The sequence below is a fragment of the Lissotriton vulgaris genome, chromosome 8 (genome assembly GCF_964263255.1).
Source record: "Lissotriton vulgaris chromosome 8, aLisVul1.2, whole genome shotgun sequence".
Classification (NCBI taxonomy): Eukaryota; Metazoa; Chordata; class Amphibia; order Caudata; family Salamandridae; genus Lissotriton; species Lissotriton vulgaris.
The window spans coordinates 178,387,964-178,460,052 of NC_141696.1; positions in this window are offsets into that span (position 1 = coordinate 178,387,964).

Consider the following 72,089-nt stretch of genomic DNA (forward strand, 5'->3'; position numbering starts at 1 on the left):
AATAATTCTTGCCAGCTGACGGGGTTTCTCGGCATCGGGTACTAACGCCAGACCATTGGCCACCTGAAAGTTCACTGCATCCCCTTTTACATTGGCAAGGATAATACCGCAAACTGTCTCAAATGAACCGTTCAGGCGCATACCCAACTCAACCGCCGACTCAGGTCCGTGATCATCCTGAACACGTTTGAGGATCGCAGACAGGTTCGAAACTGACGGTGTGCCAAAGCACCTCGAGTAAACCGCTGCAAAAGTCTTACCCCATGTCTCACAGTCAGCAAGTTCCGGGGCTATTTCCTTCGGTAAACTAAGCGTAAGAATCCGGTGTTTTTCACTCGGAGTCGTATTAGGAAACACAGCCTCTAACTGGTCGAATTTCTCGGCAAGCCAGTAAGGAAATTCATCCGTACTATCTGGCTTTCTGCCCATAACGGAATTCACCAAGACAGGACTGATTTTCAAACCAGCCTGTTCTGCTCGAAGCTGCGCACCTGCGGGGGCTGCGCCTTGAATATTACGACTAATGTAATGAACAAGCGCCCTAATCACGCCAACCGAGACCTCATGAAGACGCCTCAGGTCACCCACGTTACAAGTGGCGCGATTAGGATGAGGAGTAAATCCACCCAAGGCGGGCCAATTTGTGCCCGGAATGGACAAAGGACCTAACCTCGTAGCGTTCAAAGAATGGGGTAGGGCGCCACCAAACCAAACTCCGTGCTGCCAAGCGTCTATAGGTACTTCCAGTGCCCTGTACGGAGCATAAGCCGCCGGTACTGCCGAGGCAGTGTATGAATGGAAGACGCCCGAATTAGCGTCCACAGCCGGAAATGTTACCCAGGAATAAAATAATTCGTACGGGTACGCATGTTCCGCACTCACCACTAGAACCACAGCCAAGCCGTCCACAGGGACATTGTATGTCCGCAAGTGGTCGCGAACCGCGATGCGGCTATGCTGCGCAATTTCCACGGCCATGGTAGCAAAGGAAGCGAAAAGAGACAAAGAACAGTTTGTAGCACAACTGGGTAGTAATTCAAAGAAACCGTTTACAGAAGAATTCAAGCTTGAAAAGACCTATTTCAAAAATAGGTAGGTTTTTCCGACACCACCGTTTACCGGAAACGGGTATGAAGGTGTTAAGGTTTGAATGATATACTACTCGAGTGTCATGAAATACGGCCAACCAATCCGTTGGGCGCCATGTAGCATGGTTTCCGTTCTCCCACAGAACTGTGCATAGAGATCTAGAACCTTAGTGAGTTAGGATGATCCAAAAACTCATCTCAGTGTCAGAAATCTCGTTACCTAGCTAGCTACAGTGTCTCATGGATCATTATGGAATGATACATGTATTAGACAAACCAGAACATGATCTTTAGAATACCTCAGGAGTCGTGGAACACATGAACACTCTTTCGTTATATAATCATTTCAAACCAAAACTGAGAGTCAAAGAACACAAGTGCAAGTTTGAAATATTTATTATTCAATGCAAAGTTCTCAAACGCAGTATCTTGTATAATACCAAAATGCAGATTATAAAAATCAGAGTCAGCAGCATAGTCACTAATCCATAGTAAGCAAAAGGTGCTAGCATGTTATAATGCAATTTCTATAGAAATCTATATCACCTATATTTCGCGCACCCTATCTAGCATATTATATTATATCTAAGAAGGTCTCATTCGGGCTTTAGCAGGGCGACCCCATACCTCTCAATGTCAGTAGGAGCAGTTCACATCAACCGCTACCAGCTCTCTTCATGCGCAGCACCAAGTGTCTGCGTTCATTCCGTGTAACTCTATCTTAAACCCGCGTAGAGCCCAAAATGTTGGCATCAACATTATTTGTGTTATGTCTAATGTCTAATGTGGTGCGAGGATCAGACCTCCTAGCAACCTTGTGTTAGGTTAATCTTAGAGTGTGCAGTTCTCAGTGTGCAGACAGTTGTACCAAGTGTACCAGGCAAAGCTGATAGCATAGGAATAACATATTATTCTCAAATAAAGCAACTCGCCGCTTCTAGGGTGAAAGCTACAACAACAAGTACGTGTCGTGTGCAAAACTGAAGCCGAAGGCAAAACGGCTGTTTAAACATGTAATACACTCATGCTAACTTAACGCAATATATGTAATGAAGTATCCATATGACAGAGGTAATTAAGTTGGTTTCAGCTATCTGCTTTTCCCCCGATGTAGTTGCCATGGTACCTGTAGTGACTTTGACGGATTGATTCCTCAGTGATGTTGATGTGTCTGAAGGTTCTGCTTCTTTTAATTTAAAATATGATCTTAGGGACTCTTGGCTTCCCTGCATAGTTTTTAATCCGTCTTGTAATTTTTTTGGGTTTATCTGTGTTATCTTTTAGTTGGGTTACATGTTTTTGTGTTGACAAGAGAGGTGAGACTCGAGTTATTACTGCATCACTACCTATCCTTGTCAGTACTCCTTTCTCCTTCTCCTTCAGTTAACAACTGTATGCATTCTGCATTCCTCAGGGAGTATCTGTTTTTGTCAAATTTGTGTTTCCATGTGTTAAACCCACTTTAGAAGAAGCATCTTTATAAATATTATTAGTTGTCCCAGTGGCCGATTCTGGCGTTTCAGGCATTACTTCACAAATTATCTTAGTGGTTTTTCATCCTGGCCTGTCTGTCCTATCAGTGCTACCTTGTCCTGACTGATCCAATACCTTCCCTTCCACCTCTATTTCGCCAGGTCCAGATGTGGATTTCTTTTTCTTTTTCGAGTTGACTCTGCCTCCTTTTTTTGTGGTCATATGGTAGCCCACACATTACTTCAAATACTTTCCTTTACCGATATTTTGGGGTTTATGGTTGCTCCCAGACTATCCTCCCCCGGTCTGGGCTGACAAACAACACACTCTTCTGCCTTCTCACCTTCTTTCCTTCGTTCTCCCAATCAAGTGGTCCCCCTCGTTCCAGACTTCGTGCCTGGGTCTGATCTGCTCCTACTCCACCTACGCCTACGCAGGTCTCCCCGCTTGTCTCTGCCTGTTGTGACCCGGAAGGTCAAACGCACTACTGCAAGCCGGCCCTTCTAGAGCAGCCGGGCTGCTCGCCACCACGATAGACCGAATGTGGTTGCAGTCGCGCACTCTCTTTGTTCCACTGCTGCCACCGCACCAAGGTCAAAGGAAACTGCTCGCGCCACCATGAGCCATTCTCGAACGCCCGACCTTCCAGACTCATGCAATTAACTTCAGGTTTGTTTTTGCTTGTGCTTGTGTATTTATCCAAACGTTTTTCTTCTCTAATTATTATCTAGATACTTCTTACAGACAAGAAGAGAAGGTCTTTAAGTCACCAGTCACACTATTCTTGTATACATATGAAAAGTTGAAACATGTGAATGCCCAATGTTGGCTTTCAAGCAGGGTCCGTCGAGAGATAGCCCACTTTATCTGTAGCCGTCATCTAGTACTTCTGTGCAGATCATCCAGTGAGATTAGGATGGCAGTAGTCTCCTCCACTGCTGCAACCGCACCAAGGTCAAAGGAAACTGCTCGCGCCACCATGAGCCATTCTCGAATGCCCGACGTTCAAGACTCATGCAATTAACTTCAGGTTGGTTTTTGGTTGTGCTTGTGTGTTTATTCAAACGTTTTTCTTCTCTAATTATTATCTAGATACTTCTTACAGACAAGAAGAAAAGGTCTTTAAGTCACCAGTCACACTATTCTTGTATACATATGAAAATTTTAAACATGTGACTGCCCAATGTTGGCTTTCAAGCAGGATCCGTCGAGAGATAGTCTACTTTATCTGTAGCCGTCACCTAGTACTTCTGTGCAGATCATCCAGTGAGATTAGGATGGCAGTAATCTCCTAAATTCAATATCAGGAGTGCATTTCAGAAAGACACAGGCTTCTTTCATACTCATTTTTCAAACTTTATATTTTAACATCTAAATTGCTCTATACCGTTGCACACAATGAAACACCATGGTAAGGTGCAGTTGTTGGCTCTGGGTAGCTCAGGTTCTTAGACAATTTACAATTCTTAGATATCCCCTTGACCAGAAGATTCTAGCAAATTTACTTGTGTATTGCTTTTGCAAATTGGCAAGCATGACAAGAAGTAACATAGGAAAAGGATGTCACAAATAATTATTTTTCCTATCCATTTTTCATTTTATTTTATTTCAATGGTTACTTTCTTTGGGAAAACCTTCAGGGATCTACCCAATTGGTCCATGCCGAATTCAGAATTAATTCTGTCAACTTTTCAGACATGTATAGCTTTCTGGCATCACTCATGGGTTTTAAACCTGTTTACACTACAAACAGGAAGTAGGTTGAAAGTTTAAAAATTTGGAAAAATAAGCTCTCATAGAAAAATGCCAGAAATTGTGTAAAAAAATTTTTTGATACACCGCTGCATGTTCCTGAAAGCTGGGAAGACAGTAATTTTAGCACAGCAATCCTTTTTCTGATTACTTTTTAGGAAAAAGGGGCACTTTTTGGAGAATTCTTTTTCCCCATCCCCCCCCTCCCCACACTAAAAATAATCTTTAGCTATATATTGGCTTTTTCCTTGGTCCCATTTCAAGGGAATCCACAAACCCAGGACACCTTCAGATTTCCCATAATATTGGTATAACAGAATGCAAATTTGGTTTGGATACCGTATGTGGACAAATTGTTCTGAAGATCAAAGTGCGAACTACCCCAAAACGCCAAAAAAAGGGTTCAGCACTGGGGTGTAAAAGCTTAAGTAGTTAAGTGGTTAGAAACAACCTGGTTTCTGAAAACAAATAAAAAACATTCTTGAAAGGTCGATACTGTTGTGAGTTCTGGGTGTGGTTGCCTGTCTTTTCCCCAAAATTTAGAGATAGCCATAAGACAATTGATTTGTAGCACTGTTTTGGCAGAACCTTAAACAGTCCACTTTCAACGGGAGAACATCTATACGTTCATGAATATAAAATGTACACAATGATACACACTTCTGTTAACATAGCTATTATCATGCTTATAAAGGCAGAAGATTAAATATGTCAAATTTGCTTCAGTTCTGAAGCAGACATAAATTTACCATTCACCATATTTCTATTATTTACCGATGATGTAATATGTTTTTACTTGCCAAAACAGGTTTTGTGTGTGTTGTAACTTGATTACCTCGGATGCATCCTCTCCTTAGCTACTCACCCAGGATGAAGTGGTGTCTGCGTGGAATGTTCGAATGCCTGATGTAAGAGTGGTTGGAATGTTGGTGTGCCTGCTGGTGTGGAGAATGACAGTTGGAGTGAGTGGGCTGAGTAGCAAAGATGGCTCCTGGTGGGATTCCCTTTGGACCTTCATGAGACCTTCTTGTAACCTGTAACTTCTTATGAATAAACCCTCTACATGAAAATATACCTCCTGGCTACCTCTGGTCATCTGTACAAGTTTACTTACAACATTTTGGCGACAGTCTGGAAGAAACCCTACGTGCTACAGCCACAAGAATATAGGAGGTGAGGAAACTTACAATTTTTCTGAACTTTATTCGCTCAAGAAACAAAGCAAAGCAACTTTTAAAATAAGTACAAGGAAAAGAATGCCCTCCCGAGTCCCACCAGTGTCCTCCACCTTCTGGACAGCCTGCTCAGGGCGCTTCATGTTCCTTTTAAATTTAAGTTTCCTGCTTGCTGTGAAAATGTATCTATTTGTTTGGTGCCAACCCAGCTATAATCTCTGCAATCAGGACAGGTAAACCACTTATCTACCTTGGAATTCGCCTCAGAGACGAGAGGGCATATTATCAAGGGGTTTTATCTCTGCTTTTTTGGCTTTAAAAACCAAGAAAGCGGAGATAACATTATCTCCCTATTACCTAGCTGTCGCTAACACCAGTTAGCGACAGCTAGTAGGAGATAGCGACCATCTTGGGCCCCACTTTGCATGTCAGTGATATTTATCACTAATGACATGCAAAGTGGGCGTGCCAAGATGTTAGCGACTGAAAACAGTCGCTAACATCGCTATCTCCTATTACCAACATTTGGAGATATTCGCGCTAAGCGCGAATATCTCCAAAAGCTAACACCTGCCCTGAGCAGTTCTTAGCCATGTTATCCAATGGGAGGTGGATAACATGGCTAAGAGCATTAGCTCGGTAATGCATGAATATCGCTGACTTTTCAGCGATATTCATGCATTGTGGGTATTTTTATCGCATTTGCGATAAACCTTGGTAATACCAAGGTTTATTTTCGGTAAAAATCGCCGCAGCTCAGCTGTAAATTTTTGTCTCTAACCAAGCAATAGCGATAATTATCGCTATTGCTTGGTAATATGCCCCTTGATTTATTATGCACCATTTGTATTTATATTTGAAGTAGTGCCATAACGGAGCCTGTGTCTTAACAACGTGGTTATCTCTAGTACTTCAAGCTATTAACTGCCTGATTTCTTTTTGGAGTACAGTTCGAAGAATGTAACCTGCCGAATACAATACTTCTGCGAGGGAAAAACTACCTATTATGTGCTTTAATTAGTTTCGGCTAGCTGTGTGCACTTAATTGGTACTGTTAGGCAAAGTCGTGTAAGACATTTTATTTTTCTTCAAAATTAACTTTGCCTCAGTCCTTCGTGTCCAATTGTTGCTAACTGCTGTTTTTGAATTTCGAAACACTGCCACGAGCTCAAGCACGCACTTACCGTTCTGAAGCTGAGAGATCCTTCAGCCTTCGCAGTCATCTCTTCACTGATGACGTTGTAGAATCTCCAACTGCCTTGGTGGAAGGTTTGGTGCGCTCGCAGCGCTGTGGCAGCAGCAGACAGCATCAGAGGCTTTCAACCTCTGACCTGAGGCGTCACTGCGCAATGGCACGCAGCGTAGGTCGGACATTTTGTCATCTAGTTTTCATAAGTTATGGGAACACATCGCAACGACTCTGCTGTTTGATTTCAAATTTCCTTCATCTTTGTGCGGCGCTTGGGGATTATTTACAGCAGCATTGCATAAGTATCTCAGAAGATTGGCACAGACTTAACCACGCTGTGTCATGGTGAGAGCTTCATTGTCACGTAATTTCCTCACTCACTGTTGTGCTTGTCCCTGATCTCGTCACTAAGAAACAAGCATCAGTCCGGTAGGCGAGTGAGGAATTAAAGTGGTTTTCACAAATAAACGTTTTTTTGTTCTTCGAAGATTCTTTGCCTCAGTTTTGGATCGGGTGAGACACCGCTCACCAGCACCTTCTGGCTTTTGCGTGGAACTTCTACTTCAGACAGTTTTGACATGTGGAACAGATGATTTCGACATTAGTTATTATATTGTTGAAATACTATATGTACTTATTTCTCATTTCAGCACCATTTAAATGCACCTATGTCTTTACTTAATGCATTATATTGATATTGATACCTTTCTATACAATGTTTAATGGTTTGCATACAGCTTACTTACTGTTTTGTTATTTGGCACCTGATTTACGTCTCATGTTACCTTGCAGTTATGAGTGTCATGCATAGTTCTTTAGGTACATTGTGTGTTTCGTCAAGCGTACTGGGTCAGTTTTTACTTGTGCTATGCTTTTTCAAGGTTGTGGTGCCTTAGTGAGAGTTTAAGTCATGATTAGTTTGTTTTTAAGGCAAGTATTTTCTTGGCGCTAGGACTCCTACTTAGGGGATTTATTGTTTAGGAGCTGGTCTCCTTATATTTATTATATTCTTTCAGTGGGGGTAGTGCACACCCTTTTCACTGATTTCATTCCCCTTAGTTTTGTATGTCTAGCAGCTTAAGCCTTACTTACTCCTCACTCTCACATCACCATTTACATGTGCTCATGTAACAGTACGTCTTGTTTTATTTCTATTTAAAGATTCTTTTGTTCACTTGTTAGTTGTTGTACCCAATGGGCATTGTGCGCTGTGGGCAGTGTACCCACCTTTGTTTTCTTTTTAGCGCTTTGGGCAGTGTACCCATCTTTGGATTTGTTGCGTTATGGGCAGTGTACCCATCTTTGGATTTGTTGCGCTATGGGCTGTGTACCCATCTTTGGATTTGTTGCGCTATGGGCTGTGTACCCATCTTTGGTTTTGTTGCGCCATGGGCTATGTACCCATCTTTTCTTATGTTGTGTAATGGGCTGCGTACCCATCTTTATGCGCAATGGCATTAATTTCATGCTTTATTTTAGAAATGTAATGTGCAATGAGCAACTATATTTGTTCATGCGTTATGGGGTCTGTATCCTACACCTGTTTGGTTAAGTTAACCCCTTATTTTCAAGTTTCTGTAGTGTTTACACTACTGTCTTGCTTCTTTCTCTTCATCATATTTTTCTCTTTTTTTATTCTGTTTTCTCTTTTCTTTGAACTTTTATTTTGTTATTTCGAATGTTGTACTTGCAATGTTTTACATGCTACGTTTTACTTGCAATGTGTAAATATTTCTATTAATTGTTTTTCCTTAAGGGAAGGGGATGTGCTATCTTGAAGCTTTTTACGCTGCAGATTTTTGCACTGTTTCACCCTCCCTTCTTTCCAGTCTCCTTGTTCTACTTATTTATTTCTCTTTTCCCTGTCACACTACTTTCATTTTTCTTTTCTTGCAGCGATGTTGTAGATTATTGTTGTTCATTGTTCGGCAAGGGAAGGGGATGTGTTGTAACTTGATTACCTCAGATGCATCCTCTCCTTAGCTACTCAGCCAGGATGAATGTGGTGTCTGCGTGGAATGTTGGAATGCCTGATGAGAGAGTGGTTGGAATGTTGGTGTGCCTGCTGGTGTGGAGAATGACAGTTGGAGTGAGTGGGCTGAGTAGCAAAGATGCTGCTCCTGGTGGGATTCCCTTTGGACCTTCATGAGACCTTCTTGTAACCTGTAACTTCTTATGAATAAACCCTCTACATGAAAATATACCTCCTGGCTACCTCTGGTCATCGGTACAAGTTTACTTACAACAGTGTGTCTATTTTTAATTTTGTCTTACGTTATTCAGTCTTCTTGAATTTAAAGTTTGTAGACACATCTGTGTGCGTAAAACATAGCACTGTATGTGTGAAATCTTATTTCGAGTTCCAAAGGCAATCGCTTCAGGTGAGTTACCTGTCAATCAAATAGGCAATAAAGCAGCTGGGAGTCTCCGACAAAAAGATTTTTTAAATCAGGCAAACCATAAAGGTTAGATTTTCTTCACAATCAATCCACTTGCATTTTCAAATAATAAAACTTTGTAAACAAACTGAGTATATGCGTTTAGTTATAGTATAGAAACAGTCTAAACTTCACTAGGTATGACCTTTATTTTCAGTGGAAGGAGATTTTTTTAAGCCAACTTTCATACAGAGATTTTCCTTCAAATTCCTCATCTGGTCTTGCATTTTGATCAAAACGTTAGTAGCATGGAATGGAATGCACTATGTCCTCATTGTACAGGGAGCCAAAAAATAAGGCAAGGCAAAACCTCTACTTTTAAGATTAAAGCTGACCAAAAGCATACTTGCGTAGTGTCTACCTCATTTCTCTCTGTGGGACTGGCTTGCATTATTTATAATAATAAATGCTTAAAATTGTCTCCCTGGTGAATCGTTAATCGCCCTGTGTTGTGGCAAGCTACAACTGAGCTTCATGACCCACAAGTCAGAGTATGATGGAGAACATAACAAGAAAGGTCAAATGTTTAAAATAAATCTACTAGAATCTATTGTGCTAACTGTAAAGAACATATACCGATGCAAGACAGGATACTCCACCCGTTTGGATGATTTTAAAACTTTCAAACTTTTAAAACGTTCTAAAATGAAGAGCCAGAAAGTCCAATTCTTTCATGGAGTGCAATGCGTTTATAATATACCTTTAAGTCTCACAAACATTCACAAATTAAATGAAGACCAGTTATAGCTCCGCGTCCCCCCTTTACGTCCTGTGCCCAGACAGAGACTTTCAGATTTTACTTTGTTTACTGTTGTTTGCTTTGTTTTTTATATATATCTTAAATGAAAAGTAGACATGTAATTTTGCACTTCAACTAACTAATCACATTTTTAACAAGGACTCATTTTTTCCTATTTAAGAGTGTATTTGAAAAAAAATTGACTAGGTAATATTTGGCGTGAAATTGCACTTCTCTATCAAAAGGTTAACTTCATTGAAGCACTGAATGCCTGCTTCGACTGGCATTTCGATGTAGTTTTAAAGCTGTATGTGGCTCTTATGAAATTGAGTAAAATGCGTGACAATCCAGAAGAATTCATTAATAACTGGCCACTAACTGTATATTTTCAGGCTTTCACGTTAGGGGCAGGAAATGAAGACTTGCAATAAAGCACTACTCAATTGGTAGCAGATTATTCATTACATTATTTGTAAACAAAGATACCTGTGGCTGATGTCCTCTACAGTTATTACTGAGGGACATCTATTTAAGAATAGAAAGGTTTAAAGAGTAACCCTTAATTTCAGTACTTTCTAGAGACTATGGAGCATATTCACAAGCTCCTAGCTCCACACGTTGTGGTGGCTATAGGGGCTCGCCTTATTCACAAGGCATCGTTAAGCCACTAAATGCTGCCTTGTGAATAGGCCCCCTTTCACCCTGTGCTTAGTGTGAAAGTGGCATACAGGTGATGTGGTGGGCGCTCCACCGCAACACCCACTGATATTTAACCTGCCCCCTATTCACAAGGGCAGTGTACATAGGAGCTAACACCAAACTTAAGACCAGCAACTGGTCTGAAGTTGGCGATATGGGGCGAAATGCTTTATTTCTCCTTGTTTTTTTGCATTTTCCATGTGTGCTGCCTTGTTCAAAATGCCATGGTTTGTTCATGTACATGTGCTTGCTGTGCCAGTGGTAACATTTAATAAGCAAGGTCATTAGAGAGCTGTCCAACTTTGGAATGCATTGTAGCTTGTCCTTTCTTGCATATATTAGTAAGGGAGGGAAGTTGTCCGATTTCACTGATATCTTGAACTTCCAAAAAAATGCATCATTTATCGAAGAGTTTTGGGTTAGAAACATCATACTGTGAAAGACAACATCAAAAAAGTCATATTGCTGGGACAGTATTCCGATGTTTAAGGGGGTCACAAAAGTCCAACCTGCAGACAAACACACCTTTAAATACTGCATTTATCTTTTCACAGTTGTTCTTTGAAGAGCTCAAAATATTAGGCTAGGTCTTCTGCCAAATGCTGCTTATATTTTTTATAGTCCCTTGCTCACTGCACCACCAGGATTCAAGCAAGCCGGGCCGATGACAGCAGAAATGCCAGAAACCGGTCCCCGGAAGCTTGTCTCCTTTCCAGTGAAGAATTGGCTTGGTAGTTTGGTCTGCCCTGTTCCCATGAGGCACGGGGTCAGACTAATTTGCATATAGTCAGGTTCTGAACTGGGGTGATGCAGTGAGCAAAATAACGGTGATGGATTCAGCCCTGATCTCTTGACTGAGTAAGAGTGGTCTGCTTAATTCAGACATTCTTTTCATCACCACCCCCTTTTCTGAATCGTTTTTGGCTACTACAGGTGTGGCAGGGTATACTCAGACACGAGTCCCTAGCTCACTGCACCAACAGGATTCAAGCAAGCCGGGCCGACGACGGCTGAAATGCCAGAAACCGGTCCCCGGAAGCTTGTCTCCTTTCCAGTGAAGAATTGGCTTGGTAGTTTGGTCTGCCCTGTTCCCATGAGGCACGGGGTCAGACTAATTTGCATATAGCCAGGTTCTGAACTGGGGTGATGCAGTGAGCTAAATAACGGTGATGGATTCAGCCCTGATCTCTTGACTGGGTAAGAGTGGTCTGCTTAATTCAGACACTCTGTTCATCACCACCCCCTTTTCTGAATCGTTTTTGGCCACTACAGGTGTGGCAGGGTATACTCAGACATGATTCCCTTGCTCACTGCACCACCAGGATTCAAGCAAGCCGGGCCGAAGACGGCTGAAATGCCAGAAACCGGTCCCCGGAAGCTTGTCTCCTTTCCAGTGAAGAATTGGCTTGGTAGTTTGGTCTGCCCTGTTCCCATGAGGCACGGGGTCAGGCTAATTTGCATATAGCCAGGTTCTGAACTGGGGTGATGCAGTGAGCTAAATAACGGTGATGGATTCAGCCCTGATCTCTTGACTGGGTCAGAGTGGTCTGCTTAATTCAGACACTCTGTTCATCACCACCCCCTTTTCTGAATCATTTTTGGCCACTACAGGTGTGGCAGGGTATACTCAGACATGAGTCCCTTGCTCACTGCACCACCAGGATTCAAGCAAGCCGGGCCGACGACGGCTGAAATGCCAGAAACCGGTCCCCGGAAGCTTGTCTCCTTTCCAGTGAAGAATTGGCTTGGTAGTTTGGTCTGCCCTGTTCCCATGAGGCACGGGGTCAGACTAATTTGCATATAGCCAGGTTCTGAACTGGGGTGATGCAGTGAGCTAAGTAACGGTGATGGATTCAGCCCTGATCTCTTGACTGGGTAAGAGTGGTCTGCTTAATTCAGACACTCTGTTCATCACCACCCCCTTTTCTGATTCGTTTTTGGCCACTACAGGTGTGGCCGGGTATACTCAGACATGAGTCCCTTGCTCACTGCACCACCAGGATTCAAGCAAGCCGGGCCGACGACGGCTGAAATGCCAGAAACCGGTCCCCGGAAGCTTGTCTCCTTTCCAGTGAAGAATTGGCTTGGTAGTTTGGTCTGCCCTGTTCCCATGAGGCGCGGGGTCAGACTGATTTGCATATAGCCAGGTTCTGAACAGGGGTGATGCAGTGAGCTAAATAACGGTGATGGATTCAGCCCTGATCTCTTGACTGGGTAAGAGTGGTCTGCTTAATTCAGACACTCTGTTCATCACCAACCCCTTTTCTGAATCGTTTTTGGCCACTACAGGTGTGGCCGGGTATACTCAGACATGAGTCCCTTGCTCACTGCACCACCAGGATTCAAGCAAGCCGGGCCGACGACGGCTGAAATGCCGAGAAACCGGTCCCCGGAAGCTTGTCTCCTTTCCAGTGAAGAATTGGCTTGGTAGTTTGGTCTGCCCTGTTCCCATGAGGCACGGGGTCAGACTAATTTGCATATAGCCAGGTTCTGAACTGGGGTGATGCAGTGAGCTAAATAACGGTGATGGATTCAGCCCTGATCTCTTGACTGGGTAGGAGTGGTCTGCTTAATTCAGACACTCTGTTCATCACCACCCCCTTTTCTGAATCGTTTTTGGCCACTACAGGTCTGGCAGGGTATACTCAGACATGATTCCCTTGCTCACTAGACCACCAGGATTCAAGCAAGCCGGGCCGACGACGGCTGAAATGCCAGAAACCGGTCCCCGGAAGCTTGTCTCCTTTCCAGTGAAGAATTGGCTTGGTAGTTTGGTCTGCCCTGTTCCCATGAGGCACGGGGTCAGACTAATTTGCATATAGCCAGGTTCTGAACTGGGGTGATGCAGTGAGCTAAATAACGGTGATGGATTCAGCCCTGATCTCTTGACTGGGTAAGAGTGGTCTGCTTAATTCAGACACTCTGTTCATCACCATCCCCTTTTCTGAATCGTTTTTGGCCACTACAGGTGTGGCAGGGTATACTCAGACATGAGTCCCTTGCTCACTGCACCACCAGGATTCAAGCAAGCCGGGCCGACGACGTCAGAAATGCCAGAAACCGGTCCCCGGAAGCTTGTCTCCTTTCCAGTGAAGAATTGGCTTTGTAGTTTGGTCTGCCCTGTTCCCATGAGTCAGACTAATTTGCATATAGCCAGGTTCTGAACTGGGGTGATGCAGTGAGCTAAATAACGGTGATGGATTCAGCCCTGATCTCTTGACTGGGTAAGAGTAGTCTGCTTAATTCAGACACTCCGTTCTTCACCACCCCCTTTTCTGAATCGTTTTTGGCTACTACAGGTGTGGCAGGGTATACTCAGACATGAGTCCCTTGCTCACTGCACCACCAGGATTCAAGCAAGCCGGGCCGACGATGGCTGAAATGCCAGAAACCAGTCCCCGGAAGCTTGTCTCCTTTCCAGTGAAGAATTGGCTTGGTAGTTTGGTCTGCCCTGTTCCCATGAGGCACGGGGTCAGACTAATTTGCATATAGCCAGGTTCTGAACTGGGGTGATGCAGTGAGCTAAATAATGGTGATTAAGCATGGGAGGAAAATCCGTTACGCTCGCGGATTTTGTGGATTTTCGGTAAATTCGCAATCCGCGAGATTCGCGAATTTCCCGCAAAATCCGCAAATTCGCACGCAGCGGATTTTTTTTCTTTGCGGTGTAAGTTCGCAATTGCGAACATGTAGGTGCGGCGGGCAGCAACAATCTCGCACTCGCGAAATTACAAAAATTGCAATTCCGCACAAGAAATCTACTAGCAAGCAGCATAGACCTTCTGAAAATGTTTATTTTTATCAGAATAACTCCTCAGGTTGACATTTGCCTGCACTTTTTTAGATTGGAGGCCTTTTGATTTTCTTTGGATAACTTTTGGATTAGAAATCAACTTTCTCATATAAGCTTGGTGGGGCATTAAAGTTGCTGTAATGCTGCTCTGCAGAAAAACGAGTTTTGCAAAAGTGAAAGCAGGTTCAAAAGTTCAAACTCATCATTAGTAACCGTTCCCTGTAGTGCTTCCTGACAAGGGCCCCTCCAGAGTTCAGTTGCTAGTTGCAACAATTGTATGACCCTGCTCTGACCCTCACAGCAGGCTCATAGAATAGCTACAAGTAGGCCACAAAGGTCCTGGAAAAAAAATTGCACTGCAACAGAAAGCAAATGACAGATAAGGATGCAGGTGCCAGACTGGAATTTTAAAACAGTGACACATTAATAAATCAACCCCAAATTAATTCATGTCAGTTGAAGCAGGCAGGTGTGCTTGCTTTTCCCCCCCATAATCTACAGTGATGATGAACCAGAGGGTGGCATAAGGCATTGATGTACCAGAGGGTGGCATGGGTAAAACAGAGGGTGGCAGGGGTGAAACAGAGGGTGCTGGGAACCTGTGATGATGAACCAGACGTAGAAACAACATAATCGTGACCGTTGCGAGCCGACATGTAAGTTCGCAATTGCGAACTGGTACAAAACCCTCGCGAACTGGTAGAAATCCTTGCGAACTGGCAGAATTCCTTGCGAACACAAAAAAAGCATTCAGCAGGTTCAAAAGTTCAAACTCATCATTAGTAACCATTCCCTTTAGTGCTTCCTGACAAGGGCCCCTCCAGAGTTCAGTTGCTAGTTGCAACAATTGTATGACCCTGCTCTGACCCTCACAGCAGGCTCATAGAATAGCTACAAGTAGGCCACAAAGGTCCTGGAAAAAAAATTGCACTGCAACAGAAAGCAAATTACAGATAAGGATGCAGGTGCCAGACTGGAATTTTAAAACAGTGACACATTAATAAATCAACCCCAAATTAATTCATGTCAGTTGAAGCAGGCAGGTGTGCTTGCTTTTCCCCCCCATAATCTACAGTGATGATGAACCAGAGGGTGGCATAAGGCATTGATGTACCAGAGGGTGGCATGGGTAAAACAGAGGGTGGCAGGGGTGAAACAGAGGGTGCTGGGAACCTATGATGATGAACCAGACGTAGAAACAACATAATCGTGACCGTTGCGAGCCAACATGTAAGTTTGCGATTGCGAACTGTTACAAAACCCTCGCGAACTGTCAGAAATCCTTGCGAACTGGCAGAAATCCTTGCAAACACAAAAAAATAATCTGCAAATTCGCGAGAATTTGAGGATTTTGCGGATTGCGAGTTCGCAAATTCGCAAAATTCGCGAACGCCAGATTCGCAAAATTCGCCCATGCTTAATGGTGATGGATTCAGCCCTGATCTCTTGACTGGGTAAGAGTGGTCTGCTTAATTCAGACACTCTGTTCATCACCACCCCCTTTTCTGAATCGTTTTTGGCCACTACAGGTGTGGCAGGGTATACTCAGACTGAGTCCCTTGCTCACTCCACCACCAGGATTCAAGCAAGCCGGGCCGACGGCGGCTGAAATGCCAGAAACCGGTCCCCGGAAGCTTGTCTCCTTTCAAGTGAAGAATTGGCTTGGTAGTTTGGTCTGCCCTGTTCCCATGAGGCATGGGGTCAGACTAATTTGCATATAGCCAGGTTCTGAACTGGGGTGATGCAGTGAGCTAAATAACGGTGGATTCAGCCCTGATCTCTTGACTGGGTAGGAGTGGTCTGCTTAATTCAGACACTCTATTCATCACCACCCCTTTTTCTGAATCGTTTTTGGCCACTACAGGTGTGGCAGGGTATACTCAGACATGAGTCCTTTGCTCACTGCACCACCAGGATTCAAGCAAGCCGGGCCGACGACGGCTGAAATGCCAGAAACCGGTCCCCGGAAGCTTGTCTCCTTTCCAGTGAAGAATTGGCTTGGTAGTTTGGTCTGCCCTGTTCCCATGAGGCACTGGGTCAGACTAATTTGCATATAGCCAGGTTCTGAACTGGGGTAATGCAGTGAGCTAAATAACGGTGATGGATTCAGCCCTGATCTCTTGACTGAATAAGAGTGGTCTGCTTAATTCAGACACTCTGTTCATCACCACCCCCTTTTCTGAATCGTTTTTGGCCACTACAGGTGTGGCAGGGTATACTCAGATATGAGTCCCTTGCTCACTGCACCACCAGGAATGAAGAAAGCCGGGCCGACGACGGCTGAAATGCCGAGAAACCGGTCCCCGGAAGCTTGTCTCCTTTCCAGTGAAGAATTGGCTTGGTAGTTTGGTCTGCCCTGTTCCCATGAGGCACGGGGTCAGACTAATTTGCATATAGCCAGGTTCTGAACTGGGGTGATGCAGTGAGCTAAATAACGGTGATGGATTCAGCCCTGATCTCTTGACTGGGTAGGAGTGGTCTGCTTAATTCAGACACTCTGTTCATCACCACCCCCTTTTCTAAATCGTTTTTGGCCACTACAGGTCTGGCAGGGTATACTCAGACATGATTCCCTTGCTCACTAGACCACCAGGATTCAAGCAAGCCGGGCCGACGACGGCTGAAATGCCAGAAACCGGTCCCCGGAAGCTTGTCTCCTTTCCAGTGAAGAATTGGCTTGGTAGTTTGGTCTGCCCTGTTCCCATGAGGCACGGGGTCAGACTAATTTGCATATAGCCAGGTTCTGAACTGGGGTGATGCAGTGAGCTAAATAACGGTGATGGATTCAGCCCTGATCTCTTGACTGGGTAAGAGTGGTCTGCTTAATTCAGACACTCTGTTCATCACCACCCCCTTTTCTGAATCGTTTTTGGCCACTACAGGTGTGGCAGGGTATACTCAGACATGAGTCCCTTGCTCACTGCACCACCAGGATTCAAGCAAGCCGGGCCGACGACGTCAGAAATGCCAGAAACCGGTCCCCGGAAGCTTGTCTCCTTTCCAGTGAAGAATTGGCTTTGTAGTTTGGTCTGCCCTGTTCCCATGAGTCAGACTAATTTGCATATAGCCAGGTTCTGAACTGGGGTGATGCAGTGAGCTAAATAACGGTGATGGATTCAGCCCTGATCTCTTGACTGGGTAAGAGTAGTCTGCTTAATTCAGACACTCCGTTCTTCACCACCCCCTTTTCTGAATCGTTTTTGGCTACTACAGGTGTGGCAGGGTATACTCAGAAATGAGTCCCTTGCTCACTGCACCACCAGGATTCAAGCAAGCCGGGCCGACGATGGCTGAAATGCCAGAAACCAGTCCCCGGAAGCTTGTCTCCTTTCCAGTGAAGAATTGGCTTGGTAGTTTGGTCTGCCCTGTTCCCATGAGGCACGGGGTCAGACTAATTTGCATATAGCCAGGTTCTGAACTGGGGTGATGCAGTGAGCTAAATAATGGTGATTAAGCATGGGCGGAAAATCCGTTACGCTCGCGGATTTTGTGGATTTTCGGTAAATTCGCAATCCGCGAGATTCGCGAATTTCCCGCAAAATCCGCAAATTCGCACGCAGCGGATTTTTTTTCTTTGCGGTGTAAGTTCGCAATTGCGAACATGTAGGTGCGGCGGGCAGCAACAATCTCGCACTCGCGAAATTACAAAAATTGCAATTCCGCACAAGAAATCTACTAGCAAGCAGCATAGACCTTCTGAAAATGATTATTTTTATCAGAATAACTCCTCAGGTTGACATTTGCCTGCACTTTTTTAGATTGGAGGCCTTTTGATTTTCTTTGGATAACTTTTGGATTAGAAATCAACTTTCTCATATAAGCTTGGTGGGGCATTAAAGTTGCTGTAATGCTGCTCTGCAGAAAAACGAGTTTTGCAAAAGTGAAAGCAGGTTCAAAAGTTCAAACTGATCATTAGTAACCGTTCCCTGTAGTGCTTCCTGACAAGGGCCCCTCCAGAGTTCAGTTGCTAGTTGCAACAATTGTATGACCCTGCTCTGACCCTCACAGCAGGCTCATAGAATAGCTACAAGTAGGCCACAAAGGTCCTGGAAAAAAAATTGCACTGCAACAGAAAGCAAATGACAGATAAGGATGCAGGTGCCAGACTGGAATTTTAAAACAGTGACACATTAATAAATCAACCCCAAATTAATTCATGTCAGTTGAAGCAGGCAGGTGTGCTTGCTTTTCCCCCCCATAATCTACAGTGATGATGAACCAGAGGGTGGCATAAGGCATTGATGTACCAGAGGGTGGCATGGGTAAAACAGAGGGTGGCAGGGGTGAAACAGAGGGTGCTGGGAACCTGTGATGATGAACCAGACGTAGAAACAACATAATCGTGACCGTTGCGAGCCGACATGTAAGTTCGCAATTGCGAACTGGTACAAAACCCTCGCGAACTGGTAGAAATCCTTGCGAACTGGCAGAATTCCTTGCGAACACAAAAAAAGCATTCAGCAGGTTCAAAAGTTCAAACTCATCATTAGTAACCATTCCCTTTAGTGCTTCCTGACAAGGGCCCCTCCAGAGTTCAGTTGCTAGTTGCAACAATTGTATGACCCTGCTCTGACCCTCACAGCAGGCTCATAGAATAGCTACAAGTAGGCCACAAAGGTCCTGGAAAAAAAAATTGCACTGCAACAGAAAGCAAATTACAGATAAGGATGCAGGTGCCAGACTGGAATTTTAAAACAGTGACACATTAATAAATCAACCCCAAATTAATTCATGTCAGTTGAAGCAGGCAGGTGTGCTTGCTTTTCCCCCCCATAATCTACAGTGATGATGAACCAGAGGGTGGCATAAGGCATTGGTGTACCAGAGGGTGGCATGGGTAAAACAGAGGGTGGCAGGGGTGAAACAGAGGGTGCTGGGAACCTATGATGATGAACCAGACGTAGAAACAACATAATCGTGACCGTTGCGAGCCAACATGTAAGTTTGCGATTGCGAACTGTTACAAAACCCTCGCGAACTGTCAGAAATCCTTGCAAACACAAAAAAAAATCTGCAAATTCGCGAGAATTCGAGGATTTTGCGGATTGCGAGTTCGCAAATTCGCAAAATTCGCGAACGCCAGATTCGCACAATTCGCCCATGCTTAATGGTGATGGATTCAGCCCTGATCTCTTGACTGGGTAAGAGTGGTCTGCTTAATTCAGACACTCTGTTCATCACCACCCCCTTTTCTGAATCGTTTTTGGCCACTACAGGTGTGGCAGGGTATACTCAGACTGAGTCCCTTGCTCACTCCACCACCAGGATTCAAGCAAGCCGGGCCGACGACGGCTGAAATGCCAGAAACCGGTCCCCGGAAGCTTGTCTCCTTTCAAGTGAAGAATTGGCTTGGTAGTTTGGTCTGCCCTGTTCCCATGAGGCATGGGGTCAGACTAATTTGCATATAGCCAGGTTCTGAACTGGGGTGATGCAGTGAGCTAAATAACGGTGGATTCAGCCCTGATCTCTTGACTGGGTAAGAGTGGTCTGCTTAATTCAGACACTCTATTCATCACCACCCCCTTTTCTGAATCGTTTTTGGCCACTACAGGTGTGGCAGGGTATACTCAGACATGAGTCCTTTGCTCACTGCACCACCAGGATTCAAGCAAGCCGGGCCGACGACGGCTGAAATGCCAGAAACCGGTCCCCGGAAGCTTGTCTCCTTTCCAGTGAAGAATTGGCTTGGTAGTTTGGTCTGCCCTGTTCCCATGAGGCACTGGGCCAGACTAATTTGCATATAGCCAGGTTCTGAACTGGGGTAATGCAGTGAGCTAAATAACGGTGATGGATTCAGCCCTGATCTCTTGACTGAATAAGAGTGGTCTGCTTAATTCAGACACTCTGTTCATCACCACCCCCTTTTCTGAATCGTTTTTGGCCACTACAGGTGTGGCAGGGTATACTCAGACATGAGTCCCTTGCTCACTGCACCACCAGGATTCAAGCAAGCCGGACCGACGACGGCTGAAATGCCAGAAACCGGTCCCCGGAAGCTTGTCTCCTTTCCAGTGAAGAATTGGCTTGGTAGTTTGGTCTGCCCTGTTCCCATGAGGCACGGGGTCAGACTAATTTGCATATAGCCAGGTTCTGAACTGGGGTGATGCAGTGAGCTAAATAACGGTGATGGATTCAGCCCTGATCTCTTGACTGGGTTAGAGAGGTCTGCTTAATTCAGAGCCTCTGTTCATCACCACCCCCTTTTCTGAATCGTTTTTGGCCACTACAGGTGTGGCAGGGTATACTCAGACATGAGTCCCTTTCTCACTGCACCACCAGGATTCAAGCAAGCCGGGCCGACGACGGCTGAAATGCCAGAAACCGGTCCCCGGAAGCTTGTCTCCTTTCCATTGAAGAATTGGCTTGGTAGTTTGGTCTGCCCTGTTCCCATGAGGCACGGGGTCAGACTAATTTGCATATAGCCATGTTCTGAACTGGGGTGATGCAGTGAGCTAAATAACGGTGATGGATTCAGCCCTGATCTCTTGACTGGGTAAGAGTGGTCTGCTTAATTCAGACACTCTGTTCATCACCACCCCCTTTTCTGAATCGTTTTTGGCCACTACAGGTGTGGCAGGGTATACTCAGACATGAGTCCCTTGCTCACTGCACCACCAGGATTCAAGCAAGCCGGGCCAACGACGGCAGAAATGCCAGAAACCGGTCCCCGGAAGCTTGTCTCCTTTCCAGTGAAGAATTGGCTTTGTAGTTTGGTCTGCCCTGTTCCCATGAGTCAGACTAATTTGCATATAGCCAGGTTCTGAACTGGGGTGATGCAGTGAGCTAAATAACGGTGATGGATTCAGCCCTGATCTCTTGACTGGGTAAGAGTGGTCTGCTTAATTCAGACACTCCGTTCATCACCACCCCCTTTTCTGAATCGTTTTTGGCTACTACAGGTGTGGCAGGGTATACTCAGACATGAGTCCCTTGCTCACTGCACCACCAGGATTCAAGCAAGCCGGGCTGACGATGACTGAAATGCCAGAAACCAGTCCCCGGAAGCTTGTCTCCTTTCCAGTGAAGAATTGGCTTGGTAGTTTGGTCTGCCCTGTTCCCATGAGGCACGGGGTCAGACTAATTTGCATATAGCCAGGTTCTGAACTGGGGTGATGCAGTGAGCTAAATAATGGTGATGGATTCAGCCCTGATCTCTTGACTGGGTAAGAGTGGTCTGCTTAATTCAGACACTCTGTTCATCACCACCCCCTTTTCTGAATCGTTTTTGGCCACTACAGGTGTGGCAGGGTATACTCAGACATGAGTCCCTTTCTCACTGCACCACCAGGATTCAAGCAAGCCGGGCCGACGACGGCTGAAATGCCACAAACCGGTCCCCGGAAGCTTGTCTCCTTTCCATTGAAGAATTGGCTTGGTAGTTTGGTCTGCCCTGTTCCCATGAGGCACGGGGTCAGACTAATTTGCATATAGCCATGTTCTGAACTGGGGTGATGCAGTGAGCTAAATAACGGTGATGGATTCAGCCCTGATCTCTTGACTGGGTAAGAGTGGTCTGCTTAATTCAGACACTCTGTTCATCACCACCCCCTTTTCTGAATCGTTTTTGGTCACTACAGGTGTGGCAGGGTATACTCAGACATGAGTCCCTTGCTCACTGCACAACCAGGATTCAAGCAAGCCGGGCCGACGATGGCTGAAATGCCAGAAACCGGTCCCCGGAAGCTTGTTTCCTTTCCAGTGAAGAATTGCCTTGGTAGTTTGGTCTGCCCTGTTCCCATGAGGCACGGGGTCAGACTCATTTGCATATAGCCAGGTTCTAAACTGGGGTGATGCAGTGAGCTAAATAACGGTGATGGATTCAGCCCTGATCTCTTGACTGGATAAAAGTGGTCTGCTTAATTCAGACACTCTGTTCATCACCACCCCCTTTTCTGAATCGTTTTTGGCCACTACAGGTGTGGCAGGGTATACTCAGACATGAGTCCCTTGCTCACTGCACCACCAGGATTCAAGCAAGCCGGACCGACGACGGCTGAAATGCCAGAAACCGGTCCCCGGAAGCTTGTCTCCTTTCCATTGAAGAATTGGCTTGGTAGTTTGGTCTGCCCTGTTCCCATGAGGCACGGGGTCAGACTAATTTGCATATAGCCATGTTCTGAACTGGGGTGATGCAGTGAGCTAAATAACGGTGATGGATTCGGCCCTGATCTCTTGACTGGGTAAGAGTGGTCTGCTTAATTCAGACACTCTGTTCATCACCACCCCCTTTTCTGAATCGTTTTTGGTCACTACAGGTGTGGCAGGGTATACTCAGACATGAGTCCCTTGCTCACTGCACAACCAGGATTCAAGCAAGCTGGGCCGACGACGGCTGAAATGCCAGAAACCGGTCCCCGGAAGCTTGTTTCCTTTCCAGTGAAGAATTGCCTTGGTAGTTTGGTCTGCCCTGTTCCCATGAGGCACGGGGTCAGACTCATTTGCATATAGCCAGGTTCTAAACTGGGGTGATGCAGTGAGCTAAATAACGGTGATGGATTCAGCCCTGATCTCTTGACTGGGTAAGAGTGGTCTGCTTAATTCAGACACTCTGTTCATCACCACCGCCTTTTCTGAATCGTTTTTGGCCACTACAGGTGTGGCAGGGTATACTCAGACATGAGTCCCTTGCTCACTGCACCACCAGGATTCAAGCAAGCCGGGCCGATGACGGCTGAAATGCCAGAAACCGGTCCCCGGAAGCTTGTCTCCTTTCCAGTGAAGAATTGGCTTGGTAGTTTGGTCTGCCCTGTTCCCATGAGGCACGGGGTCAGACTAATTTGCATATAGCCAGGTTCTGAACTGGGGTAATGCAGTGAGCTAAATAACGTTGATGGATTAAGCCCTGATCTCTTGACTGGGTAAGAGTGGTCTGCTTAATTCAGACACTCTGTTCATCACCACCCCCTTTACTGAATCGTTTTTGGCTACTACAGGTGTGGCAGGGTGTACTCAGACATGAGTCTCTTGCTCACTGCACCACCAGGATTCAAGCAAGCCGGGCCGACGACGGCTGAAATGCCAGAGACCGGTCCCCGGAAGCTTGTCTTCATTCCAGCGAAGAATTGACTTGGTAGTTCAATCAATCAATCAATCATCGCATTTATATAGCGCACTACTGACCCAGAGGGTCTCAAGGTGCTGGGGGAGGGGGGTCCGCTACTGCTCGAACAGCCAGGTCTTGAGTTGCTTCCTGAAGGCGAGGTGGTCCTGGGTCAGGCGGAGGTGGGTGGGGAGGGAGTTCCATGTCTTGGCGGCGAGGTAGGAGAAGGACCGTCCCCCTGTGGTGGCTCTTCGGATGCGGGGGACGGCGGTGAGGGCGTGGCTGGTCGATCGAAGCTGGCATTTGGGAGCGTAGAAGTTGAGGCGGCTGTTGAGGTATCCTGGGCCTTGGTTTTGTAGGGCTTTGTGTGCGTGGGTGAGGAGACGGAAGGTGATTCTCTTGTTGACTGGGAGCCAGTGCAGGTCTCTCAGGTGTCCGGAGATGTGGCTGCGACGGGGGATGTCCAGGATGAGTCGTGCTGAGGCGTTCTGGATCCGCTGGAGTCTCTTCTGGAGTTTGGCGGTGGTTCCGGCGTAGAGGGAGTTGCCGTAGTCCAGACGGCTGGTGACGAGGGCCTGGGTGACCGTCTTCCTGGTCTCGGTGGGGATCCATCGGAAGATCTTACGTAGCATGCTCAGGATGTTGAAGCACGACGAGGAGACGGCGTTGACTTGTCTGGTCATGGAGAGGGAGGAGTCCAGGATGAAGCCCAGGTTGCGTGCGTGGTCTGTTGGTTTGGGTGCGCTGCCTAGGGCGGGGGGTCAACAGGAGTCGTCCCAAGTGGCGGGTGAGGATCCCAGGATGAGGACTTCCGTCTTGTCCGAGTTCAGTTTCAGGCGGCTGTTCTTCATCCATTCGGCTACCTCTTTCATCCCTTCGTGAAGGTTGGCTCTGGCGGTTGCTGGGTCGTTGGTGAGGGAGAGGATCAGCTGGGTGTCGTCGGCGTAGGAGATGATGTTGAGGTTGTGCTGGCGTGCGATGTCTGCGAGGGGGCTCATGTAGACGTTGAAGAGGGTTGGACTGAGCGAGGAGCCTTGAGGAACGCAGCAGATGACTTCGGTGGCTTCAGATCCGAACGGAGGGAGGCGGACTCTCTGTGTCCTTACGGCGAGGAAGCAGATGATCCACTCCAGTGCCTTCTTCTGGACTCCGAAGTTGCTGAGGCGTTGTACTAGGGTACGGTGGCAGACAGTGTCGAAGGCCGCGGAGAGGTCGAGGAGGATGAGGGCCGCTGTTTCTCCGTTGTCGAGCAGCGCTCGGATGTCATCGGTGGCTGTGATCAGGGCGGTCTCGGTGCTGTGGTTGGCCCGGAAGCCAGACTGCGAGGGGTCGAGGGATCCGTTCGTCTCGAGGAAGGCGGCCAGCTGCTTGTTGACGGTCTTCTCGATGACTTTTGCAGGAAACGGGAGCAGCGAGATGGGGCGGTAGTTCTTGAGGTCAGTGGGGTCGGCCGATGGCTTCTTGAGTAGGGTGCTGAGTTCGGCGTGCTTCCAGCTCTCCGGGAAGGTAGCGGTGTCGAAGGAGGTGTTGATGATGTCCCGCAGGTGGGGTGCGATGACAGCGTCGGCCTTGTTGAAGACGAGGTGAGGGCAGGGGTCGGTCAGAGATCCGGAGTGGATGGAGTTCATCGTGCGGACAGTGTCTTCGGTGCTGATCGGAGTCCAGGCGCGGAGGGTGGTGGTGGGGGGCGGTTGTTCGGTCGTGGCGTTCGTCGGTTGAGTGCTGAAGCTGTTGTGTGTGTCCGCGATCTTGTTGTGGAAGTAGGAGGCGAGGGAGTTGCAGAGGTCTTGCGAAGGGGTGATGTCATTGTTTCCGGCGTTGGGGTTGGAGAGCTCTTTGACGATGTTGAAGAGTTCCTTGCTGTTGTGTGCGTTGTTGTCCAGTCGTTCCTTGAATGCAGTTTTCTTGGTGGCGTGGATGAGTTGGTGGTGTTTTCGGGTGGCGAGCTTGAGGGCAGTCATGTTGTCTGGTGTTGGGTCTCTGCGCCAGGTTCTCTCGAGGGCTCGGCGGTTCTTCTTGGAGCTCTTGAGTTCGTCGGTGAACCATGGGGCTTTCTTGCTACCGGGTCTGCTAGGTGGGGTCCTCAGGGGGGCGAGCTCGTCTGCGCAGTCGCTGATCCACTTCGTGAGGTTGGTGGCCGCCTGGCTAGGGTTCGTTGTGCTGGTGGGAAGGTTCATGCTCAGGGAGGTCGCGAGCTGGTCGGCTGTGATCTTGTTCCAGCTCCTGCGTGCAACCTGTTGCTGGTGGTGGTGGATCGTGGTCCTTCCGAAGCTGAAGTGGACGCAGCTGTGGTCCGTCCAGTGGAGTCCGGTGGCGTGGCTGAAGGCGATGTCCTTGCTGGATGAGAAGACGGGGTCGAGTGTGTGTCCGGCGTAGTGGGTGGGGGTGGTGACCAGCTGCTTGAGTCCCAGGTTGGCGAGGTTGTCCAGCAGGGTGGTGGTGTTGCGGTCGTTGTTGTTCTCCAGGTGGAAGTTGAGGTCCCCTAGGAGGATGTAGTCAGCGGAGCAGAGGGCCTGCGGGCTGATGAAGTCGGCGATGTCTTCGCTGAATTATGTGCGTTGGCCCGGGGGTCTGTAGATGAGGGTGCCTCTGAGGGTGGTCTTGGGGTTGATGTGGACCTGAAAGTGCAGGTGCTCGGCGGTTGCGAGGGTGTCGTTGGTGTTGGTCGTGATGCGGATGGTGTTCCTGTGGACAATGGCGATGCCTCCTCCAGTGTGGTTGATGCGGTCCCTTCGGATGATCTTGTAGCCGTCTGGGATGGCGATGGCGATGTCGGGCGCTGAAGAGGCGTTCATCCAGGTTTCCGTGAAGAAGGCGACGTCTGGGGCTGTGGTGTCGAGTAGGTTCCAGATCTCGATGGCATGCCTGTGGACGGAGCGGGTGTTGAGCAGGATGCATTTCAGGTGGCTGCTGCTGTTGCTCGTCTTGGTCTTGGTTGGTGCTGGAGTAGTGCAGGTCCGGATGCAGGTGAACTTGCAGGAGTTGCAGCAGAAGAGTCCGTGGGTGCGTCTCGGGGTGGTTCGGTAGCAGCCCGGGACTCTGCCGGCGTTGAGGGCGTTGAGGGTGGAGGCGTCGTACGTCCGGCGGGCGGGCTGGGGTCTGCGGGGGCCAGGGGTCCTGGCACTGGGCGCGGTCCAGGCGCGGACGGGCGCAGACGGGCTTACCTTTGGTGCACCTTCGGTGCTCAGTCGGCGCTCCGGCTGCGCGCGTCCGCTGCGCGGTTGCTCTGGGGGCGTCATAAATCTGGAGCCGGGAGGGCGGGCCAGCTGGGAGGCGGGAGCGGGGCGGCCAATGGGCTGGTGGTGGGCGGGGCCGCAGGAAGGCAGCGGCGGGAATCGGCTCAGACGGGCGGCTCCGCGGCGGCTGGGTCGCTCGGTACAGGCAGGCAGACAGGAAGGCATTGGCAGCAGGAGGTCATGAGGCAAGGGGTCAGACTAATTTGCATATAGCCAGGTTCTGAACTGGGGTGATGCAGTGAGCTAAATAACCGTGATGGATTCAGCCCTGATCTCTTGACTGGGTAAGAGTGGTCTGCTTAATTCAGACACTCTGTTCATCACCACCCCCTTTTCTGAATCGTTTATGGCCACTACAGGTGTGGCAGGGTATACTCAGACATGAGTCCCTTGCTCACTGCACAACCAGGATTCAAGCAAGCCGGGCCAACGACGGCTGAAATGCCAGAAACCGGTCCCCAGAAGCTTGTCTCCTTTCCAGTGAAGAATTGGCTTGGTAGTTTGGCCTGCCCTGTTCCCATCAGGCACGGGGTCAGACTAATTTGCATATAGCCAGGTTCTGAACTGGGGTGATGCAGTGAGCTAAATAACGGTGATGGATTCAGCCCTGATCTCTTGACTGGGTAAGAGTGTTCTGCTTAATTCAGACACTCTGTTCATCACCACCCCCTTTTCTGAATCGTTTTTGGCCACTACAGGTGTGGCCGGGTATACTCAGACATGAGTCCCTTGCTCACTGCACCACCAGGATTCAAACAAGCCGGGCCGACGACGGCTGAAATGCCAGAAACCGGTCCCCGGAAGCTTGTCTCTTTTCCAGTGAAGAATTGGCTTGGTAGTTTGGTCTGCCCTGTTCCCATGAGGCACGGGGTCAGACTAATTTGCATATAGCCAGGTTTTGAACTGGGGTGATGCAGTGAGCTAAATAACGGTGATGGATTCAGCCCTGATCTCTTGACTGGGTAAGAGTGGTCTGCTTAATTCAGACACTCTGTTCATCACCACCCCCTTTTCTGAATCGTATATTTTTTAACATGGGCACTGGGGTTTACAGACTCACGGAGGGTGTGAAAGGAAAGGCTGTAGGATGTCTTTTTTGTAAGGCAACCGACTGTATATACCTGTAAATGCACTGCACACATTCAGCACTCAGGGAAGCGAAAATAAAACACGTCTGTGTGCTGGAAACAACGATTATAATAGGATCACAACAAATCAGCACACTTTATTTGTATATGCACAAAGGATAAATATTCACTGAAACCTAGTTTCCACACATCGTTTTTGTTCTATTTTGCTTGATCAGTAAAACTCTATGTCTGTGACAATTTAGTGGTGATTTCAATGATAAATGTGATGTTTGTAAATGACAGTGTGTTGCCAATTAATGATTTATTTACATTAAAACAAAGAAAAATTGCCCGCCTCGGCCATTAAAGCTGGATGGGTCACGAAAGTTTGGTGTCTTAGAAAGAGGGTGGTGGTTCTAAAAAGTTTGGAAAGCACTGTTCTAGGAGCATACACAGTCAGAAGTGAATATAGATTGTGAAAGAGGTGAATGGTTTCTTGCTTGACAGGAACGCTTTGTCATTTAAACAGGATTGTTTGTGAGAAGAAGGCCCCCTACGGGTGCATAAGTGTCTGCCAGACTGGCATGCTTCTGGCCTTCCTCGTTATAATTAGGCCAGAGCTGGCGACTTTGGAGCTGGGGCAGCAGGTTTGAATCTGGCATCGGCTCAACATCCTGTGACTCTGGCAAATCACCTATTGTCTTTTAGTGCATCTGTCTACCACTGCCCCAATTGACTGGAATTCCCAACAAAAATCTGCCTTCTTTATCATTCATGTCATCTTGGGTGCAGTAGTGGCTCTCAAGTGGTGGAGTGGGGGAAAGGAGGGAGTTAAGGGGAATAAATAAATAAAAATAAAGAACTTACCGGCTGCCATCTCGGGATTCTTCTGCTTGTGGTCCCTGTACACTGCAGGCTCCTAGATGCCAATCTAGAGGCTGCTCTTATGAAAATGTTAAATAGCATTGGGGTAACCCAAAAGACCACTGGACCCAGGAAGAATACAGTAAAAGAAATAATGGTCACAGCGGAAAATATTTTAATGCCAAAATCAAAACATCACCATAATAAATCAATTAGTACAATGTATTCATGTTCAGAAGTATGCTGGTATATTTAGCGAATAGCATTGATTGTCTCTGCATTTCTAAAAAGGTGCTCCAGAAGAAAGAGAGCAGAAGGTGCTCTTGACAAACCAGGCAGTTGATTTCACAAAACGACGGCCCCGTAGGCTCCAACGTCATGGAGACGAGCGGAGAGGAAAAATCATCAACTAAAAATCAGTGAATGAGGAAAGCATGTATAAGCACCAACTTACGATTGTGAAAACACAATTTACAATAGAAGAGTGCCAAACCCACTAGCTTAGTGGTTCATTAATGTGGCACCTCTGGGAATAAGAAATGACCGTGAATTTGATTAGCGGTCAACATAATACATGCCACCAGGGAAGTTGGGATATAGCCGTGGATGGTGATGCTAATTCCTGCACCTAGTGGCCCAAAGTAGGAAATTGTGTGTAATCATAGGTCCTCTATCTACGTAATTAATAAGTAAGGAGGAACCTAGCTGCCTAAGATGATGAAATCAACTAATGTGGTTGTGTGTGTTAACTTATAAAGCCACTAGTGCATGCATAAAACCTTTCTAGTACCCCATGACCAGTGACCGAGTGGATGTTCAACAATTTCAAAACAACCCGTGGACTTGTGAAAATACTAACCCTTGGCGTAGTTCCTGTAGAAGCGCAACGCGTAGCATAGGGGGGGTCCGCAGCGCCGCTGTGTTCGTGACAAGCCCAGCTCGTCATGACTCAAAGTGAAGCTGTGCTCATGACGAGCTGGGCTTGTCACAGACCCGCCCACTGATTAATTTTCCCGCAGAGGTGGGGAATTACCCGTGCGTGGATGGGCCCCGGCCATTATGACGAGCTCAGCTCGTCATGAGCACAGCTCAACTGTGACTCCTGACGAGCTGAGCTCGTCATGAGCATGGAAAGGGTTAAAATGGGGTCTTCATCAGGACAGAAACGGAGACACCTAGGATTAATTAATGCGATCCTATTAATCTGGTGATGGGAATTGCAAGAATGGTAATGAATAATTAATAAGGGAAGCAATTAATGTTACCATTTATGACCGGCTTGACAAATCAGGCAGCTGATTTCACAAAAAGATTGCGTGTAGGCTCCAACGTCATGGATGTTCAACAATTTCAAAACAACTCGGTGGACTTGTGATAATACTAACCCTTGGCGTAGTTCCCATAGAAGCACAACGCGTAGCTACGCGAAGTGCACTTCGCACTACGTGAGCTATGCGAACTGCGTAGTGCACTGTGCAAAATGCTGTTTGCACTGATTGCACAGTGCCGGATGCTTGTCCGCACTGTGCAATCAGTGCAAACCGCATCTTGCACAGTGCAAGTGGTCGTTTTCTGCTGCTCGAGTAGATTTCTACTCGAGCTGCAGCTTTCTCAACGCGAGCTTGTAGTTTCTCATCGCGAGCTGTCTCGACCATACGTGACCACTCGCAATGAGAAACCTGACCTCCCAGTGTTGAGAATCTCGGCTGGAAGTTTATTTTCCACGCTCGCGAACGGCAACTTGATGTTGCTGATCGCGAACGAGAAAAAAGTCTTGCAGGATGTCATTTTGCTCGCTTGCGGTCGCCAACTTGACGTTCAGGACTGTGAGCAAGCAATAAATGACTGCTGCACTACGCTACGCTTCACGTGTTTGCACTGTGCTACGTGCAATTTGCGTAGTGCGAAGTAGCGCAAACTTCGCAAACTACGCAAGCCTAGCATAGTACTTTACCCAAGGTTGGAAAATACGTGATCACATCAGGTGAAAAATGACATACCTGAATACATTTTCCTGATGACTGAGATCATCATAGCTGTAATCGAAAAAAAGGAATTTGCATTAGATCTGTATATACCATAATTAAATACAGACCTCTGTCACAATAAGTTTGGTAGAAAGATCTGCTGCTGCTTACCTGGCCGTGTAACTCTCCGCACACTGACAGGTGTGCCCGGGTGGTGTGAATGCTTGTAGCGTGTCTGAAGGCATGCACGTGCGGCACGGTCACGGACAGCCGCTGAATGCAGCCGCATCTTACAGAACGGCCCGCGACCTCGAACACAGAGACAAGTTCAAATCAATCCCATGCGGACCGGTAGAGTACCGATTCACAGAGTGGGCGGGCCTGTGTCAAAAACAATGAAGCCTGATATATTTTATATAAACTGCGCAATGAAGACAAGGCCTAGGTCGGTTCAGGCATCCAAGGTGAACGGGTTACTATAAATCAGGTCATATTTGTCGTGTGTAATGTGTGGTAAAATGCAAGTCACATCCCATTCTAAACGAAAGGCACATATAAAAGATACTGTACATATGTAAGAAAGCCCCGCATAGAACAAAGTACATGTATACATAATAATGGCTGCATGACATCGAATGAGGTGTAATCATGCAGAAGAGGAGATAATTTGCGTAAGAAATGTTCATAAAACACAAAGTGATTGCGACATTTCTGGTTTTTTGGAAGACCGCATGGGACAGAGGGGACAATTTATGTAAGAAACTCTAATGAACCAGTGGCGGGACACAATGTAATCACTTACACAAAGTAATTGCGTAATTTCTGGTATTGAGAAGACCACATTTTGCATGGGACTCAAGGGTGGGTGCATATCCGGGTACTTCTAACAACATAAAGGCCTTTTGCATTAACAAAATAAATATAACAGTCCTGACTTTAGAAAGACAAACAATAGCCCACATGGTGGGATGAATGCAAGCAAAACTCAATGATCAACCATATCCGGACACTGTTGACAAAATGTTAGCCTGTGAATAAAGGTATGTAAGAGTCTGTTTGCCAAACATGTCTATTTAGTGGAAAAGGCCAATTCACTCACTATTACGGCAAGATAATTGTGCATTGGTGGCATCAATTTCATTAAGGCCGTCAAGGACAGTATTCATAGTGTTCATTCATTTGCATTTGTGGATGTTTTGGACTGCATTGATATCCTCGCCCCTGGGGCTTGGTGTGAATTTCTCGAGCACCACCCATTTTATACTCTCAGGTTTTCAAATTATCAATTGTATGTTGTTTTGGTGTCAATAGGGCGTCCCTGGGATTGAACCAAGCTCTCTTCCTAGCTCGTTTGACCATTGTCTTCAGGTATCCCCGTTCAATGAGGCAATTTATAAGGCCATCTGATTCAGTGAAAAAATCCTCCTTGTGCGAAGAGTTGGGACGAATTCTGAAGAATTGGCCGAAAGGTAGATTGTCGCACAGTCCCCTGAAGTGGTGGCTGCTGTTCCTCAATAAGGTGTTCCTCTCCGTGGTTTTCCTAAAGAGACTAGTGTGCAAGGATCTGTTCTCTGATTTGACTTTAATGTCCAAGAAGTCATTAGTCCTGGGATCCCAATGCATTGTGAACTTGTCGTCACAGGATCCCTTATTGAGCCACTCGAAGAATGACTGAAGTTCAATAGAGCTTTCTGTACGCACGATCAAGACGTCTTCTATGTACATTTCCACACAGTGATATGGTCAATAAATGGATTGATTGGGTTGTAGATGAAAGCATCCTCGAAACGGTCCATGAATAATGTTGCCCGGTCCGGGGCAAAACTAGCACCTATGGCGACGCCCTTCGTTTGCAGGTAGTCCACATCCTTGAAGTAGAAGAAGTTGTTCATCATGGCTACCTCCAGCAGTCGGGGAAACAGGTTCGAATCTGGCATCGGCTCAAGATCCTGTTATTCTGGACAAATCACCTAATCTACTCATGCCCTCCAAAAATTGAATGTGTGTAATGTATCTGGTGCTCATGTAAAGCCAGTGGTGTAACATAGGCCCCCGCAGCCCTCTCGGTGCGGGCGGCACCCAAGTTTCAGGGCCACCCTCAGCACAGCACCCTGACTTGAGAGCTCCTGATTAAGACCGGAAGGGTACCCCTCCCTGTACCTTGCAGGAGAGCCCCCTCAAGTTTTGTTACGCCACTGTGTAAAGCATTCCAATACCTTTAGGTCGAATTCATGCTGTATAAAATTGCAAAAAATACAAGTAATTGCATAGAAATCTTTCAGGTGCTAAGACCTCCAAATGTTATAGTTCAATTGTCTTTTGGTGCATCTGTCTACCACTGCCCCAATTGACTGAAATTACCAACAAATATCTGCCTTCTTTATCGTTCATGTAATCATGGGTGCAGTAGTGGCTCCCTTACTTAACAAGTGGTGGAGTGGGGGAAAGGAGGGAGATAAGGGAAATATAATATATAAAAATAAAGCACTTACCTGCTGCCGGCTGCCAGCCGCCATCTTGGGATTCTTCTGATTGGGGTCCCTGTACACTGTGCAGGCTCCTAGATGCTAATCAAGAGGCTGCTCTCATGAGAGCAGCTCCATGATTGGCCTCAGCAGGCTTGTTTAATGCTCCCTCAGGTCCTAGGAGCCTGTGCCTCTGATCCACCCAGCTGTACAACACAGCTCGGATGGAGAGATATCAAAGTGTGCATGACAGTTTGGCGGCATTAGACAGCCGGTCAAACAATCATGTGCATTTTACAGTGTGCACTACTCCTCCCCCTACACTCATCATGACCCACCCCACCCAGGCTTGGCAGCATGCAACAGAAAGAAAAATAAAATTATATTAAAATGATTTTATTATCATATTATTTTTCCTGTTTCTGTCTGCTGCCTGGCACTCAGTGGGCAGCGAGACGCTCCTGGCAATAGCTGAGGAGCTGCTGCTGCATGGGTGTTCTTTTTGGTTGTGGCTGAACTATTCATAACTAATTTCCTCCTGCTCAACACAGCCACCACATGGATGAGACCTGCAGTCCTCCTTTATGTTCCATTATTTGATTGAATGCATCATTGGCCTTCAGTGTCACCTACCTGGTATGATAAGTTGAAAGGGTTAGCTTGGGGAGAAAACAATTTCTGAAAAGTGTACTGTATTTTTTGCATCCTACTTCTATCACAAATGTTGTACATAATGAGTGAGAACTGTTTCTTGACATTCATTGATCATTCCCTTTCAACCAGCTGTACAGACGATTTACATGTAAATTTACGTAACCTACTCTTCCATGATATTATTCTCAAGGATTTAAGCCCTTATTAAGTGCAGCACACACACCTTAACACTTGGAAAGTTTTGTGACATTGGTTAAAAAAAAAAGGTACACCTGAAAATTATACTCAGTAACAAAGCACAGTACAGTCCTGGGAAACAAGAATTAACGTTCCCATAACATGGATTATCTTTATTGATACATGTAAAACAGTTCAGAAGGGAAGGTCATTGTGCAGTGGTTGCAAAGGAAGTGTGCAGAAAAGTGCCTACAACGAGCTAGCTTCTGCATTGTAACAGATGCTGTATGTGCAATAAACTAAAGTTTTACCTCTTGTCACATCATACACCATTTTGTTCAGAAGTGGTGTACAGCCAACTCTTCAAGTATAGTTTTCTGAAAGAAATATTGGTTTCATAAGTATACACATAAACAACCATCCTCATTGCTCACAATTCAAGCAGAGTTGCTGCACTGCGTGAAAGAAAGATGGCAAAAATATTCCATATATGAAAAGATATGGAGCATTTCAGCTTTCTTTACGCTTATGCACAGTGAAAGGGTGCCTGTGTTCAGGCAGGATTGTTTATGTGCAGGAATGATCATCTTCCTGAACAAAAAACAATCCTTAGAGGCATATTACTCTTTCTATGTGTGTTGCAGAATGAAGCACAAATGGAAAGGAAAAAATAACGAGGAGGAATACTCTTAGTCACCTTCACTATCACTCACTTGGAAAGGCAAAGCATTTTGACTCATTCCCAGGTTTACTAGCTTTAGTCAATTTGGGAGTGTGCATAAATCCATGGGTTGGATGCATGGGAAGGCCCATGCTCCACCCATGGAAAGCTTTCCCAGCGCAAAGTGACACAGGCAGTGCTATGCGCTGCCTGGCGTTGCTTTATATTTTTTTAAACCATGGAAAGCTGCTTTGTGTGACTTAGTACATGGCTAAAAGGATTTTGCATCAATTTTGCTGTGCCACAAAAGTGAAGAAACCCTCAAAACCTAGGTAAATCTGCCCCATAGTTTGAAACAGAGTGAGACGAAATGCAGTGTACGGTGTTTGTATTCTAGGGCACTTCTATGAGAGATATTTGTAACTTAATGCAGTACAACAGTTTCATTCACCTGCATTTTAGAAAATGATTCTACAGACATGTACCTTTATTCAAGGCTATGTATCAACAGGAATATTAAGCACAACGTTCCTGTGATGTCTCTGAGAGAAAGAGCCAAGCTCAATTTCTCTACGTCATTTGTAACCTCAAAGTGGAAAGAAAGTACAATTTTGGAAAATTGCCCAAGAAAATGTGTACCTTGTAGACATCTAGTTTGCACCTATTCATGAAATGAAATGAAATGTGACCATTAACAGGCAAGGTAAGGAGCAAAGACCTGCATCATGAGGAAGATATATATGACATAGAAGTACCTGGAGGCACATTTGCTAATATTTCACGCATCATAGGACACCAAGCAAAGTTACTGCCCTGAGCTTAGTGAGAGGGCAATAATGCTCCATCTTTACACAGATATGGCGCCTTTCTGCTCTCACTCTGCTCTGGTGCACAGTTTGCTGCCCAAGGCTAATACAAGCACCCTTGCATCATAGTGCAAGGGTGCCAGAATGTTGCCTATATTACAGGCAGAATTGCTTTTGTGCAGGAAGTGCCATCTTCTCCACAAAAACAATCCTCAGAGGCATATTCCTCTTTCTATGTGTGCTGCAGAATGCAGCACGTTAAGAAGGAAGTAACAAGGAGAAATAAACATATTTCTCCTCATTATGCCTCACTAGGGAGGCCCAAGCATTTTGAAGCATTCCAGAGTTCACCAGCTTTCTGCAAAAATCTGGGGATGCACCTTAATAGATTGATGGATGCATTGGAAGCTCCATACTCAAAGCCTTTCCAAAGCAAAGTAAAGCAAGGCAGCACTATAAGCTGTCTTGCCATAAAAGCAGCTTTGTAAATGTAAATGCCGAAAAGGATTTTGCATCAGGGATGCACCACAAAAGCGAAGCGACGTGACATTAAACCTTGGTAAATGGGCCACCTAGTGTAAACTGCCAATCTCTTCCTTTTGCTAGTTTTCCACCTCCTCCCACTGCCCACATAAACAAAACATATGTTACATTATACCACTTTCTATTCAGGGAACTAATTCTGACTTCTCACTCCTTAAAAAACAGCATTAAAGATCTAGGGCAACATTTGCTTTGCATGGAGCACGTTACAGGGTTTTTCAATCTGGAATTACTAGATCTTTGATTTGCAGACCTAGTACATTAATTTTAACATAAAAATATGTTTTTCTTTTTTAGTTAAATACATGTGTTTACTATTCCTGACACCATACCATAGGCAGACACCATATTTGGGATGGAACTCTCCCTATAATAAAGTATGTGGATCATATATCAAGTTAATGAAACTTCATAATAAATTAATATAATTATTTGTATGTGAAATATTGTAAATCAATTTTAAATATTCATTTTAAATGTAGATTAAAGTCAAGTGATCATTAAAATATACACATTTATATTTTAACTATTTTATAGCATTTATTTTAACATTATTTACTATTGGGTTTTACCAACCCGTATTATTTTCAATGGGAGGGTGTTGCAGTACTAGTGATTGGCCATTTATGGTCATGGACGTATTACTGGTTCTTTATTGGCAGGAATAACTTACACTTGTAAAATTAGCTCCACTCTCTTTCTTAGGGTCTGGAGACATGTAAGTCTACACTTTTGAGCAACTTTATACTCTGAATTTGTGATTTTCTCAAAGTAGTAAAGTTACTCAAAAGTATAAAAGTAGATCACATGACTAAATATTCACAAGTGTAAGTTACGTTTGTGAGTAGCACAGTAATGTGCACATTCATAGGACTTGTGTGTTGTATACACACACTCAAGCATATTGCATGTCAGGAGTAAGTTACAACTAGCCATAGGAAACGAATGCCTTGTGAATTATGAAAAAACTGCTCACATTTGGGCATACCAACATGTTCACCAATCTCATGAATTTCCTAGGTATAATAAAAACTTTGCATGGGCCTAATATTTTGCAATGTATTTTCTCAACTTATTTGCATGTCCAACTTACATTTTATTTATCCAGGAGTAAGTGGTGCAGCTAGTATAAGAATGTTCAGCAGTCTTCACTGTTTTTTAGAAGGTACGCATATTAGCGTTCTGAACGTATTCAATTCTGAAAACATCAGTAGGTGGTACTGAAAGATGGAATATAGGGCCATATGTGTCTAGCCTTTTTTCGTTTACAAATGGGCAGATTCTCAGAATTGACCCATTTGCAACTTTGAAAAAGCCTTTTGGGATGTATCATCCAAAAGGCCATTGCAAAAAAGAGAACTGCATAATTTGTGATTCTTCATTTTGCTAATGCAAATAAGGAATTGCAAATTGCTATTCCTTAAATGCAATTCTTGAAGCACCAGAAATTTGCTATTTTGGCCTTAAGGAATTGCAAATTACCACTAACTTCAAGTTGGTGATAATTTGCAATTTTCTTTGAAAAAAACTTTTTAGATTTTTTAAAAGTGCCATATGTCGCACATACATGCCCGATGGACATGTATGTGCGCAAAAAGTGCACACATGCATATTTAAATGGTGCAACAGAGTGTCCTTTTGGCACCCTTGCAACCTTGAAATTGCATTCTCAATTTGCGATTCTCTAATTGGTAATCGCAAATTGAGAATATCTTCCCATTCATTCCTATAGGCCTCCTAGCCCGTAGGAATGAATGGGAATGTATTGCTTATTTGCAAATCTCAATTTCAGAATCGCAAATAAGGAATATTTAGGATTTGCTAATTTTTTAGCAAATCCTACATACATTGCATTTTGCCATTCTCTAATTGCGATTCGCTAAAAATCGCAATTTGAGAATCACTCAACTCTTTTTTTATACATATGGCCCATAGTTCTTTAGTCTGGCATAAAGACAGCTTTAACTGCCTGCTACCCTGATGTTTTCTGAAAAATCATAATAAACGTCATACATACAGAGAGGCTTTTAATCAATTCTCTTTATTCATTGGGCTGTTCAAAGGTCCCTCCATTTATGCTTCCTCCCACCACAGCACACAATAGAGGACAATGAGTCAGCCCACTTCAGCCAACAGTTGTTTCCAGTTTGGTTTACGGCATTTTGCTTCTGCACATATATACATCAAATTAAAGAAGGTCTCCCAAAGTTAGAGATGTGAAGGCACTTGTCTTTACAAGTGACAACAAGTACACATGCCTTTTGGGGTTCCATTGCTTAATTCCATAACAATTAAGGCATGTATCGAAAGATGCAATATTGACTCAGCATCAAAATCTAGTTGTGTTATATTTATTTATCCTAAAGCAACTATAACACATCCTTAAACTAGCAGAGGGTAAATGCAAATATGCATGTTGAAGCTGCATATCGTCAGCTTTGTTAAGGACATTTCAAGAAAGTGCTCCTGACTCAAGCAGAACATCTAGTAGATCACTGCAGTTTTGTCAAAATGTCAGGCTGTTGCATCTGATTAGAGAGGCACATCTAGTAACAACTTGAGGAATGCATGCAATTTTGCTAAAAGTATTTCACCGTGTTAAATTTGACTCAAGTGATGTGGCTAGCAATGATTTGAGTCATTGCAGATTTATGAATGGATTGTCGCATCAAGTTTTCAAAAAATCTTTATAAAAGTACATACATAAATAGAAGGGCTCTTGGCATTATTGGAATTTTCTTTTGAAAAGTTTTGCTTCAAGGACTTTAAATTCAGTAAATTAAATTGCAATGATATAATGCACATATGCTCATGATTTATTATTTATCAGTAGTGATCTGAATTATTAAAAGTGCCAGATACAAAAGCTCCTGAGAGGTTTACTAATAAAACAGGCTTTAAGCATTACTGGTGTTCATATGGAATGGAATACTCACCTGATACAAAAAGAGGGATTTATTCAAACCAATTAAATAAAATAACTGTATTACCCGGAGGACCTCACGTTTCAGTATTCTTATAGATGTACCATTAAGCATATACATAAGATGTCGATTTGTCCACTGACTCCACTTGTGTTGGCAATGGAAGCTCAGGCCGAAGCGACTGTGTTAAAAATTGGATTTTCTGTTGGCTAGGTTTGCACCTAAGCCAGACAGAACCCACTATTCTAGCCAGGGCAAGTAAGTTACATACCTGTGCTTCTAGTAGCTTGGTGCAGAGCAGTCATGCTTATCATCAGAGCCAATGTATAAAGCATTTTGTACAGCGCACACACTCACAGTAAGTTCATGAATACACCACAAAAGAGACTCCACGCAGGATTACATCAAAATATGATTCCTATATTTTATATATTATACAACTAAACCAACATGAATCCAATCAATAAATCAATAGTTATGATTTCTGTAAGACTACATGCAACAGCACTGGTTAATTCAGTTGTGCTCCTTTTAGAGCCTTTATGGTAAATGTTAAAATGATACTAGTGCAAAGTTTGCAAACGGGACTCAATGAGTACCTATATGAATAAAGGAGGTGCTGAAATGCATTCAAATAACTTCCCTTGCAGCTGTCCATGATGTTGAATACTCAGCTGAAAAAACAACAAGGTCCATGTGCTCACAGTATCTTTTGGTATGCTGGTAGCTGCTGGGTGGTGAATTGTGTTGCTGTATGGCTCATCGGGGGAAGTGAGGCACACAGTTGTTAATGCCCTTAGTGATAGGGAGAGGAGTGCCCAGCATGTTTCAACCTTCCAGCGTTCTGCACCAAGGAGACGCTCTATCTTGCCACGCAGGGAACACTCAACAATGAAGGAACCCTCACTGCTAGAGGGAGATGCGGGTGCGGAGATGGAGAACCGTGCTTGCACTCGCCTGTAGATACTCGGAAAATGGGAGTTCTAGCTTCTTAGGTGATCGGGCATCAACCAAGGAAGGTTCACTCTTGTAAAGCGGTGCAAGGGGCTGGGCCAGACACTGTGCTTGCTTCTCAGATGGTCTAGTAAATAACAAACATGTTCGCACTGGAACGTTTGCTTTGCAGGATGATTTCTGTAGTACTTGGGTAATAAAAGAGGCACAGAAAAAGAAGACTTTGATATCCTTGAGACCTCGAGAAGAACAGTGGACAAGTCAGTGAGCCTTTGGAGAACACTGGGGCACAAAGTCAGTAGTAGGCAGGCAGATCTGCACAAGAGTCCAATTGCAGGCTGGCAGTCTCTCCAGCAGCCCAACAGTCAGCAGGACAGCACAACAAAGCAAGTAGTCCAATCTGCAGCCCCTCCTGGTAGCACAGCAGTCCTCTGGCAATGAGTGTTAGGAAAAGGATGTAGGATTTGGTAGAGACCCGCATTGATGCATTGAAATCTTGTGTTCACTCCCATTCACAGAACTGGAATTTAGGGATCACTGACATAATATCGAGGGACATAACATCGAGTATCAAAAATATCGGCGACAAAATATCGACAGACAGAATATCGACTTTGTATCTACAAACAGGTAAGTACAAAAATATCAAGTAAAAAATATCGTTTACAAAAATATAGTTTGTAAAAATATCGACTTTATTAAAAACAATGTTAAATTAAATTAATGTTAAAAATTATTTACTAAAATATACTTAAAAATACTTAAATTACCTTATAATAATTAAATAATGATTTAAAGATATAAAAAACATTTTTACAATCATATTTGTTAAAACATATATATATATAGTAACATAATATAATTAAAATATATCCAATATTATTACCGTAGGATAGCGGAAGTATAAAATTACTATTCCCACTCCATAGAGTGCAACAGTAGATAAGGCGTTGGATAGCGTAGAGGTAAAAATTACTATTCCAACTCTAGAGAGTGCAACAGTAGGGAAAGCTTTGGATAGTGTAGGGGTAAAAATTACTATTCCCACTCCAGAGAGTGCAACAGTAGGGAAAGGGTTGGACAGCGTAGGGGTAAAACGTACTATTCCCACTCCAGAGAGTTCAACAGTAGGGAAAGCGTTGGATAATGTAGGGGTAAAAATTACTATTCCCACTCCAGAAAGTGCAACAGTAGAGAAAGGGTTGGATAGCATAGGGGTAAAAATTACTATTCCCTCTCCAGAGAGTGCAACAGTAGGGAAAGTGTTGGATAGCGTAGGGGTAAAACTTACTATTCCCACTCCAGAGAGTGCAACAGTAAGGAAAGCGTTGGATAGCATAGGGGTAAAACTTACTATTCCCACTCCAGAGAGTGCAACAGTAGGGAAAACGCTGGATAGCGTAGGGGCACAAATTACTATTCCCACTCCAAAGAGTGCAACAGTAGGGAAAGCGTTGGATAGCGTAGGGGTTAAAATTACTATTCCCACTCCAGAAAGTGCAACAGAAGGGAAAGCGTTGGATAGCGTAGGGGTAAAAATAACCATTCCCACTCCAGTGAGTGCAACAGTAGAGAAAGTAGATACTTCATATATTATTTAAAAAGATATGTATATTAATATCTATAAAAAATGTAATTAAAAGTAATTACCACTTTAATATAATATAATAATTATTTAATTACAAATACTAATTTAATTTAATCGTTACAATTAATTATCTATTAACACTAATTAATTACAAATGAACAATTAATTAATTAGTAATTAAACAGTTACTTAACAATTAAAATCTAATAAATACACAAAATAAATTAACATATGTAATTAGTTATAATTAAATTACTTACCACCCTATTCCCCTATGAACCCACAACCCGCTACAGAAATTAAATTACTTAAATTAACATAATTATCAATCAATCAATTAAATAAAATTATTTAGCATTTAAAATGTAATTAATTACCAAAAAAATATAATTTAACAATTAATTAGAAACAAATACCAATAAATAAATTAACATATTTAATTAATTATAATTAAATTACACTACATACATTAACATATTTAATTAATTATAATTAAATTACTACCCACCCTATTCCCCTATAAACCCACAACCCGCTACAGAAATTAAATTAGTTAAATTAACATAATTATCAATTAATCAATTAAATAACATTAATTGGCAATTAAAATGTAATTAATTACTAAATAAAAATGAATTAACAATTAATTATAAACAAATACCAATAAATAAATGTACATACTTAAATAACTATAATTAAATTACTTCTTACCCTATTGCCCTATAAACCCACAACCCGCTACAGAATTAAATTACGCAAACTTTAAAAACATTAAATTCATTATTAAATTACATTATAACATTAATAAACACTTTTAACACATAAAATACACTATAAAAATTCGATATTTTTCTTAACCTATATTATGTACTTCGATATTTAGACTATCTATATTTTAAAATTCGATATGACATTACTTACCTTCAAAACGATATTTTTGATGTCTATATTCTGTCCATTCGATATTCTGTCCAGCCTATATTTTGTACTCAATATTATGGCCATTCGATATTTTGTAGTCGATATTTTGTCTGCTTACCGGAATTTAGGGACGATCCCTGAAGCACGTAAGAGCACGTCTCCTCAGTAATCCCTCCCTTGGCTTACTGCTTCCCTAGTCGTGACCACGCCCCTCCCTTCATTTCCTGTTCCCAATCCTTGGCGTTCCTTGATCCTGCTCGTTCTGTGTTTGAATCCTGTGGAGTAATCTATCTTTGGTTTCTCGACTTTGTTCGGCCTGGTACGTGTTTGCTTCTTCGCTAGTTTAGGCGGCAAGCCGTATCGTGAACACCGTTTGGCCATAGACTGTGCCTGACAGTTTACAGCTTCTTTACAGCTTTGACCTCATCCCTCCCCGAGGACGCAGTTGTTCCGCTCTACTCTCCAGAGCAGGACAACGCGCCTCTTCTCCCGTGCTGATTGTTTCCCCGAGGACGCGGTTGCTCTGCTCTTCTCCCCAGAGCCGGCCAACGCGCCTCGCTGTCAGCACTACCCAACCTCTTAGGAAGTGTTTGTTCCGCTCATTCCCATAGAGACTAACAACACGCCTCAGTGGTATTTTTTTTTTTTTGGTTGTCAAGTGTGGGCGCGGTTCCGCTTCTACTTCCCTGAACCGGTCTGCCAGCTTGCTGTGTGTTTCTCAGTTAGTGCCTCCAGTGGTCTGCAGGTCATTGCAGGGTTGACTGCAGATTGCCCTTTCTGTTTATTTTCTCGTCCTGAATTTTTCCCCACTTGTCAAGGGGAGTTACTACTTGATCTCTCCTTCCCCCCTTTTACTATTCTGAGTGTGAGCTGTCCCTTTTTCACGTCTTCCGGTTATAGTCCCAATCAGTCTTTCAAAAGAGATTCCTGCGGCCAGAGACTTCTAGACTAAAGGGTATCGTCCAGTGAAGACTGTTATTACAGGGCACCAGACACAAAGGCTGGGTGAGTGAAAACACGAATCTCGATATGCATCAATGTTTCTGATGGTCTCTCTAAACCTTGTATCTAAGATATATGACTATTCCTTGTTGTTTCCCTACAGTGCACATCATCTTGACTTGCTCGCTACATAATACTACAGCTACATATTCTCGGGAAGAGTGGTGGTCACTCTCTGATTTATTCCCCACACTTTTGGTTAATAATTATTTGTGAGTACCGCAGTAGATCCAGCTCTACACCATGCACTACACAGCCCTTCGGTAGAAGAATTAGCAGCTGTCTTATTAGACCTTCAATCTGAAGTGGGAATATTAAGATCAGAGCATCAGAAATTACAGGCAGAAGTAATGCACCTCAAGACCTTAGCGACCATAGACAGTAAGGGTGCTATCCCTAGAAGTAGAAAGAGTTACATCCAACCGGCTCATTTCACAGTTCCCTCACAAACTCCTGCCTCCTCTTCACGAGGAGAAAACCTACCTCCAGTGAGGTCACGGTACACACACCTAGACCAGTTCCCTTAGCAATGCCCGAGAGATTTCATCAGGACAGCTACAAGTTAAATATTTTTATGAATCAATGTCAATTACAATTCTTATGTAAAGCGGCTGCTTTCCCTGACGATGCTGCTAAAGTCGCCTTTGTAATTTCGTATCTAACAGCAAATGCCGCAGAATGGGCGGTCCCTTTCGTTGAAAACAATGATCCCTTACTATATAACTTAATAAATTCCCGGAAAAGATGAAAGGTCTTTTTTCTAAGCATACATTCATGCAAGCCAGTGATAATCCCTTATTAAATCTCAAACAAGGATCTAAGGACCTTTTATCTTATATTACTACCTTCAATAGATTGATTACAGACACCCATTGGCCTGAGGACAAGAGAACTTCATTATTTTATCGGGGCTTGACTGATGAATTAAAGGATTCTTTATCTCAGGTAGTAAATCTGCCTGAAGATTGTGCAGAGTTCATAGATTTAACAGTTAAACTGGATCATAGAATACAGGAGCGTAAAGGAGAGGAGAACTGTTTAAGTTCTCCTCGATATCTAATGATTCGAACTGAAAAGAAAGAAACCATCTGAGCCCATGCAAATTGTAGTAGTAAGAGGACCTCTATCGGCCGAAGAAAAAGACAAATGACGCAAAAACAATCTTTGTCTTTATTGTGGAAAAGGGGGTCATTATGTCAAAGCTTGCCCAGTACCACCTCTTGTTCCTTCTAAGAATGTGGCGAGCAGTCAAAACATGCCCTACGTAGAGGAAAACTAGGATTCTTGAAGAATGAAGAGACCGACTCTTCAAGAAAAAGGGACTTTAAGGTCTCAATAGCCAGAAGATGCGTGCCTTTGGTTCCAAAACACTTCACACTGTCCATCACCCTCATAGTATCCTCAAAAAACAGAAAGAACTTTGATATCCTCCTAGATTCGGGAGCTACCGGAAATTTTCTGGAAATACAACTTGCCAAGAACCTCGGGATTCTTTTCATGCTAAAAGCACATCCTGAACCAGTGAGAGCTGTGGACGGCACTAAATTATCTTCTGGGTTAATCACTTATCAACCCCTGGATATGAATATGGTATGAGGGAATGGACAATCTGAGTCCATTACTTTTGATCTCATTGATGCTCCTAACTTTGGTGCCATTCTAGGGGTTCCTTGGCTGCAAATTCACAATCCGCAAATAGATTGGATAGCGAGAACAGTGACTTTGAAATCTCAGTATTACCTACTACACTGTTATCAGGAGACAAGTGACAATATTCTTCCTTTATGTTGTGCTGTCCATTCCGTAGCAGCGACCTCTTGTTTGCCTGATACATATGAAGAATACAATGCTGTGTTTGACGAGAAAGAAGCCACCAAGCTGCCTCCTCATCACAGCTATGTTTGCCGGATAGATCTTACACCAGGGGCAGAATTTCCCATCAGTCACGTATATGCTCTTACTGTTCCTGAAACTGAATATCTCAAACAATATCTGGGAGAAATTACAAAGAAGGGGTTTATACGTCCTTCCACCCCACCAGTATCCTCCCCTCTTTTTTTTTTTCCAAAAAGGGAAGGAGGTTTAACCCCTTCGATGCTGATGACGAGCTCAGCTCGTCATCAGCCAAGGGGGGCGTGTGCGGATGACGAGCTGAGCTCGTCATCTAACGCGGCTTTTAGAAAATAACCGCCGCAGCGATGCGGTTAGGGCATGCTTGAACTATCGCTCCTTAAACAAAAATACCATTAAGAACAAGTACCTAACCTCTTAGGATGTGTTTGTTTCGCTCATTCCCTTAGAGACTAACAAAACGTCTCAGTGGTATTTTTTTTTGGGGGGGTTGTGAAGTGTGGTCGCGGTTCCGCTTCTACTTCCCTGAACTGGTTTGCGAGCTTGATGTGTGTTTCTCAGTTAGTGCCTCCAGTGGTCTGCAGGTCGTTGCAGGGTTTACTGCAGATTGCCCTTTCTGTTTTTTTTCTCGTCCTGAATTTTTCCCCACTTGTCAAGGGGAGTTACTCCTTGATCTCTCCTTCCCCCCTTTTACTATTCTGAGTGTGAGTTGTCCCTTTCACGTCTTCTGGTTATAGTCCCAACCAGTCTTTCATAAGAGCTTCCTGCGGCCAGAGACTTCTAGACTAAAGGCTATCTTCCAGTGAAGACTGTTATTACAGGGCACCAGACACAAAGGCTGGGTGAATGAAAATACGAATCTCAGTATGCATCAAAGTTTTTGATGGTCTCTACAAACTTTGTATCTTAGATATATGAATATTCCTCGGTGTTTCCCTACAGTGCACATCATCTTGACTTGCTCACTACAGAATACTACAGCTACATCATCTGGGGAAGAGTGGTGGTCACGCTGTGATTTATTCCCCACACTTTTGGATAATACATATTTGTGAGTACATGTTATAGGTCTCCGAGTGTTATTTGCTAGAAGTGTGTGGAACTTTCATCTTCGCTCCTGTGGACTCGGTATGGGCCAACAATGAGAAGTCTGTAGAGCCATCAGCATCTGGTTACAAGTCCATGCAGTGACTCAAAACATGGGGTCGATTTTCTGCCCTCAAAATTGTCTTTGATGATGGTATGATTTTAAAGGAACCCTTAGAAATGCACAATAATCCCTTTCAATCCAGTCCTGGCTCCAAACGGCCAGTAGGGAGTAAATTAGCCCTTTGTGTGAGGGCAGGATGCCACGTATACAAATATAAAATGTGAACCACCTCTCCCATCGCAGGAAGATTATCAGTATGCAGACAAATGTGATGTATCCTCTATCACATTCAGCCCTTCCTGTATTGTGGCTGTTTGGAAAGCATAGCTAGTGTAGCTGTTACCTAGCTCAGCCATGTATTAGAGGCAGGCTGCAAAGCACAAAGAGTCATAAGCACAGAGAAATCCCCACTTTCTAAAAGTGACATTTCTAAAATAGTTATGTTAAATCCAACTACACCAGTATGTAGGATTTAGCACCACTATTATAAGCATATCAAACGTGGCAATGCCACTCTTTTCTGATCAATAATTAGCACTTAAAAGTATATTAGGAAATTCCTAATGATAGCCTACGAGAGGAGTAGGTGTCACAGAAGTGAAAAATTCAAAAGCTGTTTGTCACTACCCGGACATGCTGTCACACATAAAGGCACATAACCTAACTTTTAGTTATACAGCACCCTGCCCATATGGCTACTTAGTGCCTACCTATGTGTAATAAAAGGGAAGTTTAAGGCTTGGCAAGTAGTTTTAAATGCCAAGTTAAGGTGGCAGTAAACGGCTCACGCAGGCCTGAGACACGTTTGAAAGACTACTTCTGTGAATGTCACAATCAGTGCTGCAGGCCCACTAGTAGCATTTAGTTTACAGGCCCTGGGAATGTGGTATACCACTTTACAAGGGACTTATAAGTAAATCAAATATCCCACAAGTGAGGCACCATTTTTATTGGGAGGCCCGGGGGAATGCTGGGTGGTAGGAAATTTGTGTCAGCCCGGTGATGCCACAACTTTCCCACACAAAATTTTTTGAAAAAAGTGATTTTTTCACCTAAATTTGGGGTTTGCAGGGCATTCTGGTTAAGGAAACCTTGGGGGATCCACGTAAGCCATACCTCCCTGGAATCCCCCGGGTGCCTAGTTTTCAGAAATGTGTGAGTTTAGTAGGTTTCCCTAGGTGGCCGCCGAGCACCGGGCCAAAAACCTAGGGGCCCGATTCACAGAATGAACTTAAGACTCAATCCTAAACTTAAAGTGCATTCTGTGAATACCAAAATAGTAGTAAGTTTAGGACTGAGTCCTAAGACCATTCTGTGAATCGGGCTCTAGGTGACCCCCCTTGCAAAACCAGGTCGTTTTGAGGTAGGCAATTTTTATGTTGCCTCAATAAGTTTTGGGCCCTTGCCTGTTGCAGGTACTTTGGCCTCCCACACAAGTGAGCCACCGTTTTTATCGGGAGAGCTGGGGGAACGCTGGGTGATCGGAAATTTGTGTCAGCCCGGGGATGCCACAACTTTCCCACATACAAATATGTGAAAAAAGTGATATTTTTAGCTAAATTTGAGGTTTACAGAGCATTCTGGGTAAGGAAACATTGGGGGATCCACGCAAAACATACCTCCCTAGACTCCCCCAAGTGTCAGAAATGTGTGGGTTTGGTACGTTTCCCTAGATGGCCGCCAAGCCCGGGGCCAAAACCTCATGGGACCCCCCTTGAAAAACCAGGTTGTTTTGTGATAGGTAATTTTGATGTCACCTCATTAGGTTTTGGGGCCTTGCCTGTCGCGGGCACTAGGCCGATCCACACAAGTGAGGTACCATTTTTCTCGGACGACTTTGGGAAACGCAGGGTAGGTGGAAATTTGTGGATCCACGCAGATTCCCAAACTTTCCACCACAGAAATGTGGGGAAAATTTGTTTTTGTTGATAATTCTTTAGGTTTGCAAGGGATTCTGGGTAATAGAACCTGGTGGGAGGCAGTCAAGTCACCCCATCATAGATTTCCCTGGGTGTCTAGTTTTTAAAAATGTATATGTTTGCTAGGTTTCCCTAGGTGCCGGCAGAGCTATGGTTCAAAAACTACAGCTAGGCACTGAAAAAGGTTAAACTTTTACTGTGAAATTGAGGTGTGTCCACCTCGCGTTTTGCGCCATTTCATGTCGCGAGCACAAGGCCGACCCACACAAGTGAGGTACCATTTTTCTGAAGACTATGGGGAACGCAGGGTGGGTGGAAATTTGTGGATCCACACAGATTCCAGAACTTTACACCACAGAAATGCCGAGAAATGTGTTTTTTTTGGGGCAATTTTTTAGGTTTGCGAGGGATTCTGGGTGACAGAACCTGGTGGAAGGCAGTCAAGTCACCCCATCCTGGATTTCCCTGGGTTTTTAGTTTTAAAAAATGTATAGGTTTGCTAGGTTTACCTAGATACCGGCAGAGCTATGGTTCAAAAACTACAGCTAGTCACTTTGCCAAAAAAGGGTCATTTTTAACAGCGAAATTGAGGTGTGTCCGTGTTGCGATTTGCGCCGTTTCTTGTTGCGGGCACTAGGCCGACCCACACAAGTGAGGTACCATTTTTCTCAGAAGAATTTTGGGAATGCAGGGCTGGTGGACATTTGAGGATCCACGCAGATTCCAGAACTTTCCACCACAGAAATGTGGGGAAAATATGTTTTTTGGGCAATATTTTAGGTTTGCAAGGAATTCTGGGTGGCAGAACCTGGTGAGAGTCTGCCAAGTCACTCCATCCTGAATTCCCCTGGGTGTCTAGTTTTCAAAAATGTATAGGGTTGCTAAGTTTCCCTAGGTGCCGGCAGACCTATGGTTTAAAAAACTACAGCGAGGCACTTTTCCAAAAAAGGGTCATTTTTCACAACAAAATTGAGGTGTGTCCACGTTGCTTTTTTTGCCGTTTCCTGTCACGGGCATTCAGCCGACCCACACAAGTGAAGTACCGTTTTTCTTGGAAGCCTTTGGGGAAAGCAGGGAGGGTGGAAAATTGAGGATCCACCCAGATCCCAGAACTTTCCATCACAGAAATGTGAGGAAAATTTGTTTTTTTGGCAATTTTTTAGGTTTGATGGGGATTCTGGGTAGCAGAACCTGGAGGGAGTCAGTCAAGTCACCCCATACTTGATTTCCACGGGTGTCTAGTTTTCAAAAATGAATAGGTTTGCTAAGTTTCATTAGGTGCCGGCAGAGCTATGGTTCAAAAACTACAGCTAGGCACTTTGCAAAAAAGGGTAATTTTTCACTGCGAAATTGAGATGTGTCCACGTTGCGTTTTGCGCCGTTTCCTTTCGCGGGCACTAGGCCGACCCACACAAGTGAGGTACCATTTTTATCAGGAGACTTTTGGCAACGCAGAGTGCGTGAAAATTTGAGGATCCACACAGATTCCAGAACTTTCCACCATATAAATGTGGGTACAAATGTCTTTGTTTGGCAATTTTTTTAGGTTTGCAAGGGATTCTGGGTAACAGAACCTGGTGGGAGGCAGTCAAGTCACTCCATCCTGGATTTCCCTGGGTGACTAGTTTTCAAAAATGTATAGGTTTGCTAGGTTTCCCAAGGTGCCGGCAGACCTATGGTTTAAAAAACTACAGCGAGGCACTTTGCCAAAAAAGAGTCATTTTTCACTGCAAAATTGAGGTGTGTCCACGTTGCGTTTTGCGCCGTTTCCTTTCACGGGCACTAGGCCGACCCACACAAGTGAGGTACCATTTTTATCGGGAGACATTTGGCAAGACAGAGTGTGTGGAAATTTGAAGATCACACAGATTCCAGAACTTTCCACCATAAAAATGTGGGGAAAATGTGTTTGTTTGGCAATTTGTTTAGGTTTGCAAGGGATTCTGGGTAACAGAACCAGGTGGGAGGTAGTCAAGTCACCCCATCCTGGATTCCCCTGGGTGTCTAGTTTTCAAAAATGTATAGGTTTGCTAGGATTCCCTAGGTGTCGGCAGAGCTATGGTTCAAAAACTACAGCTAGGCACTTTGCCAAAAAAGGTCATTTTTCACTGCGAAATTGGGGTGTGTCGATGTTGCGATTTGCGTTATTTCTTGTTGCGGGCACTCGACGAACCCACACAAGTGAGGTACCATTTTTCTCAGAAGAATTTGGGGAATGCAGGGTGGGTGGAAATTTGAGGATCCACGCTGATTCCAGAACTTTCCACCACAGAAATATGGGGAAAATCTGTTTTTGGGACATTTTTTAGGTTAGCAAGGGATTCTGGGTATCAGAACCTGGTGAGAGGCAGTCAAGTCACTCCATCCTGGATTCCCCTGGGTGTCTAGTTTTCAAAACTGTATAGGTTTGCTAGGTTTCCCTAGGTGCCGGCAGACCTATGGTTTAAAAAACTAAAGCTAGGCACTTTGCCAAAAAAGGGTAATTTTTCACAACTAAATTGAGGTGTGTCCATGTTGCGTTTTGTGCCTCTTCCTGTCACGGGCATTCGGCCGACCCACACAAGTGAAGTACTGTTTTTCTCGGAAGCCTTTCGGGAACGCAGGGTGGGTGGAAATTTGAGGATCCACGCAGATCCCAGAACTTTCCATCACAGAAATGTGGGGAAAATGTGTTTTTTGGGCTATTTATTAGGTTTGCAGGGGATTCTGGGTAGCAGAACCTGGAGGGAGGCAGTCAAGTCACCCCATCCATGATTCCCCTGGGTGTCTAGTTTTAAAAAATGAATAGGTTTGCTAAGTTTCATTAGGTGCCAGCAGAGCTATGGTTCAGAAACTACAGCTAGGCTCTTTGCCAAAAAAGGGTCATTTTTCACTGCGAAATTGAGGTGTGTCCACGTTGCATTTTGCGTCGTTTCCTTTCGCGGGCACTAGGCGGACCCACAGAAGTGAGGTACCATTTTTATCGAAGACTTAGGGTAATTCAGATTTGTAAAGGAACTGTTATTACCTATTGACTTTTGATGTATTTCTGCCTTCCATATGAAAGACATTGTGTAAAAAAAGAAGTCATTTTAAAAAATGACCAATAATTCTCATGCTAGTATGAGTATTCCCAATTTCGGAAATGTGCAAATATCTACTGTTTCTAAACTCTATATTTTGTTCCCATTTCAGAAATACATAGGTGTTTTTCATACCAATTTTTCCATTTACACATTTTTCCAGAATAATTGCTATATACCCGGTACAAAATAAAAACCATTGCAAGTTGCTGCTCAGTTTTTGGCTCTGGGTTCGTCGGGTTCTTGGTGAACCTACAAGTCCTATATATCTCCACAACCAGTAATGTACAGCTGTCATAATTAGAAGGAGTTACATGTGAAAACGTTGACACAAAAGGCTGTTTTTTCAACTAAATTTTAATTTATCCTATATTTAACTGTTATTTTCTATAAAGAAACCTTGATGGATCTACACAAACGACCCCTTGCTGAATTTAGAACTGTGACTATTTCTCTAATATGTATAGCTTTCCAGGATCCATTATTGCTTTTGTACCCATGTCTACCATTAACTGAAAAGAGGTTGAAAGCATAAAAAATAGCAAAAATGGGCTATTTCCCAGAAAAATGCCAAAACTGTGTAAAAAATGTTGCGTTTTTGACAAAGGTCTGGTATCCCCTATGAACTGGTAAAATGGTGATTTCAACCCCACAAACCCTTTTTTGATATTATTTGCAGGGAAAAACCCAGACGCTTTCATTTGCAGCCAGTTTTTCCCATTTTTCGCTAAAAAAAACCAAAATGTTGCTGTATTTTGGCTCATTTCTGTGACCCCTCTAGGGGAATCCACAAACCCTGAGTACCTTTAGAATCCCCATGATGTTGGAAAAAGATGAAAATTTGGCGTGGATACCTTATGTGGTCAAAATGTTACCGGGGCCTCAGAGCGCACTACCACAAATAGCCAAAAAAAGGCGTGGCACAGGAGGGGGAAAAGGCCTCGCAGCGAAGGGGTTAAGAAATATTAACTCATTCATCTGCCAAGACTGGGCACTCAAGATATAAAAGAAATACACACAATCTATTATCTACATATAGTCATCAATCTCAAAAGAAAATCTTTTTAATAAGACTATATTTATCCTTACTTACCTCATAATCCATACTTAAAGGGTGTATTTAATTTGTTGCCTGAAATAAGGATTTCAATGTGAGATCCCTAACGAACTACCAAGAATTAAATCAGAATGTATAGTTCTTCCCATCTCACTGGTCCACTTGATCTAAAAGACAATCCAGTATAGAATTTCAAATAATCCCATATGTCCACTATCAAACCATTGCCCCCAAAACATGTAGCAGAGTACTGAGAAATAAGTATCTCAACTTTGACTCTTAGTTAATCACACATTGCAACCACAGTTTCAGATTTGATCCTCTTTGTTTAATTTATGAGAACTTATAGAGAAAACCCTGACTTATTCTTAAAATGGGGCCCTTCCTGCATCTAATAGTACCAGCCTTCACTCTTTCACAAAAGTGCTGCGCAAACAAATGATGGACGGAATGTTGAATAAATTATACATTCACCCCCAGTCAAGAGATCTGAGTTAAATACATTGTTCTTTTGCTCCCCATGCCACCCCAGTTTAGACCCAGCCATATGCAAATCAGTCTTGACCCTGTGCCTCATGGGACCAGTCCAGACCGAACTGCCAAGCCAGGTCCTCCGAGGACCGGAAACAAGCATCCTGGGACCGGTTTCTGAGTATTACCCTTCATCAGCCAGGCTAGCTTGAATCCAGTGGCACAGTGGGCATGGCACTCACGTCTGGGCATACCCAACCCACTTAGGATGAAAAGTGCTATGCAAACAAATGATGGACGGAATGTTGAATAAATCACACATTCACCCCAGTCAAGAGATTTGGGTAAATCCATCGTTCTTTTGCTCACCATGCCACCCCAGTTTAGCACCCAGCCATATGTAAATCAATCTTGTCCCTGTGCCTCACAGGAACAGTCCAAACCGAACTGCTAAGCCAGGTCCTCCCTGGACCGGAAACAAGCATCCTGGGACGGGTCCATGGAAGACATGGCTTGGCAGTTCGGGCTGGACTGTTCCCATGAGGCACAGGGTCAGACTGATTTGTATATGGCCATGTCTGAACTGGGGTGGCGGAGAGAGCTAAAGAATGAGGATGGATTAAACCCAGATCAGTTGACTGGGGGTGAGTGCTTGCAATGTTCAACACTCCATCCATCATCCTCTTTGTTTTTGCTAATTTCACTCTTTCACAAGCATGTGTGCAATCAGAGTAATCTTTTACTTTCTAAACAGTAACAATGCCATCATTCATAGTAATATATCCACAATTTGCTGCTCATCTCTTAACTTAAAAGATTCTAAATTTTGTGCTAACCAATGATTATACAATACAACCTTAACATTTACACCAGTCCTAATTGTAAGGAAGAGCTACTAGACCAATGTCATACAATGCACAATTTGAAATATTCAAAAAGCCTTTTCTCACATTAGCAACATTCACCTCTTTGCCACATTATGTCCATTTCATCTGTTGGATAGTGCAACAATGCAGAGGAGTATGTTGCCTTCTTATATATAGAAATCCCAAAACTACATCAGCTGACCCCATTTCCAGAACACCACGGGTGCTCACTCTAACCGATATTCAAATAACGGAAGGTTGATTGCCTTGATTTTATGTGTATCCCTACAGATCTAGCTATTGCACGCTAATCGTCAATAATACGCAATATTAGCTTAATTATTATACTCAATCTAAAAACATAGCTTGATGTAATTTAAAGGAAAACAGTGGTAGCTTATCAATCTCAATGTAATTAAAAACAGAAATGCATCCAGTTAAAAATTACACCAAACTCATTCACAACGTCTGAGCTTGAACCCTGAAAGCTTTACATAACGCTGAGATGGTATAAACCCCACAACAACTGTGTATGATTGACAAGTGTGTATTCAATCATACACAGTATTACCTTAATTATTGTACTCGATCTATAGACATAGTTAAACGTGATTTAATGAAAAACAAACTCAACTTATCAATCAATATGTCTGAAACATAAATGTATCTACTTAAAAGTTTCACCAAACTTTGTGTTGATAGCTGATCTATAACCATAAAAGCTTAAAGGTGGGGTATATTTACCACTTAATACATGATTGAGAAAGACGTCTAAATGTATTCATTATACTATACTTCTGCACCATCCTAATTCAGTGTAGCTTCTAATCCAAATCGTGTTCTTTCAGATTTAAAAACACACAAACAGGTTTTTTCCTCAATTAAATACAAGAAACCATATTCACTGTGTTATTGAATTGAAAAGGCTTAACTATTACCAGCATCAATAATCAAACCATTGGACTTCCTGTAGCTTAATAATCCTTGTATCAACAAATATACCATATCTGATTTCAAACAAGGGAGTTTTAAATAACACTAACCTAGATGGATGTTGCATTAGGATATTAAACCATATATTTCCTTCTGCTCAAGTGCCTAACCAGTATACAAAAAATGTACCAAGCACCTGTTCTGGTAAAATAAATTTTTCTTAGTAGTATCCCAGCTGCCTACATATAACTATCCTAATGCAAGGGGTTCCATAAGGTCTTTTAAAACAGCTGATAAATCATATGGGTATCACGAATACCTTATTTTAAAGCAAGGTGGAACTCCTTATCTATAGCCAGCCCATAATTCACAATTCTGAAGGTGTCAATCCACAATGTATTTTGAGATCTAGTTTTTGTTTTCTATCACCTCCTCTGTGAGGTATTAGAAAATGATTGATCCACAGAAGTGAAATTTGAATAATTCCTACCTTATTATGTTTCTCAACAAAATGCAAACTAATAGGGGACCTGTTATCCTATTGAGTTCAAATGTTTTTTCTATCTTTCTTTAAGTAGTAAGGTTCTCAGCCTGCATCTTTGAAAGAAAAACAACTGTGAAGATACAGAACATGCTATACAGTTTATAAAATATCTAATGATAAACCTCCTAGATTTCTAGAAGTTCTCAAATGGTGCAGTTGTATTCATTCGAAGTTTGAAACATAAACAGTTACTGCATCTATAGGAACAGTCAGTTTGAAGAGTCCTTTTGCATAAATCTGGTGGTTTCACTATAATTTAATATACTTTTTAGTGGTTCTGCTTTACTACAGGTTACCAAAGTTTACCAAAGGATGATCAGCAGAATACTATGCAAATTATTTTCCTTGTTTGGAATTGAACAATAATTTCGTAATATGTTATAGATTTTACGATTTTCTGCACAAAAGTTGATCACAAACCTAATTTTGGGCACATGCATCAAGCTATTTTGTAATCGCAAACAGAGTGAATTGCAAAAATCGGTCGTTTGCGATCGCAAAATGGCATTTCCTTATGTATAAAAGGTTGTGTGATTCGCAATTTAGAGAAACTACATTTTTTGAGATTCCCTGAATTACAAATGCAAATAGGAAATCACAATTTGCGAATCCCTGTTGCACATTCAAGAAGCCTTTCCAAAATGTGAAGCGCTGCATTTAGGAAACGCTAATTACCATCAACTTCAAGTTGATGGTAACCATGTGTGTGCTTTACATGTGCACACTTTCTTTTTTTGGGGTGATACAGGGGGGCCTTAGGCCCCCAGGCACCCTTGTCTTTCCATTCTCTAATTGTGATTACCAATTTGATCATTGCAAATTAGAAAATACAAAACAATTCAGTCCTAAGGGCCTTTATGTCTTAATAACTCTCATAGGGGATGTTTGTGTTTTGTTTATGTGGTTGTCCAGATTTGAAATGCAACATGCTACTGCTAGCTCTCCGTTTTCTATATGCTCTACTGAGTAGCTTATGCTAATTGCAGGCATACTTGTGATCAACTGCAGGACATTATAGAATGTCCTGTTGAAATAGAAAGTGAAAGGTTGCTTTTTTCCTTAGGAAAGAGTGGAACTGTCATAGTATTTAATAGAGGGTGTGCACTTCTAGCATATGAGAAATAGAATTTCTTCATTTAAAGAAGATTTTTCAATAATATTATCAAGGCACAAATCTAGATTTGTTCCTACGTAACCATGGTGCTATAAATACATACTGCATGGCCAGTTAACAAAGAAACCTGAATGTTAGCAGTTGTTTGAGGCCCTTAACCTACCAGGAAAACTGGGTCCTGCAATACTGGTAGAGATTTTACCAGTGATAATCCACCCAGGACAATTGATGAGCTTAGCTCATTATCAGGCCCATACCAAATAATAATCTATCCATGGAAGAGAATTCAAAATGTTTAACCAAGACTTTGCTTTGTGATCACATTAGGTCCGGGCAGGATCATTAGCATTTTAGATTCTCACGTTGAAAATATTCATCTTTCTTGAATGTTGACATTTGGCACACATTTGCTTGCATGCTTGAATTGGATAATATTCTCTGAAATGACTTTTCTTGCATTTACCCTTCTTCATAGGCACATTATCAGAGCCTTAAACATTCTGTTTCAGAGCTAAATTTCACTGCGCAAAAGTTGCTGTTTGATATTGCCTGCTCTGCGGCAGCTCTGTAAGGAAAGAATCCATAATGGTGGCCTGACTGGGGCTTCGGCATGACAACATAGATGAAGTGTGTTTATATGATGGACATCGCTCCTTGGTTTAGTTAGAGGATCATTACGCTGACACTGTTGAGGTCGGACCATGCTGGAATTTCATCCCAGCTGAATTCTTTTTACCTCCTGAGAAGGGTGGTGCTCTGCTCTACACCAAGACAGGCTCCCAGTGAAAGATACCTACAGGCAATTGGGGAGTTAGGTCAACCTCAGGGATTCTGGCAGTTTCATCCACCCTAGGCACACCAGTGTAATAGCACAATGGTTGAGGTGTTCAATTTCTTTACCATGGTTGTGATGCTGATTATTCTGTTTTATTTCCTTCTATTGATAACTGCAGCACATGTATTTTACACAAGAATCTTATTGCTTCAATAAATATTTGAAATGACAATTGAAGTATTTCATGTGCTTCTCTTTGATCATGCATGAATCCCCAAATGAAAGGGATTTAGATTTGTTTCCATGATTTCCTTGGGGAGTCAGGGTTGTCATGTTCTGAGTTTGCACAAACCACCTGTTTACTTTGCTAAGTTTGGTGTGCAGAAGGTGTACTTCGAGCTATCCAGGACTAAGGCCAATATATCCTGATGGTGTGCTTGTACTCAGTTCCGTGCAGTTTTGACATTTCAGTTGTCCAACAAATGCACAGTTTAACTAATAAATTATGAACTGTACGACACTGCACCACCAATATTCTAGATTTGGTACTTATTTAGTGGTTCACCCAAATAGCTAACCAGAGACGTCTGTAGAGCTATCTAAAAATCCTCCTCAGGTAAATAGGGAACCCCTATTTCTGGTTGTAAGTTGTTCAAGCTTGAACCTTTTACAGGATCACCCCAGAGGTACCCACTCTGAATTCTACATATTACAAAAGCATCCATGACTAAGTCAGGACCGGTAGTTCTGACAGTTAATTGCAGACATGCACTAACACAAATGTTACTACATCATGGGCTCCCTCAATGGGGAGGGGATGTTACCTTTGTGGTAGAGGCCCACAAAGTATACCAGACAGAGGTATTCTATTCAAGGGTCACATTGCCAGCAGTAAATGTCATCTCTGGGGATTTTCTTACAAACTCTGAAGTAGCAGACCTAACAAATTGTGAGCATATGAGGATTTATAGATCCAGCTCACTTATCAGGAACACATGAACTGGTTCCTCGGTACCCTACCACATATATCAGAAAATGTCATACTAGGTACTCTCAGGAATTAGGGAGCTCTATCGATATCTAGTACAAATTACTATGCAAACCATAACGGCTAACCCACAAAGGGCTGCCCAAGCTGCAAAATAACAATTGGCTACGCCTGGAATTAGTCCAGTAACCGTTAACACAATAATGGGTAAAGACCCTATTACCCATTCAGGGTTTCAGAAAAAACAAATCAGCTTGAAGCAGTGTTTGCCCATACGGAACCCTAAGAAAAACATTATGCCTGCCAATGGGAATGGCTTCTCGGTGGAAGACTGTGCCATTTGGGGCACAGTCTTTGCTGCAGTTTATACCAGAACACATGGTTACTTCACCATTAGCTGTTTTCCCTGAGGTGCTTAAATAGGTTCAAAATGAGTACAAGGCAGCCCCTGCCCTGGATTTGGGAATGGAATTAATGGGCAATTTTGCCACAGTATCCTCAATCATACTAAGTAAAATAAAAGGGAAGCAGCAGCGTTGGCATATTACAGATTGCATTTTCGGCGCTCTTTTCATGGCAATGATGCCGCCATGAACAGGGTGGAGGAAAGGTAACAGTGTGAGCCCTATTAGAGCCCCCTGCTGAATTCGAGTGCCCCTCTGTATTTGAACTCCCACTTCCTGCATGAATGCCTCACCATGCAGGAAGGTGCAGTCAGCGGTCTGACTGCATGGGTCTGCATTATAGGCTCTTCTACGAGCCTTGCAGACCGCTGCAGTTGGACCATCACAACACCACCCACCAGACCAGAATTTAACTCCGGATCTGGCCTTTGATCGCACCATGGGTTTGGCAACCCTACAGCAGATGGTGGATAACCGCTGTTGCTGTAGGGCCACTAAACACGTAATCAGGCCCTAAAACACAGAGTGGAGCGCCACAACAGGAGTCCACTGAGAAGCTCTATAATATGAGTAGGCTATCTGGTTTTAGGATTAAACCAATAATAACTGACAAAAGCCCACTGAAAGGTAAATAGCCATCACTAGTGTAAATATGTAAACACTAATTAAACACCTTTGCAACCACAAACTAAGTGCCATTCAAAGAAAGGAAAAGACGAGTGAAAGTGACATTTTTATTTCTTCCTGAAGGGGCTAATACAATGTAACTTTGTTATACAAGGTGGCATGAAGAAAGACAGGCTAATATTATTCTGCTTGAGTTTTGATATTTTTGGCTGCATTTGATTTCACTGATAGGTAACATGGCTGGTTTCATAAGAATCTTTCCTAATATGTACCTTCACATTTAGCCACAGACAGAGAAAAGGTGAAATCCTTTGCTACATCAGCCCCCTTTTCTAGTGAGTCATTATTGAATGTAGGTGAATTGCCAAACAGCTCAAGCTTTATACATTCAATGCAAGATGTAGTGACAGGTATATGTGAAAAGAATGTTGTCGCAAAGCATCTGAGATGGTGGCGAAAACATGACACCAGACATTAGGTAAACATGGAATGCAGTGTCACTTGAAATGTTGCTGATAAAGATCCCTACCAAGTTCAATAAAGATTGGATTGATATGTTGTGTATTTGCAGTAATTCAGCTACATATGTGAAAAAGTTGTATGATGGTCTGTAAAAATTGCTACCTGAGCTGAAGTGCTTCCTGTAAGAGATCCTTGTCACATGCTAGATGATATGCTGAAAGCATCTTTACAATCTTCAGAGTTAATGAAGAATGCCATCATCTTTGTAGTCCATTCTGGTGCAGTAAAAATGTATTTGGACTTCATATACCCTATGCACATGCTATTTATAACAACACACTATCAGTGCAGAAAGCAAGCAATAATTTAAATTAAATTAAATTAAAATTCCATGAACACCGAAAAACACTGTTTCTGTTGTTTTTAATGGCATGAAAATGTGTAACCACTGATAACCACTGTTTTTTAAGATATTGAAAAAACTGAAAAAACCCTACCAGAATTTACCAAAAATAGAAACTCAAAACAGGAAAACCTAAATATGAGTAATCATGATTCAATTAAACAGCCTGATACATGTCCTTCTTGTTCCTTTCAGGAATCATCCTACTAACTCTAGGAGAAAGTCGGAAGATAGGAGCGCAGATCATAGAAGTATGTGAAACTGAAAAATGACTAACAACGCTCTTCTGACTTCATATTTAAAAAGGAAGACAAACCTATACAGTTGAAGTCTCAATTTAAAAAGGAGAAAGTGGCTGGGATTAAAGCCAAACAAGCCACAGATATTGCGGGCTCTGCTTCTGAACGAGTAGTGGGCTCTGACGATGCTGGTTAGCGTGGCAGAAGTCACAATAGTTTGTCTGAATTTTTATGGAGTGCCTGGTGGCAGTAGAAATGAGTCACTAGCACCAGATGGAAACACCAGACCGGAGACTGAGTGTCCCAAGTCAATTATATGAATTCCAACTCCAGATGGAGGGTGATATACCACAGTGGTCCTTAGCACAAGCACGGGCGTTATACCACAACAATATTACCACATCGTACCTGTAACATCCAGCCCAGTCCCCAACTACAACACCAATACCTTAATAAACATTAGGCAAAAAACAAAGTTAGAGAGATATTCGTTCAATTTGAATATCAAGGTGTAATCAACAGCTGAAAAATAGTGGAGTACTTCTCCTTCACCAAGTTGAGACACGGCTGGGTGCAATGTTTAGTGTCATGCTACCTGGCTTAATAGAGGAAGGCTTCTCTCATAAGTTAGGGCACCAAACCTTTTATTAAAAGTCTGATTAAAATGCCTTCAGGCAGCAGCCGAAATATGGTATGAAGTCAAGTCATTCCTGGTTATTGAATATTATAGTAACTTTTCATGGGGTCTCCGGAGTACCTCCTTGACAGCCTTTCAAAACCTCTAAAACAGAGTGGCATAAATTGATGGGGCCAGATGGTGGATGATGGACAGAGGCTATCATGGGACTATTGCAATTGCAGGACAAATAGGGTAATTTCCAGGTTTAAAATATATCAAGTAAATGCATGGTTCAAGAGCCAGCGTTGCACTGACTCCAAACCTGGTCAAATGAAGAAGGATCTTTAAGATCATTGGGCTATAGAGAAGGAAGTGGCTTACTAGTACCAGCATCTTTTTTAAGGCAGCAATGAAAAATATGAAATCTCCACACCTCGCATGGGGCAGATACTTGCAGGCATGGAGCTTGAAGAGATATGGTAAGTATACTTGTCTACAGTTTGTTCTGTGATTAAACCTGCTGCACAAAGGAAAATCACTTCTTCAGTCTTCATAGACCCTTTTGGACTCCAAAGAAATTGGCTAAAATAAGGGAAAGTGAAGATTTGATGTGTAAACAGTGTGCCACTCGTGATGCCAATGATGAACTCATGTTTGTCACCTGCCCAAATCTGGAAGAATTCAGGTTAGGCATGGGTTTTCAAAATTTCTAAATTTCAGCAGAACATATATTCCAGATTAAACACTATTGGTAAAACAATGTTATGAATTGATTCATCTAGACTTTTAAAGCACACATAGGACACAATGATATATATTCAGTACAAGCTGATATGCTTTCAAAACACTTGTACACACGTGTCAACACCACAAATTTGGTGATCCACATAATTGCAGGTACATCAGACGACACAGATGTCACTTTCAATGAAGGAGACTGTATCAATTGCATATAAATTGCATTTATATACAAATGCAGAAATGCATTTTGTACTGACAGATGAGGTCCTGATGGCTGTTCAGACAGTTGTGGTGAAAGAAAGATCATTGACTCAGGAAAAATTAATAAAATGATTTGACTCCCATTCCTGTCTTAGATGCTGTCACAAAGGCCAGCATTCCCACGTCAAAGCTTTACATCCAAGATGGAAAAAGTGGGCTATGTCACTCACAGCAGCAGATGTAGAGTATGTCTTAGACTTTACACAACAGACACAAGCATGCCTTCAATTCAAATATGAATAACCTCCGACCACTGAAATAATACCTCTAGATCAGTATGATTTTATAAACTGCACTGATATTTCTGCCCAGGAAAAGGGTAAAATGAGGGGTGGAGAATTCCATCCTCTTAAAATATTCGCGCATTCACTTAGGGACTGGACTGCACATTTGGTTGAACTGAAATCTCTAATTCTGGCACTTGAGAATACAGATACTGAGTTCCCCACACTTATATGGTAGGAATCATATTATTATGTCCAGTCTTACAATGAGTAGTTACACTACCAGAGCCAGAATTGTTTTCAGAGACTCAAAGCGTACATGATCAAGCATAAGATGCTTTGGGGACAAGTGGTTAAACTTAAGCAACTCTGTCACAGGCTCATGTCACACACACACTGAGCAACCAATTTGTAGGTACACACAGTGCAGGGAATTCAATGGCTGTCAAAGCTGCAAATGTAGTAACTACTATAACTCGTTCCAGTACGGGGATAGATGGAGACATCATGATGTTTGACAATGCTGTGTAGAATGGCACCCTCTTACTGAAATGTTTTCCATTAAATTAGTCCTGCCGGTTAAATGCGCAAAAAATTGCATTTGCTCTTTTTCCCGGAATGGTGACTACAGTATTTCCTAATTCTTATCACAGGTTAGGACTGATCCTACCTGCTTATGAGGGTCTAGCATCTGCTGACGCAGGGGTAGTAGCTCCAATTTTACAATTGAAGCAACTCTATTGGTGGCCAGGTCTGTACAAACAGGCTAAAGACTATAGGGTTGATTTAGATCTTGGTGGACGGGTTACTCCATCACAACTGTGATGGATATCCTGTCCTCTGAAATAAAAATCCCAATATAACCTCTGGCATTTATATTTCAATGGGCAGGATATGCAAAAATGTTGTGATGAAGTAACCCGTCCACCAAGATACTAAAAAGTGCCTAAGTCCTTAAATATGACATTTGCCAGCAAATACAAGTTTCCACCACAGCTCGTCTACCACAGACATCTCTATTGATCTCAAACTAGCCTCTGGATCTTGTCTGTCTGGACCATTTCAGACCCTTACACTCAGATGAGTCTTACAAATACATCATGTTAGCAGTGGATTCCTGTTCTCGATTCCGGTGGGTATGGCCACAACAATCGGCTGACGCTCGAACTGTTATAAAGAACTTGCCAGTCTTTATTGGCACATATGCAGTAGCCACATTTTTTTGGATTCCAGAGCTTGACAGTACCAGTCCCGTGGCAGTGAAAATGCCTTTTGACATCATTGAACTTTTGGATGTTTTACAGGACCTGAAAGTCTTCAGAGACATTCAGAGCAAAGTCCAACAGAAATGTTCTGTCAGCGGTGAAGTGAAGGAAGCACTGGCAACTCCTGGTTGGATTCCAAAGATCGGGATCTGGTACAGGAGAAAATCGTTGACAAGAAGGAGTTCTGCCCATATTACAGGGTCCCTGTGCCTGTGCTGGCTGTTGAAGGTTCCAGAACTGTACTTTTACTGCCACCTGCCAATGGCAAACAAGAGGTTTGTGTTTATTGATCTCACCAAACCACATCATTTGATCGGGTCTACATAGTAGGCCTCGAAGTATACTGGGCAGTTTCCTGTCTCCTCTCACTGTCTTACAGGAAGTCCTCTTACAAGCTCTAACCAATGATGATATTTATTCTCTCTGGCCGGGGACAGCTAACACTGGAGTATTCCTAGTTCCAGTTGCATCTTCAAATTCGATACAATCGTCATGTTTGACCACACAGAGTTCAACTCTACAAGCAGACAATGATGGTGTCTACAAAATCCCACCATTGGAGCTATCTAACAGTTCTACACAGCTCCACAAACCTCCAGCTTTTTTAACAAACAGCCTCTAGCTTCTTTGTCAACTTTAATGTCTTCTCTTTGGATTTGTCAGACCCTCCTACACAGAGGGGACCATGTGAACCTTTCATTTGGCTCAAAAATACATCTTTTATCCCACCATAGATATACATTTGGATTACAATTTTGTTACTATTCCTCTTCCTTCGGATTGATTTTGTGACCATATTTTTGTTCTTCTGAATGGACACTATTTCCCAGAATGCTCTGTTGTTGAACAGGTAAATAAGGGTTTGAAACGCCTTTCTTCATCACACAAAGTGTGAAGATAGCTTCCTCTGGTGAACATTTCAACAGTTCTGGCTCCTGATGGACCTGTTTAGGATAAGGTAGCCTATGGGCTGGTCATCATGCCAGCTCTCCCTGCGACAGTCTTCTGTCCAGCTTGCCCACAGTCCACTATCCTCTTCTGCCTTTCTATCTGCTACCCCCTGTTTGTGGCTACTCTGCTTGTTTCTTGCTCTGTTTTGCCTTCTCTGCTCATTTTTCTGCCCTCCGTTTTGCCTTTTCTGCTTGTTTTTTTGTGCTCAGTTTTTTTCCCTCTTTTGCTCTGTTTTGCCTTTTCTGCCCTCTGTTTTACATTTTTTACTCATTTTTCTGCCATCTGTTTTACCCTTTTCTACTTGTTTCTATACTCTTCCTAGCATTTTCCTTATCCTGCAGCTTCCTTCCTCCTGCCATCCAGAACCCCCACCTTCCCCCAGGACCTACTTAATGGAGGCTGCAGTGTGACCCAATTGAGCAGGTCCACATGAAAGCTCCCCCTGTGACAGTTTACCTGTTCAACTTGCCCGCAGTCCTCTACCCTCTTCTGCCTGTCTACATGCTAACCCCCATTTATGACTCAGCTGCTCGTTTCTTATTCTGTTATCCCTTTTCTGCTTATTTTTCTGCACTCTGTTTTGTCGTTTTCTGCTAATTTTTCTGCCCTCTGTTTTGCCTTTTCTGATAATTTTTCCTCTCCCTGTTTTGCATTTTTCTTCTTGTTTCCTCGCTTTTTCCGTTGTTTCAACAAGACCTGGCTTTTTGGCACAGACCTCGGGGATAACACTGCTGCGCTCTTCGAATGCTGATTGATGATGATGATGATATGATATATTTGGAATGACTGAGACTTTACAAGTCCTCTATGCTTTCCGGATTTTCGTACATGATGTCATCACTGCTGGTACTCTCTCTGATGATTAGATCATTCACACAGTACATGAAATGCTTGCTGATTTAGAGCATTTCACTGTATTTAATAGTGAAGAAATGTATGGTGGTCTGAATTTGATGACATTTTATGTTTTCATAGAACAAGTACTCTGTGTGCAGCATTTAACTACACTCAATGGTAACATTGCCCTACACCACCACAGGGTAGCTCAAAGACTTTTGCACAGAAGTTTGCATATTTTTCTGCTCACAATCCAGCAGCCCCAGAGTACTATTATTATAAACTTACGCCGTGCCCCGTGAAGAAAAATATGCTCACTGATACCAGTTGTCGACACAAGGGTATGACTTTTGTAGAGACAATATCGATTTGAAATCTATATGGGGCACTAGAGATTGGCAGCTTCAGGATTACAAGGCATTATTTAGAACATTCACTCACATAAGAGCATGCCTCATATCAAACCGCCTAGATGGCATCATTAAAACTGTACAGTAGACGTCCTGACTTGGCCTGGCCAAGATAAAGGATCTAAATACACCATATATTCCCACTTTTGGGTGTTTGGGAAATGGCAGCAATTCACTAATTACACGGAGGAACCATTTGACAGCCTGCTTAGAAATAGAACATACAACTGTTCATGTTCCCGTCCAAATGGATGGTTATTACTAATACTAATACTAATGGATGCCAGGCACATTTTCTCGACAACACGAAAGGTATCACCATAAGTTGACCAGACCCATGTTACGTGCAGATACAACACTTAGGAGTGGTAACAGCATACAGCATTGGAAAGTTGTGCCTAGAGTGGTTAAACTATTTAACATTGACTGAGGCGAAACAACACTTGTCTCTTCTTTCTGATGATATAGTTTTACAGTATTTTTTGTTAGGTCCTCGACAGCCATGTCGGAAGCGCTTTCAGTATGCAATATACAATGAAGTGTGGAAGGTTTCACAGCAGGAAGCTGCTGAGCGAATAAAGGAAATTGACAGAGAAAATTTGGAAAAGTTTGTCACAGTGGTTGACAATGGTATGACTACATTATCCAGTCATTGTGTCATCTGTTATTGACATCATACAGAGTGACATGCTCTGTTTGCAATGTGGTCAATCACAGCTTAGGTGTATCATGCTACTGTGCTGGACTGCACAGACTTTACGCATTGGTCACATTCCATGGAAGAACATAAATGCCACTAGTTTGTTGTTACCACAAAACTTAACAAAAGAATAGACCACCATTGCCAGAAAAGGCATGACATACAATATATTACACAAAGGAAAGTTAGAAACATATTATCTACTGTTGCAGCGGTACCATCAACAGATTTGATATTAGGCAGTGAGGCAACCGGGGTATTACTAAGGAGAACCGACAGACGGTATTACAAAAAGACTAGGTATAAAGTATTGGAAAGTATTTGGGGGGTCTGGGTGGCAGTGGGAAAAGTCTTGGAAATCCCTATATTCAATCCTCACACTCACCTCTGGAACTCTGGTCTCTTTCCAAACCTGTGCAATGACGATGGCTGGAAACACTGGGAAAGACAGGGTATTCTGACAATGGGGCATACTATGACGAGAGATGAGTTTAGACCTTTAGAAGCCCGGATACATCCGTACTCTCTCCTTGGTAGCCAGGATTATAAGTATGCTCAAGTGGTTAATACAATAAAAGCAAAAAGACCACGTATTATTTTAGGTAAAAGATGTAGTATCTTGGACTATCTAAAAGTGGGGGTCGTAGAATTAAAGACATCTATAGGATACTTATGGATGAAATGCATGATAATATGGCTAAAACAGAGGCAGCTTGGGCCACTAAACTGGAGAACCCAGATATAGATCTTGATAGAGCCCTATTGTTGGATAAAAAACTCTTACGCTCCTCAAACCTGAAAGCTCAACACTTTAAAACGCTGTTTAATCTTTATTATACCCCCTCCAAGTTATTCGATTGGGGTATAAGGTTAGATAACTGCTATCCCAGATGCTCAAAGGGTCCAGCTGATCTCCTACACATGTTCCATCATTGTGAGAAATTAGATGCGGCCAAAAAGGAGATTGAGGTATTCTGGGACGGGCTGCTAGATGTAAAAATAAATCTATCCCCTACTTTGACGATCGTAGGTTGTGAAAGCAAACTAGGTCTTAGTACTGAGACCGAAGCTCTGGTATTCGTTTCTACGGCAGTACTTCGTATTTTAATCTCAGCTGCTTGGAAAGATATCGAGGCTCCAACTTTCCAAATGTGGCTATCTAGACTCTTAGGAATGCATAATGTGGAGACGGTGGAGGGTAAAAAAACAAGGGAGATGGGATCTAAAATCTGGGCCCCTTTGGCCGCTTGGAGGGCTGCTAGATTGCAGGAGGTGGACTTTCCCTTCTGTTCCATCTCCGCGGTCTAACTGGTTTATTCTTATTTTTTTATTTTTTTAAGGTCCCCGTTAATGAACTAATCAATTAATGTAATCAGATTTTAACCATTAGCCCTGTTTTAGCTTTGCATGACTCTTTTTCATATATTGCTGGATAGATGTATTTATGATGTATTTATAATCTTTGGATAATTGTGTATACTGTCTTCACATTATGTCTTATAATTTCTCAATAAAAAAAAAGAGAACGAAAAAAGAGAGAAAACCAAGTATTTTGTCTTGAAAAAGGTGGTGCACAATGGGCAGCACACCGAAATGCGTCAGCGCTATAGTTATTAATATATATGAGGAACTAGTGGGCTGCCATTCGCTGATATGGTGACGTGACGTGGTTTCTGGATTCTAACGGATTAATGACCTAAGATGTTTTTGAAATGAATCACTTGATTAAGTCTCTTTCTTGTAATGTATTTTAACTTATTATGATTATTTTATGCTTAGGGACAATGAATGTAAAATTAACTTTTTATCATTGTATTTTTAATCATTTTTACTAATCACATAATAAATTTGAATATTGCCTTGACAATTTTGGAGTCGCATTTGCAATGGGTTTGTGTGTGTAACCGGGGAGACACCTCAATTTGGCACTATCAGTGCAAATCTGGTAACAACTTCCAGATTTAAGAAATCCAGGATGGGAGGCAGGGCCTACGGCACAGCAGCATCACGCCTCTGGAATGAGTTACCCCAGAACATTAGACAAGCTAACTCTCTGCTATATTTTAGAAAGAGCCTGAAGACCTGGCTCTTTCCCCAGGAATGCGAGTAATGCCCCTCACTAACAAATGAGGCCTGTTTCTGTTGAATTCATCTGTTTAGGTTGCAGCTCCAGGATACCCGTTATGTGACAGTTCACGCTATGTAAGCAGGAAATGCAATACAATACAATACAATACAATGTTCTGTCATGCGGTAAGATGGGGATAGCACTGCTACATGTGCTACTGTGATGGGAGAGAATGATGCAGGCTTATGGTGCACCTTTGCTTCAGGAACTGAATGACAACTGGTTCTTGTCTTTTTGGCTTGTCTGGCTATACTGTGTGCAGTCTGTTTTCTGCTGTCAGCTGTGTACTTTCAAGGGTGCCCTGGAAATATGCTTAGGAGTACAACAGGTCTAATTTACAGACAAAGAGTTGCTGGTGGATCCCTTAAAATCTCATCTGCATAAATGCTCTACACGATTGCTGTTGCTTCAAAACACCTATTATGAACCTTTTTGGGATGCTTCAGCTCCTGATGTTTTAGATCATGGCTTGTGATCTGTGGAAACCCTACAGGCCATCACACCTTCAGCAGCTGCTGAGTGGATTGGATTTGAGCATGTTTGTTCACTTGAACTGCTGAGGGGGGTGGGAACAGAATTGTATGGCCTACTCCTCTGAACATTTAACCCTTTCGATGCTGATGACGAGCTCAGCTCGTCATCACCCACGGGTGTCGTGTGCTGATGACGAGCTGAGCTCGTCATGGTGCCACTAAAATGGCATTTTCCAGCACAGGGGGGGGAAAACGCCCAGCAGCCATGTGGTTAAACAATCTGGCAGTTTTGAGCAGGTAATATTAATTTTTATTTGACCATGTTTTCACTTCCTTAATTGCTTTTCACTGCCTACATTTTATTCACTTTTTATATAGATTTTTAGTACAATATTTGCTTTTTTATGCTTTAATATGAAAGAGCATGATCGTTTAAAATTTATAGCTCATGTTCTATATATCTTTGTAGTATAGGACGTTTTTAGTCACCTTACATCCAAGGAGTGGGTGTTATGTGGTCACATTAGGTCCAGGCAGATGCACCACCATTTTACATACTCTTTCTTGAACGTTGACATTTGGCACACATTTACTTGCGTGCCTCTATGGGATAATATTCTCTGAAAAGACTTTGCTTACATTTACACCTCCTTGTAGCCATATCATCAGAGCATTGAACATTATGTATGAAAGCTAAAGTTCACTGCGCAAAATGTTGTTGTTTGTTTTTGTCCGCTCAGCGACAGCTCTGTAAGTATAGAGTCAATAATGGCGACTTGACTTGGGCTTCGGCATGGCAACATAGGTAACATTTGTGATATAAATGACAGCCTTGATATAGGTAGAGTAGCATTTTGCTGACATTATCTTGTTCAGCCCATGTCGGAATTCCAGTCCAGCTGAATTCTGTCTACCTCCAGAGCAGCGCCCAGCTCCACACAAAGACGGGCTCTTAGATGAAGCATACCTACAGGTAAATGTGGACTTAGTTCACCCTCAGATATTCTGTCAGATTCCCCCAAGCTAGTTACACTAGGATAGGGAGCACTATGAGCTGGCCAAAACTAAGGGCAACATATCCCAACATAGTATTCGTCGACTCAGTCTTGCGCAGCATTGACGTTTGTGAGAGAGTAATTCTTTTTGCTCTGATCACCCCCATTTCTTGACTGATACTGGTGGTGACTAACTTTGTCTGCCCCCAGGGCTCTGCTAACCAGACCCAGTGCTCTGAATAAAAATGTATATCATAATTAGGTGTAATTACAATTGGCACTGACAGCCCTAATATATGGCAGGGCAGGTTGGTTTAGAGGCCCATCAGCTTTGAGGCATTTAATTGTACACTGCTGTGTTGCCGGCTGCCATTTAAAAAGTCATCCCTGCTTTGCAAGCTGCTTTAAATTTAAATGACATGAAAATTCGACTTTGGTTTTTAAGGTACTTCCAAAGTATTCAACTACCTCATTATTTCATATGTTACCTGAAGGTCTACCCCTGGGGCCCCAGGGGTGGGGTGCCATGTAGAAATAGGCAGGGGCCTTATAAAATATGTTTTATATGCCCAGGTGAGGGGAAAAACTACACATTTAGATTTCCCCCCATTGTAGCCTTTTAGCCCCATAAGCTACCATGGGAATACTGTAATACATGGTATCTTTTGACAGGAGTGAGCTAAAATATTTGAAGAACTTAAAAGATTGGTAATGATAAAACCAACAACTTGCTACTGTTGAATTTATCATATTTAATACAGAAAAGTAGTTATATAACTTCTTTCACTGTGAGCACAAATCCAGCCTTCTAGCAGCCTCACCTGATTGGCCAACCCTTAACAGGCTTAGCCAAACTGCTTTAATGAGGTGATAAGTGGCCTGCACAGAGCCAGAGGTTATCTGACTGGAGAGCTCTGCAGTTGCAGATACCAGGCCAGGACGTGGGCTGGGTAAATCAAACTGGGCTTCAAAGGGAGCAGTACAGTAATGAATGCCTGCCAGGCTTACCACCTCTTCCTGTACCCCATGCTAGAGGGCAGCCCTGGGAAAGGAATTTGCAAGAGGGCTAGAAAGGGTGTGTTAAGGGAAATGAGCCACACCAGCGGGTTGGCTTAGCCAGGTCTTACTCTCAAGTAAAGGATTTCTCCATTGCAAATTCTAAAGTGCAGGGCCTTTTAGGACATGAGTATGCCACACTTTAGAGGAAGCTGTCATACTTCTGGGTGGCACCCTGTACCCCATTGCTCAGGGGTCCCCCCTGCTTGTTGATCTAGAATATTGAATAAATATGTGAGAGCTGCAGAACTATTCAGATCTGCTGCCTAAAAGTACACAGAGAAGAAGGACTGTCCTCCTGGTACCCTGGTCTGCACCCGGGAGAATTGCACCTTGAAGGACTGCTCCTGCCTCATACTGGAAACTACAGCAAGAGTGCTTCAAAAAGGAATAAAGAGAGGACTCCTTGAAAGCAACAGGTAAACAGAGTTTCCCTACACAGTCTCCCCCAAGAAGTCTCCAGCCTGGAGTGCATTAGGTGGACTTTTAAGGATTTGGCCAGTTGCATTGTGGTAAACTATAGTCCCAACTCCTGAGGAGCAGCTCGGAAACCCTGGAACCTTGGATTTTGTTTGTGGGTACTTTGAACCCTCAAGAGAAGTTTCAGGAAGAAGTTACAGAAGATCAGAGAAGTTTGAGGAAACTTTTGGAAAAAGCTCACTTTGGATGACTGACCCTATGTTGAGAGTCAAGCTGACTACCTGGCACCGTGACCCGGCCTGGATTTCAGGTTCATCCCGCTGAAAGCTCCTGAGCTCAAGACTTCCAGAAGTTGACCAGCAGCTCCTGTGGAATTACCCTGATCTAGCCACTGCGAATCCGGCTTGAAAGGCCCTTTCGACGTCAAGAGAAATTCACCCAGAAAAGTGTTTTTCCATCTGTATGGTACCTAATGAGAACTATATATAGTATTGATTGGCTTTTGCTAGTAGTCAAGATCAAATACAAATAATCAAAGCAATTCTACCTTACTCGACAGAATCAACTATTCTTACATACTGGCTGTATGTTTTTAAGCGCTAGAAAGTATTTATTCTTTAGGAAATCATATCTGCATTTCCCTATATTGGATATTTGTTGTTTGGATGTGATTTTAATCATAAATATGTTTCCTCTTTTATAAATTTCTGGTGGATTTTTATTATGTGTTGTGTCTTAATAATTTTATGTTTTGATGTTTTTAAATGCTTCACACACCTGTCTCCTGAGTCAAGCCTGCCTGCTCATTGTCAGCTCCCAAGGGTTGAGCAAGGGAATAATTTATTGAGACCTTGTCTGGACCTTATTTTGTGTTAGTGGCCTTATTGCGAGAGGTAGGTGCATACTTACCCCTACTAATGAACTAT